The 72,089-nt window shown below is 50.0% G+C and overlaps 1 long non-coding RNA gene across 1 annotated transcript; it reads left to right on the forward strand.

The window, feature by feature from the left end:
- Window positions 1-35,349: 35,349 nt before the first annotated feature.
- LOC141165252 (uncharacterized) lies at window positions 35,350-48,054 on the forward strand. The gene is made up of 3 exons (XR_012251115.1): window positions 35,350-35,419; window positions 47,197-47,352; window positions 47,451-48,054. It is a non-coding gene; the product is annotated as an uncharacterized lncRNA (long non-coding RNA).
- The last annotated feature ends 24,035 nt before the right edge of the window (window positions 48,055-72,089 follow it).

Genomic DNA, 72,089 nt, shown 5'->3' on the forward strand with positions numbered 1-72,089 from the left:
TCACCGGCTAAAATGCGATGTGCCTACCCGGTGGAATTCAACTCTGCACATGTTGCAGCGACTGTGGCAGCACCGACAAGCCCTGGTGCAATACGTTCTGACGTATAGCCTGGGCCAACGAGATTCAGAGGTGGGGCAAATCACGCTGGAGGAGTGGTCTCAGATCAGGGACCTATGCACCCTTCTGCACAGTTTTGAAATGGCGACGAAGATGTTTAGTGCTGACGATGCCATTATCAGCATGACTATTCCGGTGATTTACATGCTGGAACACATGTTAAACAGAATTCGGAGTCAGGTGGTGGCACAAGAGGAGGTGGAGGAAGTAGAGGAGGAGGAGTTGTATGCGGAAGGGCTAACATCTGCAAGGTCCAGACGGTCGGCAGCACCAAGGCGGCAGGCATGTGAGGGTGGGGGAGATGGTTTTACCAGGGCGCATGGTAGCAGCCAAACTAGTGAGGAAGGTGCAGGAGCCCAGGAAGAAGTGGAGGACGAACTGATGGAAGACTCATCAGATGAGGGAGACCTTGATCACATTTCTGTTGTGCGAGGTTGGGGGGAGAGGACAGAGGAAGGAAGCATGATTGTTACCTCGCCACCAACACAACAGGGACTTGGTGCTCCTGGATGCGCAACACACATGAGTGCCTTCTTGCTGCACTACCTGCAACATGACCCTCGAATTGTGAGAATTAGAAATAATCCTGACTACTGGGTTGCCACACTGTTAGATCCCCGGTACAAAAGTAAATTTGCAGAAATTATTCCTGCCATAGAAAGGGATGCACGCATGCAGGAGTATCAGCAGAGACTGTTGCAGAATCTTACATGTGCTTTTCCACAAAATACCAGTGGTGCACGTAGTGAATCTCACAGTTCCAACTTGCCAACCGTGGGACCGTCAAGTGTTCAGCACTCAAACCGTAACAGAACCACAGTATCTGCTGGTAACATCAATTTTGCGGAATCATTTCACCACTTTTTTAGCCCATCCTTTGCAAGGCCACAGGAGACAAGAAGTCTGACACATAGTCAACGCCTAGAGACGATGGTACAGGAGTATCTCCAAGTAAACATTGAAGCCACGACTGTGTCACTGGACCCTTGCTCTTTTTGGGCTTCCAATCTGGATAAATGGCCGGAGCTAGCCACTTACGCCTTGGAGATCTTGTCATGCCCCGCAGCCAGCGTTCTGTCTGAACGTGTGTTCAGCGCTGCTGGTGGTGTGCTGACAGATAAGCGCATGCGGCTCTCCACTGATAATGTAGACAGACTCACGTTCATAAAGATGAACAAATCATGGATCCGAAACGACTTTTCTACCCCTGTGTCATCCTGGGGAGAGTAAAAGCTTGATGATTGGTTAAAATCACCCTAGCAACCGTTTTAAGCTTTCAAATTACTAATCATGTTTATCTGTATCTTGGCTGGAAAATAATTTGGGCTTTGTAGCAGTGTGCAGCACTGATTCTATTAGGCCATCTATAATAAGCTCCACCAGATTTAAAATTACTAATCATGTTTATCTGTATCTTGACTGGAAAATAATTTGGGCTTTGTAGCAGTGTGCAGCACTGATCCTATTAGGCCATCTATACTAAAGCTTCACCAGATTTAAAATTAATAATAATTTTTAGCTGCATCTAGCCCGGAAAATAATTTTGGGGCTCCGAGATGCGCAAGACACATAAGTGCCTTCTTGCTGCACTACCTGCAGCATGACCCTCATATTGTCAGAATTCGAAGTAATCATGACTACTGGGTTGCCACACTCTTAGATCCCCCAAACTTTTCGATCAACCTTTTCATTTTAATAAAGACCAAAAAAATGGTCATTTTTGAAATTATAAGCATTAGCAGGTTGTTAGAAACTGAAATCAAACAGTTTTCAACTCAAAACTTTATTCTAGGTGATGATACATTTTCACATAGGACCCCTTGTTCGAAAGGAGCTTCTGAACTCGCTCGTCCATTGAATTTGTCAGGTTTTGGATGGTTTCTGCTTCAATTGTTTTGCATGAGGACAGAATACCCTCCCAGAGCTGTTGCTTAGATGTGAACTGCCTCCCGCCATCATAGACACTCCTTTTAATGATGCTCCAAAGGTTCTGAATGGGGTACAGGTCAGGGGAGCATGGGGGCACACCATAAGTTTGTCCCCTTTTATGCCCATATCAGCCAGAGATGCAGATGTTTTATGTGCAGCATGAGATGGTGCATTATCATGCAGAAAAATGATCTTGCTGTGAAATACACGGTTCTTCTTCTTGAACCATGGCAGGAAGTGCTGTTTGAGAAAATCCACATACATTATGGAGTTCATCTTTAGCGCCTTCAGGGATCCTAAAGGGGCCGACAATCTCTCTCCCCATGATTCCAGCCCAAAACATTACTCCACCTCCTCCTTGTTGGCGCTGTAGCCGTGTTTGCGTGGGGTGTCCATCAACCAGCCATCCTCCACTCCATCCATCTGGACCATCGAGCGCTGCACGGCACTCATCCGTGAACAAAACAGTTTTGAAATCAGTCTTCATGTAATGTTTGGCCCACTGGAGCCGTTTCTGCTTGTGTGAAGTGGATAGAGGAGGTCGACAGGATGGCGTATGCACAGCTGCAAACCTCTGAAGGACCCTGCATCTTGTTGTTCGGGGGACGTTGGAGGCACAAGCAGCTTCAAAAACTTGTCTGCTGCTATGACAAGGCTTTTTTGCCGCTGCTCTTTCAACCTGACGTAATTGCCTGTAGGAAAGAGTCCTCAATTTGCCCTTATCAGCACGCACACGTGTGTACTGTGAATCAGCTACATACTTCTTGATTGCCAAGACACTTCATCCTGATCATCGCACAATGTTGATTGTAGTCATGCCTTGACTTAAACACTCCACAATTTGTTGCTTCTCAGCAGCCGACACATCCTTTTTCTTTCCCATTTTGGCAGAAAATGTAGGCTGCTTAATAATGTGAGACAACCTTCTTAAGTAGTCTTGCCTTTCATTGGACACACCTGCCAAACTAATTAGCACAGGTGTCTGCAATTGCTTACAGTGATATAAAGAGCCCCGACACACATCACCATCAATGAGTTTAACTGACAAACAAACAAATTCTTCCCTTATCACTCCTAAACACTTTTTGCATAATAATTTGGAACGCAGTGTACATGTGCTTTTCCACAAAAAAACAGTGGTTCACGTAGTGAATCTTACAGTTCTAACTTGCCAACCGTGGTCTGTATGGAGTTGTTCAATAAAGGGCCCAAAATTAAGATAACATAGATGGGAGAGGTCTCTATGAATAGGAATTCCTAAGTATTTGATACCCTGTGAGGGCCAGGCAAAGGGAAAGTTGGACTGGATGGAATCCTATATGGATTTGGGGAGGGAGACATCAAGGGCCTCAGACTTCGCTGCATTGATTTTAAAATTTGACCATGTAACAAAGTGATCTATTTCAGCCATAACAGCATGGATGGATATATGTGATTGAGTGATATATACTAGGACATCATCAGCAAATAGAGAGCACTTGTACTCGGTGCCTCCCACCTCAATCCACCTAATATTGGGGTTATGGCGAATTGATGAGAGCAGGTGCTCCGTCACTAGGATGTATAAGAGAGGGGACAGAGGACATCCCTGCCTTGTCCCATTGGTGATTGTGAAAGGTGATGAAAATGTTCTGATGCACCCCCTGGGCCTTGGGACACCCGGAGCCGGACCCTTTTTGGTGGATGCTGGTGGTTGTAGTCTTCGTGGCGGCGACCCGGTTCCGTGGCTCAGGGTGGTCAAACCAGTGGCGGAACTATTTATGTGGTTTTGATGTTTAAATGTCCGACTACGCCACCCGTGGATTGCGGTCAGAGTGAACCGCCGCTGCAGGGCAGACTGCTGAGGCTGGTGTTGTGGGTGCAGCAGAGCGTAGCATAACTCCCCACGGGAGGAGTATAGCCTCAGGGCAGTGTATGCGGAGGATGGGGGTGATGGTGCAGGGCAGCAGCAGTAACGACACGGAGTCAGTGATGCAGTCCAGGGCCTTTACTCACAGTTCTTATTATCCAGACCACGTCTGCAGGTAACGGCTGCCCACGTCGTACTGTGCTCACCAGGTGAGGGGCTCAGACAACTCCCAGATAACTTTGGAGCGCTTCACAGGACCCCCTTTGTGTGTCCTTTGTCTGGCCTTTCTTACCAACCCTTCTGTCCGGCTGCCTCGGGCCTCCTCTTGGTAAACTTGGCGCCAGTTTCCCTGACCCTATGTGGTGCCTTCCTAGCGGGTGTAGCGAGGGGCTGCGCCACATAAAATGTCACAGCCTCTGGTTTCTAGCTGAGGGTCGTTTCCTGCCTCCACTAGTTTCGGGGACCGGTCTCCCCCTTTGGCCTGACCCCTCCACGCAGGTGGATTCGGGCGTGCGGTGGCGACTCGCCCGTCCGCACCCCTGGGATCCCTTCATTCCTCGTTCCTGGAGCCTTCTCCGCTCCTCTTCCTTTCTTCTCCCTCTTCCAGGCCTGGGCCTCTGTTACTAGGCCCGCCTCCGGAGCAGAGCTCATGCAGAGCCCCTGCTCCCTGCCACTTCTGCTCAGACTTCTCTGCACTGAACTAAGATGGTGCCCACCTTTTATACTCCCTTCTCAATGCACCCAGGAACTGCTTCCTCCCTGCTCCTGCACTACAGGGTTCCCCTTCCTCAGTGTTCCCTCCCCCCACTCCAGCCAGGGACAGGGACTGTTGTGCCCATCTCAGAGGCATATTGGTCGCCCTGCCCCACGGCAATGTGGTGTAATGCATGCAGGTGTCGGGTCCTGATCCACACTCCATCCTTACCTGAGAGTGAGATATCACACCTCTGGGTGAGGTGCAATACCTCTGTAGCAACCGAGCCCTCAGGGTGCTACAGTTCCATTTATCTTCAGTCTAGGTGATGTATTGTGATACAGGGCCGTGATTTTGGCTATAAAAGGGTCCCCTAGACCCCTACCCCAAGCTTTTTAAGAGAATCATATATGGCGTGCCAGGAGACTCTATGGAATGCTTTCTCAGCATCCAACGAGAGTATCTAATTACAAATTTTTAACTGCATCTAGCCCAGGAAATACTTTGTGCCTAGTAGCAGTGTCTGCTAGTCAGCGGATTATCCCGGCTGTTAAGCAAGCTACACCACCTGTAGTTTAGACACTTAATTTTTTCAAAGGAAATGCTTCGGGACCATGGGATACTCAGTGAAGAGCATCAGGAGGCACCCCAAGGCATAGGGGCTGGGACTGGCAGTAGGATGCCTTGCGGTGGACAGCCGAGCTCGATCCTTATAAAAGCTTTTTAACTGCAGCAGCTTTAGTGGACGCTACTGGAGCTGGAATTACGCGGCTGCTGGCATGAGACTTGCCCTCCAATAGATCCTTGTAAATGGATTTAAAGTGTATTCATTCAAATTAGAGAGACAATTTAAATTAAAAAGCTTAGAGCTGCCTCCACCACAGGGGGGCTCGCTCGACCCACCAGCGGACAGGCACCAGTATTGGGAGAGGGTGGCTGGCCATCAGGGTTCACCGCGGCTCTGGCACAAACCCGGCGACACGGAGGTGGCACGGGCAGGAGCGGACTGGCCGTGTCGGCTTCTCACTTTTTGGATTTTAGAAGGGCATGACATGCCTATATCTGTGTCTCCCCCTCCTTTTACTCCTCCACCTCTTTTATTTTCGCATGACTATATGTACTTGTCACTTTTCCATGTGTTAGTTATGTCTTCTGAGCAGTTTGTCAGCTTTTGGACACCTTTGAAGGTGTTTTCTATGTGTTTCTATGTGTTTTTGTTTGCCTGCCATTGGTTTTAACGGTGTTCGACGAACAGTTCGACGAACAGTTCGGCGAACACACGGGTGTTCGACGAACCGAACCGAACTCGAACACTACGGGGGTGGCTCAACACTACTCTGAAGTCCCTTCTGGGCAACCTGGAGTTCCCGGACCTACTTGATGCCCTTCACGGCGACTAGGGTGAGGCTGTGGCAACTGCACCATGGAAGTGCAGAAGCCTCCGGTTTATCCAGCCGAGACCTGGAGTAACACGGCTGGTCCCGGGACCGGTTCCCTTCCTGCGGCCTGATCCCTCTGATTCTTGGCAGATTCGGGCGTACGGGTGACGTCCTGCACTCACCGTACCCCTTGGGATCCCTTCTGTTCCCGGAGCATTCCTCCCTTGCTCCCACTCCTCTCCTGGGCCTCTCTCACTAGGCCCTCAATGGAGCAGAGCTCCTGAAGAGACTCTGCTCCCCTCCTCTCCTTGCTACTCACTGGCTGAACTGCACTGCTCTAACTAAGATGGCTTCCTTTTTTATATCTATTCTCTAAGTGCTCCCCTGGTCTATGTCCTCCACCCACACCCACTACTGGTTCCCCCTCTCCTTGGTTCCTCCCACTCCAGGCAGGGACAGGGCAGCAGAAGAAGTGCATAATGCCCTTCCAGCCGGCATGGAGCAGTGTAGTGTTGAATGCAGGTGTTGGGGTCCCGGGCAGTAGTTCCTCCTTATCTGAGAGAAGGAGATGCCACAGTTCTGGGTGAGGTGCAGTACCTCTGTGGAAACTGAACCCTCAGGGGCGCCACAAAGTCATTGTCCAGATGACCAGATGTCACATCCAATATTTCAGCCCTCAGCGGGAAGATCATGTCCGGCAATGACTCCTCCACGGTTAGTACCACAGCCTCAGGCCTGACAGAGGCAGCGAGTATTGAGGCTGCAGTGTGCGTTTTCAAGGGCCCCCACTATATATGCTGTGTGTTGTCTCCCAGGTTCCAGAATGGTCGAGGATGATCATGTCCAAAGAGGGAATGTAAGAGTGATAGACTGTTCTGCTGCATTCCTACCCTTGAAGGCAATAATCACTTTATGTGTACAGTGCCATGCGGTTTTACGAGTAATGTGTTTCTCTTACAGTGGCATGTAAAAGTTTTGGCCCCTTGGTAAAAAATTACTGTTATTGTGAACAGTAAAGCAAGTTGAAGATGAAATGATCTCTATAAAAGGGCTAAAGTTAAAGATGACACATTTCCTTTGCATTTTAGGCAAAAAAATATCTTGTAATTTTTTACATTTTAAAAATTACACAAAGGAAAATGGGCTGATGCAAAAGTTTGGGCACCCTTGGAGATTTGTGTGCTCAGAAAACTTTGACCAAGGTTTCAGACCTTACTTAGCCTGTTAGAGTGCGTGCACATGGTCAGTAAACACTGCGGATTGGACGCAGCACACTTGCGCTGCATTCAATCTGCAGCGGCCAGATGTTACAGCATAGTGGATGGGATTTATACAAATCCCATGTCCAATATGCTTCTCCGTGCTCCTGCAGCTCACCCGGTGAGACGGTCATGCAGTGTGTCTTCACAGACCGCAGCATGTCAATTTCTCTGGCGGATACCCTAGTCTCCGCAAGAGAAATTATATCACTGTAATGTATAGGATGTGGTGAATCCGCATGGTTCATTGAACACATGCGGATTCACTTGCGTGCAGCGCTTTGGACGCAGCATAAAGCATGCTGCGTGCAAAGCGCAGCCAACACCGACCATCTGCACATGCCCTAAAGGTTATGGCTTGTTCACTATCATTAGGAAAGGCCAGGTGATACAAATTTCCCAACTTCATAAAAACCCAGCCTCCTCTAACCTTGTGCCAAAAAACAGCAGCCATGGGTTCTTCTAAGCAGCTGCCTAGCACTCTGAAAATGAAAATGGTGGAGGCCCACAAAGCAAGAGTAGGCTATAAGAAAATAGAAAAGCGTTTTCAAGTTGCAACCTGTGACGGATCAACCCCGTACTCCAAGATTTTGTCACATGGGGGTTGTCGTAGCGCCTATGCAGCTAATGGGACATAATGTTATAAAGTGGGGTGAATATTGTGGATCACATATTGTTGGACATTTTGTGATGTGACCGAAGCACTCCTGGCCCCCACCTTCCTGTGCTCACTTAGCAGTGGCAAACAGACAATGTGCTGATTAATGGGTTGTTGCATAACTGCTGTCTGGGAGCCTACTGTGGGTATTATCTGGTGAGAACAATGGGTGTTAAAAATAGCCTGTGTGATTCTCTATAAAACCTGCTTGTGAGAATAAAAGTTAAGTTCATCTTGGAGACACTGTGCAATAGTCATATTTTATATATCCCAGTGTAAGAAAAGCCTTTCCATGTCAGGGGCCTACAGAAGAAGATTGGACATCTGCGGATGGGGTAACTAGCTACCGTCACACTGGTGGCAGCGGTGGGATGCGGTCCATCTTCTTCTGGAACCAAGGACTGAATGGAAGACATCTACCAGAAGCTAAAGAGGAATACATTGAAGGACCTTGTGGAAGCTCGAGGGTTAACCGCCAGCAACAAAACAATATCGGATTTGATAGCAGCCATTATGGAGCTCGACAACGCAACAACCTCCAGTGGGAACGTGGAAGAGACTGAATTCCAGAGGGAGGTAAAGAGCAGACTGGCACTTTATGCTCCCAACCCGGCAGTACAGATCATAGATAAGGTGATGGCTGATGTGCATACTGATCTGGATAAAAAGATGGAGATGGAGAGGGCAGAGCGGATGGAGCTAGCCAGGATGGAGATGGCAGAGCGGACCAAGATAGAGCTAGCCAAGATGGAGATGGCGGAGTGGAGAGAGGAGATACAGCGAGCAGGGGGAGCCCTGGCTTCCTCCCCGGTACCAGCAGGGGTAAGCCACAAAAAGATCCAATACAATGCCTTCTGACAGTTGGGGGAGGCAGAGGAAGACATTGATGGCTTTCTGCAGGACTTTGAGCGGCAGTGTACCCTTCATAAAGTGGAGCCGGAGGATTGGGTCCAGATTCAGGCCAGCAAGCTGACAGGCCGGGCAGCGGATGCCTATCGCACTGTATCGGATAAGGACTGTATGGACTATAAGCGAGTCAAAGAAGTGATCTTGGCCCGGTATGCACTAACACCAGAGGCATACCGTCAAAAGTTCCGCAAAACCACAAAAAGGGAAACGGATACCCACGCTGAATGGGCCTGTAAACTATGGCGGTCACTGCTACAGTGGATACAAGGTAGCAAAGCAGACACGAAGGAGGATGTCCTACAGCTCATCGCGTTAGAACGATTCTTTACTGGGTTAACTCCCGAGACGCAAGAATGGCTTCGGGACCGACGACTCTTGAGGAGGCCGCACGGCTGACCGATGAACATTATGATGCCAGGAGGGCCCAATTGTCAGGGTCCAAAACTGTCTCAAGGGGCCCTCCCATGGGTCTGGAGGCCCCTAAACCACAGAAGCTTGGCGGGGGACCCACCAATACCCCGGCCTACCAGAGTCCTCCTGGGGTGCGATGCCACACCTGCCATCAGCTGGGTCACCTGCAGAGACACTGTCCCAACCGGACCCAGCGCACCCAGTGGCCAAAACCGGAAACGGCTACCTTCAACCGGGCCGCTGTACACTGCTACCAAGGCGAAGCAGACCCGGCATCGGTGGCTATGGCTAATTATGGGATGGAAGAGATAGAGGGAGTGCTGCATTAAGTGGACCCTGTGCAGGCAGTCCAGGCGGATAATCGACAACAACATCGACAGTCGGTGTGGATTAATGGGAAACGGCTTCAGGGATTAAGAGATTCCGGAGCTACTCTGACCCTTGTGAAGTCGCATCTCGTCCAAGACCAAAAGACGGGTCGGACAGTGGCGGTCCGTGTAGCAGGGGGAGCCATACATCGACTGCCCACGGCCAAGATTCACCTGAACTGGGGGGTCAGAGATGGCCTTTTCGAGGTCGGCATGATGAAGGATTTGCCTGCAGACGTCCTGCTGGGAAATTACTTGGGGCCCATGTTGTCTTCCTTCTCGGTCGCCCCCCTGGCTGAGACATATCCTGTGACTACCCGGAGACAAGCTCGAGCTGCGGAGGCGGAATCACACTCGGAGGAGGCCCCGGTAAGACACTACAGCCCTTCGTGTATTCCCATAGCCAGACACATTTCATGTGACACCCCAGCAGAATTTAGAAGGGAGGTACTAGAGGATCCCTCATTGCAGGGGTATCACGGGAAGGCACAAGAGGGGAGAGGGGTACTGGAAGGTGAACAGTTTATATGGCATCAGGGACTCCTCTACAGGGTTACAGAGCAAACTCACTCAGGGACGAGCCCCACTGTAAAACGACAGCTGGTAGTTCCCAAAAAGTATAGGCAGGAGTTGCTGCGAATCTCTCATGACATACCCTTGGCGGGGCACCTCAGAGTCAGCCGCACCAGGCATCGTCTGACACAAAACTTCTTTTGGCCAGGGGTATCCCATGATGTTCGTCTGTACTGCCAGACCTGTGACAGTTGCCAGCGCATTGGCAAGAGGGGAGATCGCTGCAAGGCCAAATTACACCCCCTTCCCATTGTGGAGGAGCCATTTAGCCGAGTAGCGGTCGATCTGATAGGGCCGTTAGCCAAACCCAGTCCGTCAGGGAAAAGGTATATATTGACAATGATAGATTACGCCACGCGGTATCCAGAGGTGGTTGCCTTACCTAACATACTGGCAGAGACGGTGGCGGCTGCCCTGCTCCAGGTTTTCTCACGGGTTGGATATCCCCGGGAGATTATCTCGGATCAGGGCACCCAATTTACGGCAGAGGTGACCAGCCAACTGTGGAGACTGTGTGGTGTAAAGGCCATTAGAAACGCCCCATACCACCCGCAAACCAACGGGTTGTGTGAGCACTTTAACGGAACGTTAAAACAACTCATTGGGACGTTCACCCGGACCTACAGGGACTGGGAGAAATTCTTGCCGCACCTTCTGTTCGCCTATCGGGAGGTGCCCCAAGAATCTACGGGGTTCTCCCCATTTGAACTATTATATGGGAGGCGGGTGAGGGGGCCCCTAGACTTAGTGCGAGAGCTCTGGGAGGGGGAGGAAACCATAGCAGGAACCCCTATCGTGCCCTTTGTGCTGGAACTCCGGGACCGCCTTCAGGAGTTGACTCAGGCTGTGTGTGGCGCCCAGCTAAGCTTGGCACCACAGATCCGAGAGGGGTGCATTAAAGGATTTCTCCACAAGAGGCCCCCACAGCATTCACACACGTCGACCTTCCTCCTCAGACCACCAGAGGGAGCCCGTTAGGGATATAAATAGGGAAGGTGGAGCTAGTTAGTCAGTTCCTCTGAAGAGTTCCTGCAGTAGAGAAGCCTAAGAGAGGTCAGTCTGCAGTGGAGCTCAGTCTAGTTTAGAGAACTCAGCTAAGAGTTCAGCAGTGGAGCACGAGGCTCCTGCTAGCTAGATTCAGGGAGCTCAGTTAGAGCTTATGGTGTGCCAACGCCATAAGAGCGGCAGAAGAGGCAGCCAGCTAACTGCCAGTGTGTATAGCCTAGTGAGGGCCCCGAGTAGGCCGAAGGCAAGTGGAGAGTGAGTAACAAAGGGGGCAGAGGAGCTTAACCAGCTCACCCCGAAGAATTTACCGGACACCAGGTCCGAGCTTACAGGGATCTCTATGACCCAGTAAGGCATAACCGGAATCCCTGGAAAACTATAGGTCCCAGGATCACCAAAGCGCTGATACGTACCAGAGCCAGGAGACGCATAGGCCCCGCAAGCTGGGAGCGTGTATTCCAAGAGAAGGCCATACCACAGGGTTAGCAGGTGCAGGACAGAGACAAAGTTAGGCCTAGCTCCAGGCAGGTCAGAAACTTACTACGCAAAGGCAAGAAACATGAGGCCCTATACCCGCTCCCTGGGGAGAATCCTGAAATGCACCCTTCACCCTACAGTGCTCCGGGATGTGCCTGAATTTCCATCAGTAAAAGGTACTAAAGAGAACTGTGTGTTTTCCTGTCTTTCCGTAGGCCCGGCTGGGCCTCCCTGTCCTGCATCCCCCCTTCATACGCTGCCCTGAGGCCAAGCTCCACCTGTGGGGAGCTATACCACCAAGCTGCCTTATCACCGGCCTCAGCGGGCTGCCGCAGCGATGGTGATTCTCACCAGATACCACAGGTGGCGTTATGAACTTTCAAATAATAATCAACCCTTTTCAGTAAAAGAGTGACCCCAGGGTACGGGCCCGGGAGCCGACCACCGCGGCATCCCCGAAAAACTAACAACAAGGCCCGGGCACCGAGTCATCCCCATCCCCTGGGCTAGTCATCTCTCTTGGCGTCATGAACAGGATCCCGTGCCTGCTGCAACGAAGGAGTGTTATGCCAGTTGCCACCGGGTACTGTGCGCCTTTAATCAAAAACTGTGTATTTTAACTGTGGCAAAGATTACAGCCATTGTTGGGCCACCGAGCGAGAAGAAGGGCGTAACCACGGGAAACTGAGGGGCATACCTGCAAAAGCGCGCGAAGCCCCGGACACGCCCCACGCCTCGACGTCAAACTAGGAAGCGCCAGGTCCTGGAAGGAGCGCCGACGAGCGCTCTGACGTAGGACGCACGCGACGCAAGGTCCTGAAGAAGACCGTCTCCTGCGGAGCTGCGGCCTACCAGAAGAAAAGAAACAAAGGTGGGCCACGGTTCGCTAGGGGGGTGCCAGAATGTCCAAGGAACAGCAAAACGCCGGAGAACCGGTTGATGGCCCTGATGTACAACCCGCGCCCGACGCTGACCAGGCCGGAGCAGCAGCTCCACCAACAGCGCCTGTAACCCCTGTCGTACCCATGGCCCTACTGTACATCCCTGGAGCGAAGTGGCTCCCCCAGTACAGCGGCAAACCAGATACCCTGTCTGGATTCAAACGGAAAATATGCGGTATCCTGGACATGTACTCTATGACAGGCAAACAGAGAGCAGCTGTTGTATTAGGACAATTGACTGGTGCTGCGGAGCGGGAAGTAGAAACCTGGTCGGCCGCAGACCAGGAGTCAGTGTCCGCAATCTTTAAAAAGTTACAGACTGTCTTTGAGGATCATACTGAGATGGACCTCCGGATGAGGTTCTACAACTGCTCTCAGCAACCGGAGGACAGTGTTCGGGACTATGCCTGGCGTCTACAAGGGGCCCTGTGAGCTCTGAAACAGGTTAGTCCAACCAGGATCGACAATGAAAACAAAATGCTGAAGGAACAGTTTGTCCGGGGACTGAGGTCTCCAGAGGAGAGCAGGACTGTGCGTTGGTGGTCCCTGGATCATCCAGATGCCACCTTTGAAAACCTTAAAGACATGGCTATAAAAGGACTGCAGCCCCTGGAAACAAATGTCATCCAATGTTACCAGGGTGGGGTTACCCCAGTGCCTGCAACACCCACCTTTTCCCCGGTGGCTGCTGAAGCCAAAGTTCCAGCAACGTCCCCTAGTGAGCAGGACAGCCTGCACTCTGAGGTGCGTCAGTTGAGCAAAACACTGACCACTGTGCTGAGTGCCCTGCAGCTGCGGACGGAGCCCGAGGAAGAGGGAAGGATCCTGCTAGCCGATAGCCCTGAGGATGTCCCCTGGATGGAGAAGGAGGACAATACCACCCCCTGGGAGGATCAGCGATCAACGCCGTCCACCGAGGGACCCCGTCTGCCACTGTAAAGGGGGGGCAGGGTGGCAGTCGGTGGCAAGTGGCATGTCAGTTTCAGTGATTAAACCTTCACCCTGGCCCGCTACAGAAAAAGGGGACTCGGAGCATCCCTGGGTGTGTGTGTGTTGTGGTGTCTCCACGGAGGATACCTCCATACTCACTTCCGTCTCGCCGTCCCAGATGTTGAGCCTTTTAGCCTTCAGAAGGAGAAAACCAGACCAGCTTAAAAACTTCTTTACTTGCAGCTACAGTCACATACAAGGAGTAACAAGTAATACAGTCTCTTTGTGATCTCTTCACATACAGCGACACTTTACCAGTGATGAAAGACACAGACACCGATTTGGATATGAAGATTAACGCCGAATGCACCAGCTCTCTGGGTAACTCCATTCTCTGTCCCACTGCCTGACCTGCTTGGATTCACCTCCCTGATGAGGCTGTCCTGTCCTGGCATGTAAGGTGAAGCTCCCACATTGACCTCTCCATGTACATCTGTTCTTGTTGTCCCCGCTGTTTTAGACTGTTCGGATTCACCTTCCAGATAATGTTGTCCAAAAAACTCCCAGACTGTGACACACATACACGCCCTTCTCTTGTACTTTCTCCTGTGTCCTCCTGACAAGTCTTCTCTAGTCACTGTCCCTCACTCAACTCACTCAACTAGAACTCTGCAAATCAGGAAGTGTCTCAGTTCTTCACTGAACCTGCTCCTCCCACACTGAAGCTGCTCACAAGACTATTAACTGTGCCTACATCTGTACTCTCATACCTAACCTCTAGCTGTCTCTTAACACAGATCTTAGGCACTAATCTCTACGTGTGACACAAACACATTATGCATTTAGCAGAAAACATATTAAAGCAGTACTTTAACCGTGTAACTTTAGTGTTTATGAGATTCTATGCAGAAGGTATAGTTCTATTTAACACACAATTTATAACCATTTTTCCTGCTTAAGGAGGGAACCTGCGACCACATCGGTCACCCCCTTACACCACCGCTGCCACAAGTCCGGCCACATCGTCCAGAGCTGTCCTTTAAACGAGAAAACCCTGGGGCCAAGGGCTAACACCCAGGAGTAGAGTCCCCAGGCCCATCAGACTGGTACAACAGGTTCGTCGGAGGAAGACCTTTCCTGTCCATTGTGCTGGCCGGCATCCCGACGCACGCTCTGCTGGACGCAGGATCTCAGGTAACCATCATGCCTGATGTCCTCTACAGGAGGTTCTGGTCCATGGACGATCTAAGCCCGCCAGCTCCAAATCTTTCCGCTTATGCCTCAAACGGACTCCCCCTTAACCTAATAGGGGTTAAGAATGTGACAGTGAAGGTGGGGAGAGTGGAGCTGAAGGACCAGGGACTAATTGTAGTTGAGACTAATCCTGATGATACAAATTTGTATATGGTACTTGGCACTTACATTGTTGGTAACGGTTTGGGAGAAGTTGTGTTCTTGCTCCAACAGATAGCTGACACTGCCAGACCAGGGCAGAGAAGGGCGCTGCAGAGGGAGATCCGAGTCCTGATGTACCAGCAGCAAGTAAAGTTAACAGGTGGTGAAATCGGTAATGTGCGGGTAACCGACCCCATACCCATTGTAATGCCCCCAATGAGTGAAATGCTTATCTGGTGTAGAGCAGCAATAGGTCTTAGATGACAGAGCTACCAGGCGGTAGTAGAGCCCCTTAGCTCGGAGCACAGACCTACACTCTTAACCTCCAGAGGGGTGGTGGATGTACGCAATGGGAGGGTGCCTGTCCGTCTTCTGAACTATGGGGACGATGAGGTGAGATTACCACGTTATGCCACTGTTGCCAAGTTACATGCTGTAAATAACAACTCCATTCACACGGCGGAGTCCTTAGCCTCACCAGACGAAGTGGAGGATAATGACCCTGCAACCCAGGTGGAGGATTGGTGTCAACAGCTCCATGTTGGGACAGACACCACTCCTGCCCATCAGAAACAGGGTGTACACCGGGTGGTTCAGTAATATGCGCAGGTGTTCAGTAAGCACCCACTTGACTTTGGGAGGATTAAGGGGTTTCAACACCATATCCCCACAGGTGACCATCCACCCATCAAAGAGCATTACAGGCCTATACCACCAGCACACTACCAAAAAGCCAAGGAGATGTTGCACGACATGAAGAAGGCAGGGGTAGTAAGGGATAGTTGTAGTCCCTGGGCAACCCCCTTAGTTTTAGTCAGGAAGAAGGACGGGAGCATGAGAATGTGTGTGGCTTACAGACAAGTGAATCGCATTACACATAAAGATGAATACCCCTTACCACACATAGAAGAGTCCCTGGCAGCCTTAAAGTCTGCAAATTACATTTCCACCCTTGACCTCACTAGTGGGTACTGGCAAGTTGCTGTGGCTGAGGAGGATCGGGAGAAGACGGCCTTCACCACCCCGATGGGACTCTGCGAGTTCAACAGTATGCCGTTTGGACTCCGCAATGCCCCCGGAACGTTCAAGAGATTGATGGAGTGCTGCCTGGGACAACGCAACTTCGAGACTGTGTTACTTTACCTGGATGATGTGATAGTGTACTCCAAGACGTACGAGAACCACTTGAAGCACCTGGCGGAGGTATTCGAGTCACTGTCGCAGTACGGGATGAAGCTGAAGCCCTCAAAGTGACACCTGCTCAAGAGAAAGGTACAGTACCTGGGGCATATTGTCAGTCCGGAAGGGGTAGCACCAGATCCGGAGAAGATACCTGCCATCCAGAAGTGGCCGGAGCCGAAGAACCTCAAGGAGGTGCGTCAGTTCCTGGGACTAGTAGGATATTACCGGAGGTTTGTAAAAGACTATACTAAGAAAACAGCCCCTCTGCAAGACCTCCTGGTAGGACAGTCCCCCAAAGGCAGAAATCCCCCGTTCCACTGGGGTAAGGAGCAAGCCGAGTCATTTCAGGAGATGAAGGAGATCCTGACAGGCGATGAGATCCTAGCCTACCCTGACTACAGCCAACCGTTCCTGCTGTATACTGATGCCAGCAACGAAGGGCTGGGCGCTGTCCTAAGTCAGAAGCAAGTTCACTGCCTACACCGACAACAACCCCTTGACTCATCTTGAAACAGCCAAGTTAGGAGCCCTGGAGCAGCGATGGATGGCTCGGCTGTCAAATTATCAATTCACAGTTAAATACCGGGCGGGCCGCAAAAACACCAACGTCGATGCCCTGTCCAGGATGCCTCACCAGTCAGACACAGAAGAAGAAGAGGATGACCTGGAGGAGATTGAGCTACCTGCCTTTCACTGGAATGGGATGATCCACGAGCAACGAGCCTCCAAGGGGCAGCGTGGGAAGACGTTAAACCCTCTGCCTCACCACAGCTGGATGGAGACCCAGGACAATGACCCGGTTGTCAGCCGTATCAAGGAACTGATAACCCAGGAAGGTTCCTCCCTGGAGAAGGAAGCGTCTCTCCAAGCAAAGCAGCTGTGGAATGAAAGAAGCCGGCTGTTTATCTACCGTGAGAAGCTGTGTCGGAGGTACGTCAATCCAAAAACCCATGAAATGCTATGGCAGATAGTGGTCCCGAAGACAGACATCCAAATGGTGTTGGAGGCCTACCACTTTGGCTGGAAAAAGCTAGAGACCCCGCTGAAGTGTCGATTCTACTGGGTAGGAATGCGCAGCTCCATCGAGCGGTGGTGCCGAGACTGTGGACCCTGTAGCCTCAGAAGAAAGGACTACAGCAGCCAGAAGGCACCCCTGCAACCCATCAAGACGACTCGACCTCTGGAGATCGTGGCCCTGGACCTTGTCAAGTTGTCACCCAGCAGGTCAGGGTACTCTTACGCACTGACCATGGTGGATCACTACTCTAGGTTCCTGGTGGTCGCCCCCGTCAAAGACCTGACGGCAGAGACAGCAGCAAAAACGTTCCAGGCGTGTTTCTGCAGACCCCATGGGTACCCTGAGCAGGTTCTGACGGACCAAGGCCTGGCCTTTGAGGCTGAGTTGTTCAAAGAGTTCTGCCAATTGTATGGGTGTAAGAAGATAAGAACTACACCGTACCACCCCCAAACTAATGGTCTCTGTGAGAAGATGAACAACATCATCATCAACCTGCTGAAGACCATACCGCTTGAGGAGAGAAACCAGTGGCCAGACCTACTACCTGACCTAGTAGATCTGTACAGTCACATACCAGTAAGTTCCACCAACTGCACTCCGGCATATCTCATGCGGGCAAGACCAGGAAAGCTGCCCTTGGACCTGGAGCTTGGTGTTGTCGAACCTGAAGCAGATGTGACCACTGAGGACTGGGACATGACTAGACAGGAGGAGCAGTACAGAAGAGTGCAGGCCTGTGTCGCGGACAGTCTCACTCGGGTGAGAGACAAGCAGGAGGCTCAATACAACAGAGGTACCCCAGCAGAACCCTTCACACCTGGTGAAGTAGTACTAAAAAGGAAAAGAAGAAATCACAAACTTGATGACCAGTGGGAGAGAGAACCTTACACTGTGTTAAACTCCAGGTTTAATAATAGGAAGACCTGCTTAATTAGTAGAGACGGATGAAGAACGTCTGCAACGGTATCCAGGGACCACCTAAAGTTGTGTCCAAACCTGCTAAAGCCTCAAGAAGAAGTGCCTCTCACCGTACCGGAGGAGCCTAAAGAAGCAGTACTCCATACTGATTTCCCGGCAGATTGGCCCCAATTAGGAGGAGCAGTAATCATCCCTATAACCACCTTCTACCCACAGCAAGAAGAACCTGAAAGTGCTGCAGAAGAGCCAGCTCAAGAAGAGTCCCCGGATGAAGGATCGCCGGTAGGAGGAGAGCAAGAGGGCCCAGCCAATGGTATACTTGCCAGTCCTGTAGAGAGGTCAATGCAGCCTTGTAGCCCCTCCACACCTAGTACTGACACATTGGGAGGTAGAGCACCTACTAGTGCATTCCAGTACCACGCAGGTCCACGCGTAGTACTAAAGGTCAACCCCCTGTCAGGTATAGTCAGTAAAATAGTTAAACTACTGATACTGTAGATAGTTGCCCCTGGGGTATTAAATAGAATTGTATTAAATAGTAATGTATTGTATTATATTGAGTACTTTCTTATATGTATGTCTTTATTAATTTGTGCTTTGCCTTGCAAATGGACACTTAGCCTAATTACTTCCTTTGTTATTCATATAAAGAACTCTGTGGCTGAGGACTATGTGCAGCCCAAAAACTTTACTTTGCACATAATTGCACTCCCTGGAGTGCCCCTTTAGGTGACCTCAGAAGGAAAACCTGTCTGGAGTGGCTCTACCGGAGGTCCAACTCAGGATCTCCATGCCCTGCAGCCACCCCAGGGCCTACGTTGAGGGTTTGGGACAGGTCCCTCAAGTTACCAAGTAGTCTACCCTGTGAAATGGACATCCAGCCTGTGAACCTCACCGCAAGAGACTTGAATTCTGGGGTTACTTACTAACTTGTATATATCCGGTTATGTTAATTTGCAACGTTCAAATCAAAGTACCTCCCAAAAAGGGAAGAATGTTATTGTTAATGTTATTATTGTTGTTTCAAAATGTACTTCAGCCCGGGAGTGCGGAGCTTTGATAGGGGGGAATGTGGCGCCCAGCTAAGCTTGGCACCACAGATCCGAGAGGGGTGCATTAAGGGATTTCTCCACAAGAGGCACCCACAGCATTCACACACCTCCACCTTCCACCTCAGACCACCAGAGGGAGCCCATTAGGGATATAAATAGGGAAGGTGGAGGTAGTTAGTCAGTTCCTCTGAAGAGTTCCTGCAGTAGAGAAGCCTAAGAGAGGTCAGTCTGCAGTGGAGCTCAGTCTAGTTTAGAGAACTCAGCTAATAGTTCAGCAGTGGAGCATGAGGCTCCTGCTAGCTAGATTCAGGGAGCTCAGTTAGAGCTTATGGTGTGCCGACGCCATAAGATCGGCAGAAGAGGCAGCCAGCTAACTGCCAGTGTATATAGCCTAGTGAGGGCCCCGAGTAGGCCGAAGGCAAGTGGAGAGTGAGTAACATAGGGGGCAGAGGAGCTTAACCAGCTCACCTCGAAACATTTACCGAACACCAGGTTCGAGCTTACAGGGATCTCTATGACCCAGTAAGGCATAACCGGAATCCCTGGAGAACTATAGGTCCCAGGATCACCAAAGCGCTGATACGTACCAGAGCAAGGAGAAGCATAGGCCCCGCAAGCTGGGAGCGTGTACTCCAAGAGAAGGCTCTACCACAAGGTCAGCCGGTGCAGGACAGAGACAAAGTTAGGCCTAGCTCCAGGCAGGTCAGAAACTTACTACGCAAAGGCAAGAAACAGAAGGCCCTATACCCGCTCCCTGGGGAGAATCCTGAAATGCACCCTTCACCCTACAGTGCTCCGGGATGTGCCTGAATTTCCATCAGTAAAAGGTACTGAAGAGAACAGTGTGTTTGCCTGTCTTTCTGTAGGCCCGGCTGGGCCTCCCTGTCCTGCATCCCCCCTTCATACGCTGCCCTGAGGCCAAGCTCCACCTGTGAGGAGCTATACCACCAAGCTGCCTTATCACCGGCCTCAGCGGGCTTCCGCAGCGCTGGTGATTCTCACCAGATACCCCCCTTCCGCGTCCCGGAGTCTGTACGAGAAGGGATTCGACAAGAGATACAGGAGATGTTGCGTTTAGGGGTCATTGAGGAGTCAGATAGTCCCTGGGTGTCCCCTGTAGTGTTAGTGCCTTAGAAAGATGGGACTACCCGGTTTTGTGTAGACTATCGCAAGCTAAATGAGAAAACTGTGCCGCGTGTGGACGAGTTGTTAGACCAGTATTTGACCACCATCGATCTATGCAAAGGCTATTGGCAGATCCCCCTAAGTCCTGATGATATTCCCAAGTCTGCATTTGTCACCCCGTTTGGCTTATTCCAGTTTCGGGTTATGCCATTTGGGATGAAGAATGCCCCCGCGACCTTCCAGAGGCTGGCTGACCAGCTTCTGGATGGTCTCCAGGACTATGCTTGTGCCTACCTGGATGACATCGCCGTCTACAGCGCGACATGGGATGAGCATCTAAATCACCTAGAGACAGTATTGGATAGGATCCACAAGGCCGGAATCACCCTGAACCCCAACAAGTGTCACGTAGGCAAAACAGAGGGTCAGTATTTAGGACATTGGGTGGGGGGTGGAAAACAACGACCGGAACCCGCCAAGATTGAGGCCGTAGCCAAGTGGCCCACCCCACGTACTAAAACCCAAGTCATGGCCTTTTTAGGGACAGCGGGGTATTATAGGAAATTTGTCCCTAATTACAGCAGCATTGCCAAGCCCCTCACTGATCTGACATGTAAGAACCTCCCCCGCCAGTTCACCTGGACCCCCGAGTGTGAGGAAGCCTTCCGCCAGCTAAAGGACGCTCTCGCAAATACCCTGATATTGGCCACACCCGATCCAACTAAACGTTTCCTTGTTCACACAGACGCATCTATGTTTGGGTTGGGGGCAGTACTGAGCCAAGTCGGGCCGGACGGCCAAGAACACCCAATAGCTTATCTGAGTTGGAAATTACTGCCTCGAGAAGTCAGCTATGCGGCCGTCGAAAAGGAATGCCTGGCAGTAGTATGGGCTGCCAAGAAGCTATAACCGTATTTGTATGGAAGACAGTTTTCCCTCGTAACGGACCATAACCCCCTGGTATGGCTTAATCGGGTCTCAGGGGACAATGCCAGACTACTACGGTGGAGTTTGGCGCTACAACCGTTAGACTTCACCATCCACTATAGACCTGACAAGCAAAATGGTAAAGCCGATGGACTAAGCCGACAAACTGACCTGCTACCAACCTCATAAATCGTGGACCTCCTCCAGCTGATCCGTCGGGGAGCAGACTGGGTAGGCCGATCCTGTCCGGGAAGGGGGAGCATTGTGACGGATCAACCCCGTACTCCAAGATTTTGCCACAAGGGGGTTGTCGTAGCGCCTATGCAGCTAATGGGACATAATGTTATAAAGCGGGGTGAATATTGTGGATCACATATTGTTGGACATTTTGTGATGTGACCGAAGCACTCCTGGCCCCCACCTTCCTGTGCTCACTTAGCAGTGGCAAATAGACAATGTGCTGATTAATGGGTTGTTGCATAACTGCTGTCTGGGAGCCTACTGTGGGTATTATTGTGGGTGCTAAAAATAGCCTGTGTGATTCTCTATAAAACCTGCTTGTGAGAATAAAAGTTAAGTTCATCTTGGAGACACTGTGTGATAGTCATATTTTATATATCAAGTGTAAGAAAAGCTTTTCCATGTCAGGGGCCTACAGAAGAAGATTGGACATCTGCGGATGGGGTAACTAGCTCCCGTCACACAACCTTATTGACGGCATCGCTCGTCACTACAGGAACGTCCGCAGGCTTCTGTCAGTGAGTTCCAGCTGGCGTGCTGAGCAGTTGCATACTCATGCAACCGCTCAACACACCAATCGGATGTAGCAGATCTGGGGATCATTGTTCGACATCATCAGTATGGATTATCTGCGGATAGGTGAGGATTACTTTGTTTTTTTATTTTTATGTGGATCTTAAGAAATGTGTAAAAGAGGGTCATTGAGTGTTTTGTTCAAACAAAGGTCTTTGCTCTGTTTGAGTTTTTTTACTTGAACTAATGGCGTTAGTAATGGGGATGTCTTACTCACGCCTTTCCATTACTAACCCCAGGCCTTGATGTCAGCAAACATCAAACACCTGACATCAACCCCAAAACCATTACCCCACTTGCCAATGCACCAGGGCAAGTGGGAAGAGCCGAGAATAAGCACCAGAATTTCTGGGACGGCTGAGGGCTCATGTTATTAGTCAGGGAGGAGGCCAATATCCATGGTCCCTTCCCAGCCTATTAATATCAGCCTGCAGGTGTCTGTTTTGCCTTTGCTGGTTATTAAAACTAGGTGGGACACCACATAATTTTTTGGGGGATACCCCCTTTTTAATACCATTAAAGGCTAAGCATGTGAGCTGTTATTAATAAGCTGGGGAGATCCATGAATAGCGGCCCCTTCCCAGAATAATAACACCAGCCCACTGCTTTCCCTCAGCTGTTAAGAAAATTAAATGGACCAAATCCCATTTTTTCAAAAATAAATACCTAAATTTGTAAGGATGTAAAACAATGCCAAAACGTAGACTAAACTATATATGAATAGACAATATAAGGTCCTAAGTTCCTGGGCTAAGTAATTACTGCTATAGCCCTACTTATGTATTTGAAGTCCCCCTTTCTCAAAATCTTTCTAATAAATTTAATTTCCCCAAGATTATTGTGAAAATCATATACAGTGGGTAAGGAAAGTATTCCGACCCCTTTAAATTTTTCACTCTTTGTTTCAGTGCAGCCATTTGGTAAATTCTAAAAAGTTCATTTTTTTCTCATTAAAGTACACTCTGCACCCCATCTTGACTGAAAAAAAAAACAGAAATGTAGAAATTTTTGCAAATTTATTAATAAAGAAAAACTGAAATATCACATAGTCATAAGTATTCAGACCCTTTGCTCAGTACTGAGTAAAAGCACCCTTTTGAGCTAGTACAGCCATGAGTCTTCTTGGGAATGATGCAACAAGTTTTTCACACCTGGATTTGGGGATCCTCTGCCATTCTTCCTTGCTGATCCTCTTCAGTTCCATCAGGTTGGATGCTGAACGTTGGTGGACAGTCATTTGCAGTTCTCTCCAGAGATGCTCAATTGGGTTTTGGTCAGGGCTCTGGCTGGGCCAGTCAAGAATGGTCACAGAGTTGTTCTGAAGCCACTCCTTTGTTATTTTAGCTTAGTGCTTAGGGTCATTGTCTTTTTGGAAGGTGAACATTCAGCCAAGTCTGAGGTCCAGAGCACTCTGGAAGAGATTTTCATCCAGGATATCTCTGTACTTGGCCGCATTCATGTTTCCTTCAATTACAACCATCGTCCTTTCCCTGCAGCTGAAAAACACCCCCATAGCATGATGCTGCCACAACCATGTTTCACTGTTGGCATTGTATTGGGCAGGTGATGATCAGTGCCTGGTTTTCTCCACACATACCGCTTAGAATTATCACCAAAAAGTTCTATCTTTGTCTCATTAGACCAGAGAATCTTATTTTTCTCATAGTCTGGGAGTCCTTCATGAGCAAACTCTATGCGGGCCTTTATATGTCTTGCACTGAGGAAAGGCTTCCGTAGGTCCACTCTGCCATAAAGGCCCGATTGGTGGAGGGCTGCAGTGATAGTTGACTTTGTGGAACTTTCTCCCATCTCCCTGCTGCATCTCTGGAGCTCAGCCACAGTGATCTTGGGGTTCTTCTTTACCTCTCTCACCAAGGCTTTTCTCCCACGATTGCTCAGTTTGGCCGGACGGCCAGATCTAGGAAGACTTCTGGTGGTCCCAAACTTCTTCCATTTAAGGATTATGGAGCCCACTGTGCTCTTAGGAACCTTGAGTAATGCAGAACTTCTTTTGTAACCTTGGCCAGAACTGTGCCTTGCCACAATTCTGTCTCTGAGCTCCTTGGGCAGTTCCTTTGAGCTTATGATTCTCATTTGGTCTGACATGCACTGTGAGCTGTGAGTTCTTATATAGACAGGTGTGTGCCTTTCCAAATCAAGTCCTACCAGTTTAATTAAACACAGCTGGACTCCAATGAAAGAGTAGAACCATCTCAAGGAGGATCACAAGGAAATGGACAGCATGTGACTTAAATATGAGTGTCTGAGCAAAGGGTCTGAATACTTATGACCATGTGATATTTCAGTTTTTCTTTTTTAATAAATTTGCAAAAATGTCTACATTTCTGTTTATTTCAGTCAAGATGGGGTGCAGAGTGCACTTTAGTGAGAAAAAGAAAATGAACTTTTTAGAATTTACCAAATGACTGCAATGAAACAAAGAGTGACAAATTTAAAGGGGTCTGAATACTTTCAGTACCCACTGTATCCTTGAACATTACATTTAACTACCTTTTTGTTTAAGGTGGCAAAGAATAAAACAAGCAGATAGGAAAAAACAAACTTAATTTATTAAAAAAATAATCAAAAAGAAATATTTCTGTCATGCGCCAAAACATGCAAAATAAAACAAATAAACATTATAAATTATAATAAGGTGCAGAACTGTAATCATGGCCAGGACTGGGTGTTGAAAAATGTGGGGGATGAGCAACATGAGTAAGTGAGGGAAGTGGAATAAAGGGTAGAAATACACCATGGTCCGGAGGGTTTGGTAGGTATGGCTGGTCCGTGGAACTATATTTGCTGCCAACTATATCCTAAATTGGAAGGCAGCTCACAGCAGGTTCAAGATGATATAAGTATGGCAAATACAAATGGTATATTAGGATTGTCTGAATATGTGTTAGTTTGTAGGTGAGGTTTAACACAAATACAGTGCATTGTGAAAGTATTTGGCCCCCTTGAACTTTTCTACCTTTTGCCACATTTCTGGCTTCAAACATAAAGATATAAAATTCTAATTTTTTTGGGAAGAATCAACAACAAGTGGGACACAATCGTGAAGTGGAACGAAATTTATTAGATATTTTAAACTTTTTTAACAAATTAAAAACAGAAAAGTGGGGCGTGCAATATTATTCGGCCCCTTGAGTTAATACTTTGTAGCGCCACCTTTTGCAGCGATTACAGCTGCAAGTCGCTTGGGGTATGTCTCTATCAGTTTTTCACATCGAGAGGCTAAAATTCTTGCCCATTCTTCCTTGCAAAACAGCTCGAGCTCATTGAGGTTGAATGGAGGGCGTTTGTGAACATAAGTTTTCAGCTCTTTCCACAGATTCTCGATTACATTCAGGTCTGGACTTTGACTTGGCCATTCTAACACCTGAATACATTTATTTTTGAGCCATTCCATTGTAGATTTTGCTTTATGTTTGGGATCATTGTCTTGTTGGAAGATAAATCTTTGTCCCAGCCTCAGGTCTTTTGCAGACTCCAACAGGTTTTCTTCCAGAATGGTCCTGCATTTGGCTCTGTCCATCTTCCCATCAATTTTAACCATCTTCCCTGTCCCTGCTGAAGAAAAGCAGGCCCAAACCATGATGCTGCCACCACTATGTTTGACAGTGGGGATGGTGTTTTGAGGGTGATGAGCTGTGTTGCTTTTACACCAAACATATCATTTTGCATTGTGGCCAAAAAGTTTGATTTTGGTTTCATCTGACCAGAGCACCTTATTCCACATGTTTGGTGTGTCTCCCAGGTGGTTGTGGCAAATTTCAAACGAGACTTTTTATGGATATCTTTGAGAAATGACTTTCTTCTTGTCACTCTTCCCTAAAGGCCAGATTTGTGCAGCGTATGACTGGTGGTTGTCCTATGGATAGACTCTCCTGCCTCAGCTGTAGATCTCTGCAGTTCATCCAGAGTGATCATGGGCCTTTTGGCTGCATCTCTGATCAGTCTTCTCCTTGTTCGAGATGAAAGTTTAGAGGGACGGCCGGGTCTTGGTAGATTTGCAGTGGTCTGATACTCCTTCCATTTCAATATGATCGCTTGCACAGTGCCCCTTGAGATGTTTAAAACGTGGGAAATCTTTTTGTATCTAAATCCAGCTTTAAACTTCGCTACAACAGTATCTCGGACCTGCCTGGTGTGTTCCTTGGTCTTCATGATGCTCTCTGCACTTGAAACAGAACCCTGAGACTATCACAGAGCAGGTGCATTTATACGGAGACTTGATTACACACAGGTGGATTCTATTTATCATTACCAGTCATTTAGGACAACATTGGATCATTCAGAGATCCTCACTGAACTTCTGGAGTGAGTTTGCTGCACTGAAAGTAAAGGGGCCGAATAATATTGCACGCCCCACTTTTCAGTTTTTAATTTGTTAAAAAAGTTTAAAATATCCAATAAATTTAGTTTCACTTCACGATTGTGTCCCACTTGTTGTTGATTTCTTCCCAAAAAAATTAGAATTTTATATCTTTATGTTTGAAGCCAGAAATGTGGCAAAAGGTAGAAAAGTTCAAGGGGGCCAAATACTTTCACAATGCACTGTAACTATAAAAGCCAGAACATTATGTGTCTAATTTTTCTCAAAAACATATCGCCACCAAAAGCTAACATTTGGAAAGCCAGAATAAACACAAAAAAAAAAAAGACAAAGAAAAGTCACCATTATACTAGCAGTCAAGGGCGGGCTGGGCTGGGCTGGGCTGGGGTGCAGAGGGGCAAATGCCCCCCCCCCAGACCAGTTCCCAAGCAGCTGCTCAGGGCTGCCAGGGGACTGCACTGTACCTTTAAATATGTTCAGCTGCTGGCCCAGCCACATCGCAGAGCTGCAGATATGCCCCCTGCACGCTGTGTGTCTGAGTCTGCTGAAGTGACGTCACACAGCGCACCTTGAACTGATTCAGTCAGCCGGACAGGAGCCTGTGGATCGGAGACCTCAGTGGTCTCAGTCAGTATGAGGTCAGGAGGTCTGCAGTGAGGAGGCCGCAGGACTCTGCTCACCTTCTCATAAATTCACCCAGGATTCTATATTGTCCGATCGGGAGCCTGCTGCTGCGGCTCTGTGTGAGTCAGGCCAGTTCCCAAGCAGCTGCTCAGGGCTGCCAGGGAACAGCAATGTACCTTTAAATATGTTCAGCTGCTGGCCCAGCCACATCACAGAGATGCAGATACACCCCCTGCACGCTGTGTCGCTCACTCCGCTGAAGTGACGTTGACGCGCCCCCTGGGACATATTCCTTTTAGAGGGGAATACCCGGCACCGGATCAGATGGGGGGTTGTAGTCTCCGAGCGGCTGTGACCCGGTCCCGTGCCCAGGGCGTCAAGCTCAGTGTGATGTGGCAGTTCTACAGATGTTACTAAAGTTCTTTTGTGTCGACTACGCCACCCGTTGTGATGCGGTCACTGTGGCCGCCGCTGCAGCAGGGTCCGCTGAGGCTGATGGTGGGTGCGCAGCTTGGTGAGATAACCCCCAACGGGAGGGGTATAGCCTCAGCGGGGACAGGCGCAGAGGATGGGGGTTGTGGTGGTGTAGTGCAGACGGCAGTGAAGACAGAGTCGGGTTGTGCAGTTAAGGGTGTTTACTTACTGCAGATGTTGTACCGGTCACTCCAGCTGCTAGTGACCACCCGAGCCGTGCTGCGTCCACCAGGTCCTGGATCCAGCCAACCCCCAAACAAGTCCGGAGCGTGGCCCTGAGCTCTCCCTCTGTCCTTTCTTCAGCCGTCTCCACCAGTGATCCACCTAGGTCCAGCTCCCTCGGGCCTTCTGTTGGGACACCCTTGGCCCTGGGTTCCCTGACCCTTCATGTGGTGTGCCTTCGGGGTGAATGTGGTGGGTGGCCGTGGCAGATGCTGCCCACGGCCTCCGGTCTCTGGCTGGGGATTGTTTTTACCCCCACCAGTTTGGGTTCCGGTACCCTTTTGCTGACTCCTCACCTGGTGCTCTGATTTGGGTTCTTGGGTCCCTTCTCTTCTGTGCTCTGGGTCTTTCTCTTTTCTCCTCTCTCACTCTGGGTCTTGGTCTTTCTTCTCTCCTCTCCTAACTTGTTCTCTGCAGCTGATCCTCTCTGCATCTGACTCTCTGCGTCTGACCCTGATTCTAGTTGGTGCCCACCTTATATATCCCTCTATGTGTGAGCTCAGGTGACCAGCACCCAATGAGCTCCTAACTTTACCCAGGCTGCTCCCCCTATCTGCCCCTACACTACATGGGATGTACCACCCCCCTCCCACTCCAGCCAGGAACAGACTCTGTCGTACCTGCACATTTCTAAGTGGGAGTACCGTCGGCCTGTTCCTCGGAAATGGGATGTATGTAGTGCATGCAGCCTACCGAGCTCAGTCCCACACTCCATCCTTACCCGGGAGTGGAATATCACACCTCTGGGTTGAGGTGCAATACTCCTGTAGCAGCCGAATCCTCAGGGTGCTACATTCCCCCCTGGTAAATCACAGCACGTCCTCGGGCTGTAAGACATAAATAACACCAAAAACATACAAAATTTTCATATAAACATAATAAACATATAAAACACTATATAAATAACATATCTTAGCAGATAAAACTTTCTCGTCGTCTCTTGTTTCTGGTTCCTCCTCCGGACACTGTGCAACGTGTGTCCGGGAAAAGTGCGACAGTCTCTTTGAAAAGCTGGTTTTCTATAAAACCGGTAGGGGGCGCTTTAGGACGCGCAACTATATACAGGGGGAGTTGGCCGCTCTCAGTCCTCGGCCAGGTAGAGGGAAGGGAATGGCTGCTCACAGTCCTCAGCCTGTAGGATGAAGGGGTTAACGGGTAAACAGTTCACTGGTCCCAACGGGGACTATTTTAGCAGCAACGGTTCACTGTGCCCCGACGGGCAACTATATACAGTCTCTATTCCCGTCCTCAACGACGGCTCCCTCCTGCTTTTTCTTGATATGGTGTTGCTTCAGACCCGTCCGGGTCCTCTGGCTCCTCCTCCCCGTACCGCAACTCCTCCTCCGTCAAGCGGTGTACGTGGAGGGCGTAAGGTCCTTTGGCACACTTGTGCCGGGTGAAAGTGACCTCGTCTCCGACGTAGAGGTCACGGCCTTTGTGACCTTCCGGCAGGTGGGACTCGACGTCTCTGCGGGTCACAAAAACGTCACCGCGGTTGTTACGGTCCCGAATAAAGCCCCACCCATGCTGCGGGTTGAACTTTATCACCGTCCCGATGGTGCGGGGACAGTGCGCTGCACGGGGGTTCCTCCTAGTCCGGCTCTTCTGCTCCGCGCTCCGGATTTGGGCCTGTTGTTCTCTGACCCGCCTCTCCTCCCGTTCTCTTGCAAACTCTGCTAGCTGCTGACGACAACACTCAGTACGCTCAGCGGCGACTGCCCGAGTTTCCTGAGTGAACCCCATTAGATCTTCTCCGGTGGGGTCCCACTCAAACTGCGCTTCCGCTAGCGGGGGCGAGATCCGGGCCACAGGCTTCGGAGCCGGAATCAGGGGTTCATCCAGGGGTCTTAGTCTCTGCTGCCGTTCCAGCTCATGGTATCCTTCGGGTCAGATGAAGGGCCGCCCGTCCGGCCATGTGAGCTGGCTGAACAGGTCCTTCCCCAGGTGTGGCACCCTTGGTTTTACGGGCGCGGGCGCGGTGGTGGTGGCGCCCGGGTTGCCCAGGCCTTGCGGCCAGGCCTGGGGCACCTGGAAGGTGAAGGGCACCGTTAGGACGGCGGCGCCCTGGGCTACCTGGCCTTGCGGCCAGGCCGGAGGTTCCGCGGAGGTAGGGGGCGCTGTTGGTGATGCGGCGCCCGGGGGTACTAGGCCTTGCGACCAGGCTGGTGGTATTTCCTGCTTTGTCACGCTCCGAGTCGAGGCGCGTGACGTCACAGGGGTCGCTGCGGCGGCTTCCGGTCGGGGCCTAGTCCATAGCGGTGACATGGCGGCTACGGGCACAGCAGGGGGACTTTCGGGCTCTGCGACGGGGAGCTGGGGCAGGTAAGCGGTGTCACGGCTTGGGGTATAGGCGTCCCCTTTACCTGCCTCCATGCGTTCGGCTCCCTTCTCGGCGCCGTCTCCGGCCTTTGGTCCTCCCGCGCCATCCTCAGAGGCGGTCTGCTTCCTCTTCCAGGGTAGCGTGCTCCGTTGACTGGTCTCTGCTTGCTGGGTCATCTCCCGGCTCCACTCCGCCAGTATCTCACGCTGTACCCGGGCCATCCTCCGTGCGAGGCCCTCCAGGGCAGTCTGTGCACACTCCCGGTCTCGGGGGAGCTGCGCTAAGATCTCCGCTAGACCTAGCGAGGTTGTGGACTCTAGCAGGCTCCTGACCATCGGGTCGGTGCTGCTCTGCTCTTCTTCCGGCAGGCTCCTGGCCAGCGGGCCGGTGCTGCTCTGCCTTCCTTCCTCGGTCTCTAGCAGACTCCTGGCCAGCGGGCCGGTGCTGTTCTGCTTTCTCTCCATCTCTGGGTGAGCTCCTCCGCTACTCCTCGTTAGACCTCTTGCCTCCGGGTGCGCTCGCTCTAGACTGCTCCAGGCGACACCCATCTTCGCTCTCTTCTTTCGTCTCCTCCCACTTAGAGGGCGGTCCCGGGGCAACTCGGTGACTGTCAGCTCCAGGGGCTGTTCTTTCACGCTGACAGACACCTCCAGCATCACAGTCTCTGTTGGTGGGGGCGGTTTCCACTTTTGGCGCCATTTTCTGTCCCGGCCCACGATGGGAGGTGGCCTCTTGCCCTCCTTTGGCACGCCCATAATGGCGTCCGCTGCTCTTCCAAGGCGGGAAATCTGCGGTTTTGGCGGGAAGCGTCGCCCAGTGGCGGGAAACTCTGCAGATGGCGGGAACAAGTTGGAAATGGCGGACAATCGGCGGGAAACGACTGGTGATGGAGTCCGATGGCGTGGACCCTCCGGAACCGGCGGGAGACTTCTTTTTGAGGTAAACTCGTTCTTTTCTTCAGGCACGCAGTACCCGGGTGTTGTGGGCACGTAATCCTGCCGACTACGCCAAAGTTGACGCGCCCCCTGGGACATATTCCTTTTAGAGGGGAATACCCGGCACCGGATCAGATGGGGGGTTGTAGTCTCCGAGCGGCTGTGACCCGGTCCCGTGCCCAGGGCGTCAAGCTCAGTGTGATGTGGCAGTTCTACAGATGTTACTAAAGTTCTTTTGTGTCGACTACGCCACCCGTTGTGATGCGGTCACTGTGGCCGCCGCTGCAGCAGGGTCCGCTGAGGCTGATGGTGGGTGCGCAGCTTGGTGAGATAACCCCCAACGGGAGGGGTATAGCCTCAGCGGGGACAGGCGCAGAGGATGGGGGTTGTGGTGGTGTAGTGCAGACGGCAGTGAAGACAGAGTCGGGTTGTGCAGTTAAGGGTGTTTACTTACTGCAGATGTTGTACCGGTCACTCCAGCTGCTAGTGACCACCCGAGCCGTGCTGCGTCCACCAGGTCCTGGATCCAGCCAACCCCCTAACAAGTCCGGAGCGTGGCCCTGAGCTCTCCCTCTGTCCTTTCTTCAGCCGTCCCCACCAGTGATCCACCTAGGTCCAGCTCCCTCGGGCCTTCTGTTGGGACACCCTTGGCCCTGGGTTCCCTGACCCTTCATGTGGTGTGCCTTCGGGGTGAATGTGGTGGGTGCCCGTGGCAGATGCTGCCCACGGCCTCCGGTCTCTGGCTGGGGATTGTTTTTACCCCCACCAGTTTGGGTTCCGGTACCCTTTTGCTGACTCCTCACCCGGTGCTCTGATTTGGGTTCTTGGGTCCCTTCTCTTCTGTGCTCTGGGTCTTTCTCTTTTCTCCTCTCTCACTCTGGGTCTTGGTCTTTCTTCTCTCCTCTCCTAACTTGTTCTCTGCAGCTGATCCTCTCTGCATCTGACTCTCTGCGTCTGACCCTGATTCTAGTTGGTGCCCACCTTATATATCCCTCTATGTGTGAGCTCAGGTGACCAGCACCCAATGAGCTCCTAACTTTACCCAGGCTGCTCCCCCTATCTGCCCCTACACTACATGGGATGTACCACCCCCCTCCCACTCCAGCCAGGAACAGACTCGGTCGTACCTGCACATTTCTAAGTGGGAGTACCGTCGGCCTGTTCCTCGGAAATGGGATGTATGTAGTGCATGCAGCCTACCGAGCTCAGTCCCACACTCCATCCTTACCCGGGAGTGGAATATCACACCTCTGGGTTGAGGTGCAATACTCCTGTAGCAGCCGAATCCTCAGGGTGCTACAACGTCACACAGCGCACCTGGAACTGATTCAGTTTGCCGCAGAGGAGCCTGTGGATCGCAGACCTCAGTGGTCTCAGTCAGTATGAGGTCAGGAGGTCTGCAGTGAGGGGGAAGCAGGACTGTGCTCACCTTCTCATAAATTCACCCAGGATTCTATATTATCCAATCAGAGGGCCAGCTGCTGGGGCTCCGTGTGAGTTATTGCAGGAGTCTGAACTTTCATGCAGATTAGGGTCCTCCTGACTGCAGAAAGTTCAGTCTGGTGCAATAAATCACACTTAGTCCCAGCAGATACCACAGACATCACAATACAAGACCCTGCACCGACTGATTACAGCTGAACCTACAGCACATCATATTCTACTATATGGCCCCATATATGATATGTGAGGTCCTGTAGGCAGGTCCAGGTGTGTTCAGTACAGTGTATATCCCTGTACATAATATACCACATCTAGTATACAGATTAGCCTATCATCTACTGTGATGCACACATCAGATGTTTTAAAAAATACACATTACTATACAACATCAGATGTCTATAGTCACAGTATATTATATACTAGTCATGTATTCTAATATTTATTGTATACATGTGGTATACCGTGTGAACAGATGTTATGTACAGGTAATGTGTGTATAGTATATCTGAACTCTACCCATGTCTGGTATATATAATACTGTAACTACAAAGTTCATCCCGCGGACTGAGACAGCCGAAGGGCTGAAAACTGTGGTGAACGGGCCACACCATACTCTCCCCTATCCCAATATCACTGCTATCTGCAGTGTGGTAAATACATTGGTGGAAGACGGAGCCACTGGCTCCTACTTCCACAGATCAACTTTTGCGACTGACACAGCAAACATGATGACATCACGACATCACATCTGCTGTGTGGAGAGTCAGTGCACCGGAGAAAAGAACAGACCGCGGGGGAACGAGAGCGAGGTGAGTATGTCTTCTTTTTTTTTTTCGGAAGTGCATGGAATGTGTGCCTGCATATAGGGGGCTAAGTGAGGACTCATACTGTATATAGGAGGCTATGTGAGGGCTCATATAGTATATAGGAGGCTATGTGGGGGCTCATATAGTATATAGGAGGCTATGTGAGGGCTCACATTGTATATTGGAGGCTATGTGGGGCCTCACACTGTACATAAGAGGTTATGTGGGGCCTTACACTGTATATAGAAGGCTATGAGGGAATCATACTGTATATAGGAGGCTAATTGAGGGCTCATATTGTATATAGAGAGACTATGTGGGGGCTCACACTATATATAGGATGCTATGCGGATCTCATAATGTATATAAGAGGCCACGTGGGGTCTGACAATATATAGAGAGGCTATGTGGGGACTCACATTGTATAAAGGAGGCTATGTGGGACTCATACTGTACATAGGAGGCTATGTGGCGGCTAATAATATGTATACAGTAGAAGGCTATGTGGGGGCTCATACTGTATAAAGGAGGCTATGTGAGGACTCATACTGTACATAGGGGGCTCATACTATATATAGGAGACTATATGCGGGCTCATACTGTACAAAGGAGGCTATGTGGTGGCTCATAATATGTATAGGAGGCTATGTGGGGGCTCATACGGTATATAGGGGGCTATGTGGTGGCTAATACTGTATATAGGATGGAATATGAGGGCTCACACTGTATATAAGGGCTATGTGGTGGTTTACACTATATCTAGGGGCTATGTGGGGTGCATACTGTATGTAGAAATAATGTCTGTAATCTGCTGTGGAATTAATAGCACTATATACTGTACTTTTCAGATTTTTTGGGGAAAATAGGGGGTACGTCTTATAATCTGAATGTAGCTTACTGGGGGATTTGGGAGCGGCATTTTAGGGTCGCTGCTGCAGGAAGCTGGTGACGTCAGGAGTGAGGCGATGCTGCGGGCCCCGGGCTGGGAAGGTTGGTGTCTAGCTGTGCGACGGGCTCTGTGCTTTCACAAAATGTCGGAGGAGCCCCCGCACTTTCCATGGTTTTCAATGCCGTGAACTTGGGGAAAAAAGGCCGCCAGAGGCGGCGCATGTGCGGATTGAGATCGTGACACCGAGATCTTGTCTCCCGAGGTCTCAACCTAAGCATGTGCCGCCTGCGGTGACCATTTTCCCTAAGTCTACAGCATTGAAAACCACGGGAAGTACAGGGGATCCGCCGGCATTTTGTGAAAGCACGGAGCCCGTCTCATCATCGTACATCCCCCTCCCAGCCTGGGGTCCACAGCATCACCCCACTCCTGCTGCTGCCAGCTTCCTGTAGCAGCGACCCTGCTCCACCACAGCAGCCCCCTTCCCTGGGTAATCTACCGTAAAAGCGGACTATAAGAAGCACCACCATTTTATTAAAAAAAATTTTTTCCTATTTTTCTCACCAAAATTTGGGGTGGGTCTTATGATACGGTGCATTTTATAATCTGCAAAATATGGTAAGTTAGTAAAATAAATAGGGAGCTGTGTGGGGGCTCATACTGTATACAGGGGGCTATGTGTGTGCTCATATGGTATATAGGGGGGCTGTGTGTGGGCTCATACGGTATATAGGGGGATGTTGGCATACTTAATTCTGCTCAATATTAAATGATATAAATATTATTTTATATTAATTGTAGTTAATATTAATATTGAGCAGAACTAATTTCAGCCTTTCAGCCTATTGGTTCAGGCCCCCACAACAGTTACGTTCTCTCATGTGGTCCCTCTGGAAAATTAATTGCCCACCCCTGATATATACCATCATTTATTATCCAGTATATACCATCTGATGTCTGTATAACAGTATGTCATACATACCATCACATATTATCCTGTATACTGGGTGTAATATACTGTGCACAGACATCAGATGGTGTATAGAGGATAATACGTGACTGGTGTAATATCTAATGTCTGTACTCATGGTGTAATGTGCACTAGTTACATATTAGCCGGTATGTGGTATAATATATATACTATAGGCACAAACATCCCATATTATATACAGGATAATAGGAGGCTGGTATAATATCCATAGCTAACAACCCTCCCCTATTCCCTGGGCCTGTCCCGATTTGAGGGCTCAGTCCCGTCCCGGCTCAGCTGTTCTCCCGGCAGGGGCGTTGCTAGGCGCTGGGCTTTTTTTCCCAGACATGCAGGCTTTCCATGCTGTGTGTGACCCCTTGTAGCTCCGCCTCCCGCTCCCTGCTCCTCCCCGGCATCAGTGCAGAGGAATTCTACTGTGCAGAGAGACCGCACAGCATGAGGAGGTGAGGGGACAGGGGGCGGGGCCAAGTCTGCGGAGGACATGACAACAAGGCGCGGTCCTGAGGTGAAGGGAGAGACCCGCAGCCTCTCCCATCTGTGGCTGCTGTTATTACAGGATGGGAGGGGGCTCATGCAATGTCACCAGCAGCTCTGCAGTCGGGACTAGGGGAGATGGGAAGGGGATTTAGGGACACTGCAGGGCTGACAGCTCTCCTGCCTACAGCCCATCCTCTGCTGCTGATTGCAAACACCAGGCCCCACCACTGCCACTGGAGACATGATGGAGAAGAAGTGAATATATACGTGTCATGTTGTGCCCGCTGTGTGTGTGATGTCCATGTGATGATTGTGCCTGTTGTGTGTATGATGTCCGTGTGATGGTTGTGCCCTCTGTGTGTATGATGTGTGTGTGTGATGGTTGTGCCCACTGTGTGTGTGATGTGTGTGTGTGATGGTTGTGCCCACTGTGTGTGTGATGTGTGTGTGTGATGGTTGTGCCCACTGTGTGTATGATGTGTGTGATGGTTGTGACCGCTGTGTGTATGATGTCCGTGTGATGATTGTGCCCGTTGTGTGTATGATGTCTGTGTGATGATTGTGCCCGTTGTATGTATGATGTCTGTGTGATGATTGTGCCCGTTGTGTGTATGATGTCTGTGTGATGGTTGTGCCCTTTGTGTGTATGATGTCCGTGTGATGGTTGTGCCCGTTGTGTGTATGATGTCCGTGCGATGGTTGTGCCCGTTGTGTGTATGATGTCCGTGTGATGGTTGTGCCCGCTGTGTGTATGATGTGTGTGTGTGATGGTTGTGACGCGCCCCCAGAGCCGTGGGGTACTCGGCAGCCGGGCCTATGGATGCTGGTGGGGGATATCACGTTGGCTAACCCGGTCCGTGGCCTAGGGTGGTCACCAAAAAGGGGGGTAATATTTATAGGGGATTTGTGAAGTGTTCGTGACGCCACCTGTGGAATGCGGCTAAAGGGAGCCGCCGCTGCGGAGCAGTCCTCTGGAGCTGGTGTTACGGCAGCAGGGATGGTGTGGCTCTCCACAGGTAGCGCTAGCTCCAGGGCAGTGTAGGTAGTGTAATTTGCGCTGGGCGTTGTAGTGCCCGGGAGGCAAGAGGGCGCAGATGAAAGAATGTACGTTGCAGTCATCCGAGTTTTTACTCACAGTTCTTATGACAGTTCCACTGGTGCACTGTACGGGTGCCAGCCTCCCACGTCGCGCTGCATTCACCAGGCAGGGGTTCAGCTCTTCCTCAGGCAGATTAGAAGCACCTGACAGAACCCCACTTTCTTGTGTTCCTAGCTAGACCGTCTTCACGCTGGGTCTTTCTCCCTCCTGCCCTGCGCTTCCCCACTCTCAATCCCGCTCGGGTGCTCTGAAGTCCTTCCTGTCTTCTTGCAGTTCCTGGACCTGCTTGACCCTCACGGGGATTAGAATGAGGCTTTGGCAACTGACTATATAAGCCAGAAGCCTCCGGTTTTCCCAGCCGAGACTTAGAGTAACACGGCTGGACCAGGGGCCGGTTCCCTTCTTGCGGCCTACGATCCCTCTGTCTTCTGACAGATTCGGGGCGTACGGGAGCCTACTCCTCTGCTCCCCTCCTGGGCCTCTAGGACTAGGCCCTACTTGTGGAGCAGAGCTCCTAAAGAGCCTCTGCTCCCAGACTGACTTCCCTCACTCACTGAGCTCTACTGCACTGCCACCCTAAGATGGCTTCCCTTTTTATATACCTCCTGTAATGGTTCTCCTCTAAACTACTTCCTCCACCCACACCCACTACTGTTCCCCCTACCTCTGGGTTCCCCCCCACTCCAGCCAGGGACAGGGCTCAGCTCTGCGCACGCATGTTGCCCCTCCAGCCGGCCTGGAGCAGTGTAGTGTTGAATGTGGGTGTTGGGGTTCCGGGCAGCACTCACTCCTTACCTGAGAGAAGGAGATACCACACCTCTGGTTGAGGTGCAGTACCTCTGTGGTGACTGAACCCTCAGGGGCGCCACAGTTGTGCCTGATGTGTGTGTGTGATGGTTGTGCCTGTTGTGTGTATGATGTCCATGTGATGGTTGTGCCCGCTGTGTGTATGATGTCCGTGTGATGGTTGTGCCCGTTGTGTGTGTGATGTCTGTGTGATGATTGAGCCCGTTGTGTTTATGATGTCCGTGTGATGGTTGTGCCCGCTGTGTGTATGATGTGTGTGTGTGATGGTTGTGCTCGTTGTGTGTATGATGTCGGTGTGATAGTTGTGCTCGCTCTGTGTATGATGTCCGTGTGATGGTTGTGCCTGTTGTCTGTATGATGTCCATGTGATGGTTGTGACCGCTGTGTGTATGATGTCCATGTGCTGGTTGTGATCGCTGTGTGTATGATGTCTTTGTGATGGTTGTGCCCACTGTGTGTATGATGTCCGTGTGATGGTTGTGCCCGCTGTGTGTATGATGTCCGTGTGATGGTTGTGCCCGTTGTGTGTATGATGTCCGTGTGATGGTTGTACACGCTGTGTGTATGATATGTATGTGTGTGTAATGGTTGTGCCCGTTGTGTGTATGATGTCCATGTGATGTTTGTGCACGCTGTGTGTATGATGTGTGTGTGATGGTTGTGTCCGCTGTGTGTATGATGTCCATGTGATGGTTGTGCATGCTGTGTGTATGATGGTTGTGCCCGCTGTGTGTATGATGTCTGTGTGATGGTTGTGTTCGCTGTGTGTATGATGTTTGTGTGATGGTTGTGCCCACTGTGAGTATGATGTCTGTATGATGTGTGTGTGATGGTTGTGCACACTGTGTGTATGATGTCCGTGTGATGGTTGTACCCGCTGTGTGTATGATGTGTGTGTAATGGTTGTGCCCGTTGTGTGTATGATGTCCATGTGATGGTTGTGCACGCTGTGTGTTTGATGTGTGTGTGATCGTTGTGTCCGCTGTGTGTATGATGTCTGTGTGATGGTTGTGTCCGCTGTGTGTATGATGTTTGTGCCCGGTGTGTGTATGATGTCCGTGTGATGGTTGTGCCCGTTGTGTGTATGATGTCCGTGTGATGGTTGTACCCGCTGTGTGTATGATGTCCATGTGATGGTTGTGCACGCTGTGTGTATGATGTGTGTATGATGGTTGTGCCCGCTGTGTGTATGATGTCTGTGTGATGGTTGTGTTCGCTGTGTGTATGATGTTTGTGTGATGGTTGTGCCCACTGTGAGTATGATGTCTGTGTGATGGTTGTGTCCGCTGTGTGTATGATGTGTGTGTGATGGTTGTGCACACTGTGTGTATGATGTCCATGTGATGGTTGTACCCGCTGTGTGTATGATGTGTGTGTAATGGTTGTGCCCGTTGTGTGTATGATGTCCATGTGATGGTTGTGCACGCTGTGTGTATGATGTGTGTGTGATGGTTGTGCCCGCTGTGTGTATGATGTCTGTGTGATGGTTGTGTCCGCTGTGTGTATGATGTTTGTGTGATGGTTGTGCCCGCTGTGTGTATGATGTCTGTGTGATGGTTGTGCCCGCTGTGTGTATTATGTCTGTGTGATGGTTGTGCACACTGTGTGTATGATGTGTGTGTGATGGTTGTGCGCTCTGAGTGTATGATGTCTGTGTGATTTTTGTGCCCGCTGTGTGTATGATGTCCGTGTGATGGTTGTGCCCTCTGTGTGTATGATGTCAGTGTGATGCTTGTGCATGCTGCTGTGTATGATGTCTGTGTGATGGTTGTGCTCGTTGTGTGTATGATGTCTGTATGATGGCGTGCCCGCTCTGTGTATGATGTCTGTGTGATGGTTGTGCCCGTTGTGTGTATGTTGTCCGTGTGATGGTTGAGCCCTCTGTGTGTATGATGTCTGTGTGTTGGTTGTGCCTGCTGTGTGTATGATGTCCATGTGATGGTTATGCCCTCTGTGTGTATGATGTCTGTTTGTTGGTTGTGCCCGCTGTGTGTATGATGTCCATCTGATTGTTGTGCCCTCTGTGTGCATGATGTCTGTGTGATGGTTGTGCCCGCTGTGTGTATGATGTCCATGTGATGGTTGTGCCCTCTGTGTGTATGATGTCTGTGTGATGGTTGTGCATGCTGTGTGTATGATGTCCATGTGATGGTTGTACCCTCTATGTGTATGATGTCTGTGTGATGGTTGTGCACTCTGTGTGTATGATGTCCATGTGATGGTCGTGCCCTCTGTGTGTATGATGTCTGTGTGATGGTTGTGCCCGCTGTGAGTATGATGTCCATGTGATGGTTGTGCCCTGTGTGTGTATCATGTCTTTGTGATGCTTGTGCATGCTGTGTTTATGATGTCTGTGTGATGGTTGTGCCCGCTATGTGTATGATGTCTGTGTGATGGTTGTGCCCGCTGTGTGTATGATGTCTGTGTGATGGTTGTGCCCTATGTTTGTATGATCTCTGTGTGATGGTTGTGCATGCTGTGTGTATGATGTCCATGTGATGTTTGTGCCCGCTGTGTGTGTATGATGTGTGTGTGTGTGATGGTTGTGACACGCCCCCAGAGCCATGGGGTACTCGGCAGCCGGGCCTATGGATGCTGGTGGGGGATATCACGTTGGCTAACCCGGTCCGTGGCCTTGGGTGGTCACCAAAAAGGGGGGTAATATTTATAGGGGATTTGTGAAGTGTTCGTGACGCCACCTGTGGAATGCGGCTAAAGGGAGCCGCCGCTGCAGAGCAGTCCTCTGGAGCTAGTGTTACGGCAGCAGGGATGGTGTGGCTCTCCACAGGTAGCGCTAGCTCCAGGGCAGTGTAGGTAGTGTAAGTTGCGCTGGGCGTTGTAGTGCCCGGGAGGCAAGAGGGCGCAGATGAAAGAATGTACGGTGCAGTCATCCGAGTTTTTACTCACAGTTCTTATGACAGTTCCACTGGTGCACTGTACGGGTGCCAGCCTCCCACGTCGCGCTGCGCTCACCAGGCAGGGGTTCAGCTCTTCCTCAGGCAGATTAGAAGCACCTGACAGAACCCCACTTTCTTGTGTTCCTAGCTAGACCGTCTTCACGCTGGGTCTTTCTCCCTCCTGCCCTGCGCTTCCCCACTCTCAATCCCGCTCGGGTGCTCTGAAGTCCTTCCTGTCTTGTTGCTGTTCCTGGACCTGCTTGACCCTCACGGGGATTAGAATGGGGCTTTGGCAACTGACTATATAAGCCAGAAGCCTCCGGCTTTCCCAGCCGAGACTTAGAGTAACACGGCTGGACCAGGGGCCGGTCCCCTTCTTGCGGCCTACGATCCCTCTGTCTTCTGACAGATTCGGGGCGTACAGGAGCCTACTCCTCTGCTCCCCTCCTGGGCCTCTAGGACTAGGCCCTACTTGTGGAGCAGAGCTCCTAAAGAGCCTCTGCTCCCAGACTGACTTCCCTCACTCACTGAGCTCTACTGCACTGCCACCCTAAGATGGCTTCCCTTTTTATATACCTCCTGTAATGGTTCTCCTCTAAACTACTTCCTCCACCCACACCCACTACTGGTTCCCCCTACCTCTGGGTTCCCCCCCACTCCAGCCAGGGACAGGGCTCAGCTCTGTTCACGCATGTTGCCCCTCCAGCCGGCCTGGAGCAGTGTAGTGTTGAATGTGGGTGTCGGGGTTCCGGGCAGCACTCACTCCTTACCTGAGAGAAGGAGATACCACACCTCTGGTTGAGGTGCAGTACTTCTGTGGTGACTGAACCCTCAGGGGCGCCACAGTTGTGCCTGATGTGTGTGTGTTATGGTTGTGCCTGTTGTGTGTATGATGTCCATGTGATGGTTGTGCCCGCTGTGTGTATGATGTCCGTGTGATGGTTGTGCCCGTTGTGTGTATGATGTCTGTGTGATGATTGAGCCCGTTGTGTTTATGATGTCCGTGTGATGGTTGTGCCCGCTGTGTGTATGATGTGTGTGTGTGATGGTTGTGCTCGTTGTGTGTATGATGTCTGTGTGATGGTTGTGCACGCTGTGTGTATGATGTCGGTGTGATAGTTGTGCTCGCTGTGTGTATGATGTCTGTGTGATGGTTGTGCCCGTTGTGTGTATGATGTCCATGTGATGGTTGTGCCCGCTGTGTGTATGATATGTGTGTGTGTGTGTGATGGTTGTGCCCGTTGTTTGCATGATGTCCATGTGATGGTTGTGACCGCTGTGTGTATGATGTCCGTGTGATTGTTGTGCCCGCTGTGTGTATGATGTGTGTGTGTGATGGTTGTGCTCGTTGTGTGTATGATGTCTGTGTGATGGTTGTGCATGTTGTGTGTATGATGTCCATGTGATGGTTGTGCCCGCTGTGTGTATGATGTGTGTGTGTGATAGTTGTGCTCGCTCTGTGTATGATGTCCGTGTGATGGTTGTGCCTGTTGTCTGTATGATGTCCATGTGATGGTTGCGCCCGGTGTGTGTATGATGTCTGTGTGATAGTTGTGCCCATTGTGTGTATGATGTCTGCGTGATGGTTGTGCCCACTGTGTGTATGATGTCCATGTGATGGTTGTGATCGCTGTGTGTATGATGTCTTTGTGATGGTTGTGCCCGCTGTGTGTATGATGTCCGTGTGATGGTTGTGCCCGCTGTGTGTATGATGTCCGTGTGATGGTTGTGCCCGTTGTGCGTATGATGTCTGTGTGATGGTTGTGCCCGCTGTGTGTATGATGTCCGTGTGATGATTGTGCCCGTTGTGTGTATGATGTCCGTGTGATGGTTGTACACGCTGTGTGTATGATGTGTGTGTGTGTGTGTAATGGTTGTGCCCGTTGTGTGTATGATGTCCTTGTGATGTTTGTGCACGCTGTGTGTATGATGTGTGTGTGATGGTTGTGTCCGCTGTGTGTATGATGTCCCTGTGATGATTGTGCCCGCTGTGTGTATGATGTCTGTGTGATGGTTGTACCCATTGTGCGTATGATGTCTGTGTGATGGTTGTGCCCGCTGTGTGTATGATGTCCGTGTGATGGTTGTGCCCGCTGTGTGTATGATGTCTGTGTGATGGTTGTGCCCTCTGTGTGTATGATGTCTGTGTGATGGTTGTGCATGCTGTGTGTATGATGTCCATGTGATGGTTGTGCCTGCTGTGTGTATGATGTCTGTGTGATGGTTGTGCCCTCTGTGTGTATGATGTCTGTGTGATGGTTGTGCCCGCTGTGTGTATGATGTCTGTGTGATGGTTGTGCACTCTGTGTGTATGATGTCTGTGTGATGGTTGTGCATGCGGTGTGTATGATGTCTGTGTGATGGTTATGCCCGTTGTGTTTATGATGTCTGTGTGATGGTTGTGCCTGTTGTGTGTATGATGTCTGTGTGATGGTTGTGCCCGCTATGTGTATGATGTCTGTGTGATGCTTGTGCCTGCTGTGTGTATGATGTCTGTGTGATGGTTGTGCCCGCTATGTGTATGATGTCTGTGTGATGGTTGTGCCCATTGTGTGTATGATGTCTGTGTGATGGTTGTGCCCGCTATGTGTATGATGTCTGTGTGATGGTTGTGCATGCTGTGTGTATGATGTCTGTGTGATGGTTGTGCCCGCTATGTGTATGATGTCTGTGTGATGGTTGTGCCCACTGTGTGTATGATGTCTGTGTGATGGTTGTGCCCGCTGTGTGCATGATGTCTGTGTGATGGTTGTACCCTCTGTGTGTATGATGTCTGTGTGATGGTTGGGCCCTCTGTGTGTATGATGTCTGTGTGATGGTTGTGCCCATTGTGTGTATGATGTCTGTGTGATGGTTGTGCCCATTGTGTGTATGATGTCTGTGTGATGGTTGTGCCCGCTGTGTGTATGATGTCTGTGTGATGGTTGTACCCTCTGTGTGTATGATGTCTGTGTGATGGTTGAGCCCGCTGTGTGTATGATGTCTGTGTGATGGTTGGGCCCGCTGTGTGTATGATGTCTGTGTGATGGTTGTGCCCGCTGTGTGTATGATGTCCGTGTGATGGTTGTGCCCGCTGTGTGTATGATGTCCGTGTGATGGTTGTGCCCTTTGCGCGTATGATGTCTGTGTGATGGTTGTGTCCGCTGTGTGTATGATGTCTGTGTGATGGTTGTGCCCGCTGTGTGTATGATGTCTGTGTGATGGTTTTGCCCGCTGTGTGTATGATGTCTGTGTGATGGTTGTGCACGCTGAGTGTATGATGTCCGTGTGATTTTTAACATAGCGCTTTTAAATAGAGCAGGGGTGGGAGATTAATTTTCCCAAGGGGCCACATGAGAGACCGTGACTGTTGTGGAGCCCGAACCAATAGGTTCAAATTAATTCAGATCAGTATTAATATTAACATATTAATTATATTTTTTGTGTATATTTATATTATCACTTAATATTGAGCAAATTTAAGTATGCTGACATCCCCCTATATACAGTATGAGCCCCCACACAACCCCGTACATACAGTATGAGCCCTCGCATAGCCCCCAATATACAGTAAGAGCCACCACAAGAAAGCCAGATGTCGTATAATGAATCTACATAAAGATGAGAAAGTTCTGGCGGCTCCGACTGTGAATGAGGGAACAAAAACTAATCCTCAGGTCCCAACAAGAGATGAGCAGGACTCACAGATGACGCCGCACTGCCCCGGAAGATAAGAGATTCATGGCCTCCAGTCCAGCCGCCAGGTAGCACTGACCTGGACGTCCGACTGGAGTCCCCGGAATCCATCCGCTCATCTCTAGTCCCAACTGCCCTGGATACAGTGGACAGTACTGGATTTGGGTCTGCGCCTTGCAGTCTCGGCCGTCTGCTGAATTTCCCTCACTACCAGCGCCCCTCTGACAACTCCTCCTACCGGGCGAGAAAGATAATGGTAAATGGGCGTGGATTGGGGTGTAACCAGGGGTGTGGCCAAAATTTGCCGCGCATAGCCTCTTTCTGTCCCCCTTTCTGTTCTTCAAAAGTTGAGAGGTATGAATATCTGATGTCTGTATCACAGTATATCGCATACCATCACATATTATGCTGTATACTGGATGTGATGGACTTTGATACAGGCATCCAATGTTATACAGAGGATAATATGTCACTGATGTAATATCTGATGTCTGTGCTCATAGTGTGGTACATAACTGTCACATGCTATTCTGTATGTAATATCAGATGTATGTAGTCATAATATATCTTATTCCAGTACAGATGAGCGAATTGATTCGCAGGACACTGGTCAAACAGTCCCGTCAGTAGTCTGTGGCCACCAGACCAGAGCCCCGCGAGCCTCCTCCTTCCTGCCGGCATCTCTGACTCCTCTTTTGATTATAGTCTTTGCATGATGTCATCTTTTTGGCGTGACACATACATGACATTGTGCCTGGCTACAAATCAAAGGAAGAGAAAGAGAATGGTGTCAGGTAGGAGGCTGTCAGGGCTCGTATCCAGCAGCCACTGAATATTCATCTGACCATTGGATCAGGGTCCTGCAAATTCAGTTGCTCATCTCTATATATCAGTCATATATTCTCCTATGTATATTGTATTGTATGTGGTATAATATGTTCACTGTGTGCACAGACATCAGATGGGACACACATGATAATTAGTGACTCGAACATCATATACTATAATGTGGAGTTGACTTTTACATTGATGACTTGCTCGATCAAGTATGTAGGAAATAATACTCAAAATAATAATTCATAGGTATCTATGTGGCAGACCTGTGCGTATGTGTGGCCACCTTTAGGCTGTGTGCCCACTATGCGTTTTTTAAGCGTTCCCGCAGCGGCAATTCTGCTGCAGAAACGCTTAAAAAATGCTTGGTAGAAGGTCTGCCATGTTCCTCAATGATAATCCGCATGTGCTGTGCACATGCTGCGGAAATTTCCGCTGCGGATTATCATTGCGGAAAAATCCGCAGCACTACCAATTATTTTGTGTAATCGCAGCGTTTTCGCCGCCATTGATTTGCATTGAATCGCATAATATCCGCATGACTACATGTGCACGTGTGGATATTTAGCGATTCAATGTGCGGATGGTACCCGGGTTTGGAGAAGAAGAGACTCTCCTCCAGACCCGGGTACCATAGTACCTGTAAAAAAAAAAGAATTAAAATAAAAATTATATATTATACTTACCTTCTGATGGCCCCCGGTCTCCATAGTGATGTGTCCTGGCTTCCTGGCAGCTTGTGATGGTCTAAAAGGACCTGCCATGACGTAATTTAGTCATGTGACAGGTCACGCGACCGCCGACCTCGGCGGTCGCGTGACCTGTCACATGACTAAATGACGTCATGGCAGGTCCTTTTACACAACCGCGAGACACCGGGAAGACCGGACGCATCGGATAAGGAGACCAGGGGCCGTCAGAAGGTAAGTATAATATTTATTTTTTATTTTTTACCATTCTTTTACGGTCACACTATATAAATCCATACCGGTTGCATGGATTTATATAGTGTGACCAAGTTGTCAAGCACTTTCCAAGTGATGCTAAAATCCCTTGGAAAGAGCTTGACAACCTGCATGCGGAAATGCATGTGAAGAACGCTTCACTTATGCTTGTCCCTGGCAGGAAAAACGCATGTAGAATCCACTTCGTTTTTTCTGCCAGGGAGATGCAGAAACGCTAAGGAAAAATTTGCAGCATTTCTGCATTGTGGGCACTTAGCCTTACTCTGTATAGAAGTGTAGAAAAGCACAGCGTACCTTGGATTACACCTCTAACAACCTAAATCCGTTTTGTAGTGGTCAGACATTGTACATATTATGCTTATGTATTACCATTTTTAAATGCTCACCTGAACTGGACCAAGTGCTGTCATTTTTTTCCACGGGCAGCACTTAGACTATACGTTTGTGTGAATATAGCCTATGAAGCAGCTGGTAATAAACATGTTGAAGGGGTTTTCTGTGAACAAAAGTATATTTTAATCAATAGATCTTGGAATAATAACTTCCACAATTGGATGTGTTTAAATAAAATGTCCCTGTACTGAGATAATGTTATAAATGTGCCCCTGCTCTGTACTGTGTAATGGCTGTGTCTGACTGTGCAGGAACATGGTCTGATCATACCACAGCTACTGGGCAGGAGAGGAAGCAAAAGAGGATATAGCATAGATTAAATCACTGCACACTCTAGTTTCAAGATGCAATCGATGGGTCAAAACGTTCATTTACTGTTGCCTTATTCCCTGCACCTTAAATGTGTCTTATTGCATGTCTTCAAATAGACTTTAGTTTGCATCTTGAAACTAGAATGTGCGGTGATTTAATCTACGCCGATTCTGGGGATTCCACATCCCGTGTACCTGCACCTTGACCTACAGACTGTGTGCACGCTAATCTTCTATATATAAAGAGAGCATATATACATTACAGCAGGGGATCACAGCTGAGTCTTTCTTTGAGCTAAAATATTGTTTAAAAACAGGCAGTGAAATGTTTTACTCACAAAAAGAATCCTCTGTGATCCCATGCTGTAATGTCTGTATACTCTTTTGCTTCCGCCCCTGCCCAGGAGATGTGGTATGATCAGAACATGTTCCTGCACGGTCAGACACAGCCATTACACAGCACACAGCAGGGGCACATTTATAAGATTATCTCAGCACAGGAACATTATTATAGCACATCCAATTGTGGAAATTATTATTACTCCAAGATCTATTGATTAAAATATACTATTGTTTGTGGGAAAACGACCTTTAAGGATGGGCCGCTACTCATGGACCACTGCTGTGTGCTTGCCCCCAGGCTAAAATTTGCCAGCCAGCCCCTGCTAGCAGTGATATTAGAATACGCACTATACATGTTATTACATACAGCATCCTTTACCTATAAAAATTGTATATAATCTCTTCCACTTTTCTTTCCAGTGGGTGTAGTGACAAGCTTATGGAGCAGTTGCCGGGACCAGTGCCGCCGCGAGCGACAACAGGGTAGGAAGAGTGGTGATGTGGCTCTTAAAAAGAAAGGCCATACCTATATTATGACCGGCTCCTGTTTTTGACCCTAGTCCTAGATTTTCACCCGTAAGTGGCTATCTTTTTCAGTTTTATTTGTTGTAATGGTTTGATTATTACTTTGCATATTAAAAATGCTTTTTTCTCTGTCATCCCTGACCTTACAGATCTGACTGGACCAAAAAGGTAAATACCTGTAGCTCGGAGGTGCTGGAGGCCAGAGAGGAATCTGAAGTGGAGGCCGGAGCTGGGGGCCAGAAAGAAGAAGAGCCTGCGGAGAGCACCAGTACACCACAGCCCCTCGACACCTCCCCTCATGCACCAATAAGCCAGCATCGCTACTGCCCCACCATTACTGGCGTACGTGACATGGGAATACCTGTGAGTGATGATGATGATGATGAGAGTTTTTGTCTAAGCCTGGCCCGTTATTTCAGCCACGTTCCCTTTTTATTGACTCTGCAAACCAGGGCTGCCCTCCAAATTGTTTTGTCTGCCGCTGCGCCACCGAATTCACCGATGGCCGTCTTTTAATTCCTTGAAAGGTGGCAACTTTCTGAGGACAACAAAACCCGGTCATTAGACCCCCCAAGAAGGGCACTCAGCAGACCCACAATCACGGCAGCCACCACCTCCAGTGCCAGCATCACGGCAGTCACCACCACCACCACCACCTCCAGTACCAGCATCACAGCAGCCATCACCACCACCTCCAGCCACAGCATCACAGCTGCCACCACCAACTACAGTGGCACCATCACGGCAGCCACCTCCAGTGCCAGTATCTTGGCAGCCACATCCATTACCAGCATCACGGCAGCCAACAACCCCCTCACCAGCATGTCTCTTGCCCCAATCACCCTTGTCTTGTTGGCATGATGGCCAAAACACAGAAGACAAGGCCAGACAAAGATCTGAGATACAGGATTTGTGTGCTGAGATGCCGCCACAGTCACTGAAAGGTGTTACATAGATGCGTATTATATGGACGCTATATGGATGGCATAAGCATGGTCCTTTTGCTGTGAGGTTTTTTTCTCGCACACATTGACTTGCATTGGCGAGTCTCTTCTGATATATGCAGCCACTTGCAGCATGCTGTGATATTTTTTTCTCAGTTCGATCCGAGCTGGGGAAAAAAAAATCACAGATGAACACATGATCATTCAATAACAAGAGTCAGAGTGCAATCCAATTTTTTTTTATCACATTGCACTCGTGTGATTTAAACGCAGATGAGTATGAGCCCTTAGACTCAGCCAAAAGATTGTAGACATAGAGTATATCTTATTGCTCTAATAGGCATCTAGTCATTCAACAGAGGCCATTAACTATATATTCTACATGCAGGGCTTGTGAATTGTCCATTATTAAAATAAACAGTATATAAAAAGCTGTGCAGGAGACGGCAGTGAAGGACATGACAAATATTAATAACAATATGTAAAATAATCACAGGCTGCAATTACCCTCCATGTTTTTTCTTAAACAATGAAATCAACTTTTTCTTGCGGTTGTAAATTTGAAATGACAGTGATAGCTATGATGACATCACAAGGCACATGACATCATAGACATCACAATTGGAATAGAATGTATAATGTTCTACACTGCTGCCATCTTGTGTCACTATAACCTGACAGCTGGAAGAGGACGAGTCCAGGTAAGTAGCTCTTTACTTTTAAGCTTTGGTATACTTATAGTGTATCCACCGAATTTATCATGGATTGCCGGGAACACTCTGTAATAAGACATTTTCAGGACAACCTCTTGTCTAAATGAGAAATTGCTGACGATCAGTTGATATTAGGTGGGTGGCGGAAGTCAAGTTGGGACATCTTTATGGGGCTCCATTTTTGGGTAGTTTTGCCATTTATGTGGACAAATTATTTTATTATCATTCTCTGTTCTCAGATCTTTGGTTCCTATTGAATTAGGGGCTGACATTGGAGTTGTAGTTTAACCCCTTTAAAGCTCAAGACGTACTAATACGTATGTGCGCCCTGGGACTTAAGAGCCTGATACGTATTATTACGTCTTTGCGATCGCGCCGGGTGTCAGCCGATTGTCGCAGCTGAGTCGATCGCAGCATTGCGGGGGCAAGGGGAGGTGATCGGGATACTCACCTCTCCTGCCGGCGTCCAGCGATGTCTGCCGCGGCTTCCCGGATGTTGCCATGACGACCCGATGTCGTCATGACAACATCTGGGTCACCAGACAGCAGGAAGATATTTTGGCAAGCGCAGTGCATGACCAAAGTATCTTCTGCATTTGCAGCGCTGACAGCCTGTATAGCACAGTGCTGGTGCTCCATCCCTATGCTATACAGGCGATCAGAATAAAAAAGTGAAAGTCCCATAGTGGGACAAAGAATAAAAGTAAAAAAAGTGTCAGAAAGTGAAGAAAATAAAAAAAAAATTAAAAAAATAATCCACCAAAAATAAAAATATAATGTACCCATCAATAAATATTATTATGAAAAAAAAAAACAAAAAAAAACAATAAAAGTACACATATTTGGTATCGCCGCGTCCAGAATGACCTGACCTATAAAACTGTCCCACTAGTTAGCCCCTTCAGTGAACATGATAAAAAAAAAAATGAAGCAAAAAACAATGCTTTATCACCATACTGCCTAACAAAAAATGGAATAACACGTGATCAAAAAGACGAATATAAATAATAATGATACCACTGAAAACGTCATCTTGTCACGCAAAAAAACAAGCCGGCATACAGCTCCATCAGCCAAAAAATAAAAAAGTTATAGCTCTCAGAATAAAGCGAAGCAAAAATTTTTTTTTTCTGTAAAATAGCTTTTATTGTGTAAAAGCGCCAAAACATAGAAAAACTATATAAATGTGGTACCACTGTAAACGTACTGACCCGAAGAATAAAGCTACCTTATCAATTTTACCACACACGTAACAGCATAAAAAAAAAATAAAAAATTCCTGAATTGTTGGTTTTTGTTTATTTTGCCTCCCACAAATCGAAATAGAAAGCGATCAAAAAATGTCACGTGCCTGAAAATGGCACCAATAAAAATGTCAACTCATCCCGCAAAAAACAAGACATCACATGACTCTGTCGGCCAAAATATGGAAAAATTATAGCTCTCAAAATATGCCGATGCAAAAACTAGATTTTACAAAAAAATGCGTCTTTTAGTGTGTGACAGCTGTCAATCATAAAAACCCGATATGATTCTGGTATCGCTGTAATCGCACTGACCCAAAGAATAAAGTCGTCTAAGCTCTTATACCGCACGAGGAACGGCGTAAAATATAAACTCTAGGGTTAGGGTTAGGGTTGTGGTAGGTTTAGGATTGGGGTTAGGGTTAGGGCTAGAGTTAGGGTTGGGCTAGGGTTAGGGTTGGGGTTAGGGTTAGGTTTAAGGTTGGGCTAGGGTTGGGGTTGGGGTTAGGGTTGGGCTAGGGTTAGGGTTGGGCTAGGGTTGGGGTTAGGGTTGGGCTAGGGTTAGGGTTGGGCTAGGGTTGGGGTTAGGGTTGGGCTAGGGTTAGGGTTGGAGTTAGGGTTGGGCTAGGGTAGGGTTAGGGTTGGGATTTTTTTCAAAAGTAAAAAAAAAAAAGATGACGATATGGCGACTAGTGTTGAGCGCAAGTGCTCGCTACTTGAGTTTGCATCGGGTAAGCACTGAGTATCGCGGGTGATCGAGTGACATGCTCGAGTCTCCGCCCCATATGCTTCGCGGCCAAAAAAAACTTGCGGGGATTTCCAGCCATGCATGAGCGATCCCCGCATGATTTTTTTTGGGTGTCTAATAGCCGTGAAACATGCGGGCGGGGACTCGAGCATGTCACTCGAGCACCCGCGATACATGCTGCATACCTGAGTACCCGATGCAAACTCAAGTAGCGAGCACTTGCGCTCAAGACTAATGACAACTTATTCAATATGATGACCTAATGTTATCAAATTCTGTGTCGTACCTCTGGGTTCAAAATGTTCACTATACCCCTTGATAAAATCCTTGAGGGGTGTAGTTTCCAAAGTGGGGTCACTTGTGGGGGGTTTCCACTATTTAGTCACATCAGGGGCTCTCCAAACGCGACATGGCGTCCGCTCTCGATTCCAGCCAGTTTTGCATTCAAAAAGTCACACTGTGCTCCTTCCCTTCTGAACTCTGCCGTGCGCCCAAACACTGTATTTTCCCCACATATGGGGTATTGGCGTACTCAGGAGAAATTGCACAAAAGTTTTTGGGATCCATTTTCTCCTCTTACCCTTGTGAAAATAAAACAATTGGGGCTAAAACATCATTCTTGTGGAAAAAGGTCCACTTTTGGGCCACCAAGATACATATATCCACCTATGCTTGGTACTAGGGAGTTCTTATGTGAGCTTCTACGATGCCGGACAGTACGAATAGGGGATTAAGGTTCGGTACCAGAGGTTATCTGGCGGTGATCCTTTGTATGTCTTGGGTAGTGTTGAGCCACCCCCGTAGTGTTCGAGTTCGGTTCGGTTCGTCGAACACCCGTGTGTTCGCCGAACTGTTCGTCGAACTGTTCGTCGAACACCTTCGAACACCGTTAAAACCAATGGCAGGCAAACAAAAACACATAGAAACACATAGAAAACACCTTCAAAGGTGTCCAAAAGCTGAAAACTGCTCAGAAGACATAACTAACACATGGAAAAGTGACAAGTACATATAGTCATGCGAAAATAAAAGAGGTGGAGGAGTAAAAGGAGGGGGAGACACAGATATAGGCATGTCATGCCCTTCTAAAATCCAAAAAGTGAGAAGCCGACACGGCCAGTCCGTTCCTGCCCGTGCCACCTCCGTGTCGCCGGGTTTGTGCCAGAGCCGCGGTGGACCCTGACGGCCAGCCCCCCTCTCCTAATACTGGTGCCTGTCCGCTGGTGGGTCGAGCCCCCCGCGGTGGGGGGGGGAGTAACATCTGCAGAAGAAAGACCATCTTCCAGCCAAACTAACATGTCGACTTCTTTTCGTGGACAATGTGATACGATCCCTTTGTTACGGACACGCCCATCGCTACAAATTCCAGATGAGGCACAAAAACAGCAGGTGCTTCAGCGGATATCAAGTGCTCCTTCAAGTGGGCTCTCCTCCACCTCAACTTCAACATCACAAATACTCCAGTCCTCAGAGGTGTCACCCCAATCGCACTTGCTTCCTCACAGCTCCCAAGTCTCCAGCTGCCCGTCTGAGTATGGGGTAACACAGATGGTTGAGTCTGCACAGCTGTTTACTCATACTATAGCCTGGGAAACGGAGGTCTGCTCCAGAGCTTCTGTTAATCCAGACGAGGAAATGATCTGCACTGATGCCCAGAATCTTTATAAGTCGGATCCAGGACCAGATGAAGAAGGTTCTGAGCATAATGTAGACCCTCGTTCCCAAACTGTAACTCCTGTTGGTGGAGACAATGATGAAGATGATGATGAGACTCAAATACCTGATTGGAGCGACAACTTGACTTTTCGGTCAGGGCAGGAAGAGGTTGGCTTTGAGGACGACGGGTGTGATAACACACAGGGTGATCATGACAAGGTTGGAGATCCCACTTACTGTCAACCCACAGTCAGCCAGTCGATGAGGTCACCCGGGCCTTTGCCTGGCCTTTGGGATGTCGCGGTGGTCGGCTCCCTGGCCCGTACCCTGGGGTCGCTCTTTAAAAGGGTGGATAATTGTTAATTTTATAAGAGTTTGTGACACCACCTGTGGTATCTGGTGAGAAGCACCAGCGCTGCAGCAGTCCACTGAGGCCCGTGATAAGGCAGCTCGATGGTATAGCTCCCCACAGGTGGAGCTAGGTCTCAGGGCAGCGTATGCAGGGGGAATGCAGGACAGGCGAGACCCAGCTGGGTCAGAGCAAGAATGGAAACGGACACGGTAGTCACTTCAGTACCTTTTACTGGAGGAAATTCAGGCACATCCTGGAACACTGTAGGGTGAAGGGTGCATATCAGGATCCTCCCCAATGAGCGGGTGTAGGGCCTCCTGTTTCTTGCCTCTGCGCAGTAAGTTTCTGACCTGCCTGGAGCTAGGCCTAACTTTGTCTCTGTCCTGCGCTGGCTGACCTTGTGGTAGGGCCTTCTCTTGAAGTTCACGCTCCCAGTATGCGGGGCCTAAGCGTCTCCTGGCTCTGTTACGTATCAGCACCTTAGCGATCCTGGGACTTGTAGTTCTCCAGGGATTCCGGTTATGCCTTACTGGGTCATAGAGATCCCGGTAAACTCGGATCCGGTGTCCGGTAAATGCTTCGGGGTGAGCTGGTTAAGCTCCTCTGCCCCTTATGTACTAACTCGCCACTCGCCTTCGGCCTACTCGGGCCCTCAATAGGCTATACACACTAACGGCAGCTTGCCGCGCTTCACCGATCTTATGACGCCGGCACACCTTAAGCTCTATCTGGGCTCCCTGAATCTAGCTAGCTGGAGCCTCGTGCTCCACTGCTGAACTATTAACTGAGTTCTCTAGACTAGACTGAGCTCCACTGCAGACTGACCTCTCTTAGGCTTCTCTACTGCAGGAACTCTTCAGAGGAACTGAACTGCCTAGCTCCACCTTCCCTATTTATATCCCTAACGGGCACTCTGCTGGTCTGAGGTGGAAGGTGGAGATGTGTGAATGTTTATGGGGGCCTCTTGTGGAGGATTCCATCAATACACTCTTCTAGGATCTGTGATACCAAGCGCAGCGGGGCGTCACAGATGCTATTGACGACGAGGTTAGGTTGCGCCTTCCTGGACAGAGACGGAGTACTGGAAGCACGTCAACAACTGCATCCTCAACCACAACTCCGCCTCTGACCACAAGTCGTAGTGGCTCTTCAGGTCGCATGGGCTCTAAGCCTTGCATAGCCTGGGCATTTATTCAGATCAATAAGGATGACCCAACTTGTGTTATCTGTAATATTTGTCACCAAAAGCTAAGTAGAGGCCAAAAAATCCATAGTTTGAGTACTTCATGCATGTACCGTCACATGGATATGAAGCATAAGTTGCAGTGGGAAGCTCACTGTGCTACAATGCGGCCTAGCAGGCTGGGCCAACCACCGTCTGCCCAATCTTGTGCATCCGCGGCCTCTTCATCCTCTGTGACTGGGGGGACAGCAGTCACACATGTTTTTGGACGCAGACCTGCCACCTCTTTACCTGCAACAGCCAGTGTGATTGGCAGGTCGTCAGTTCATTGGGAAGTGGAAACACCTGCTGGTGTTGAGAGCTCTCTGACATCGAGAGCACCACCTTTGGATCAAGGCAACCTAACATGTCCGCCTGCATCTTCCTCACAGACCGGCAGTTTGCCAGGGACACCCTACTCAACCCCATCAAAGCACAACAGCCAGCCCTTGGTCCCTCAGATGTGGACAAGTAAAAGACCATTTCCTCCTAGCCATGAGAAAGCTAAGAGGTTGAATTTCACCATCTGCAAGCTGTTGGCTACAGAAATTCTGCCTTTCCGCCTGGAGGACACAGTGGATTTTTGAGACCTTATGTCCGTCGCAGTGCCCCAGTACCAGATGCCCAGTCGGCACTACTTCTCAAAGAAAGGTGTGCCTGCGCTCCACCAGCATGTCGCACACAACATCACCGCTTCTTTGAGAAACTCTGTGTGTGACAGGGTGCATTTCACCACAGACACTTGGACGAGTAAGCATGGACAGGGGCGTTACATGTCGCTGACAGGGCACTGGGTAACTATGGTGACAGCAGGACAAGGGGCTGCTGTCCAAGTCTTGCCGTCCCCGCGAGTTGTACGTCAATCCTCTTTATCTAGAAGTTCCTCCACTGCTTCTGCCTCCTCAACCTCCTCTCGGTCCTCCACCTGCACCCAAAGCCTGTCTGGTAATGCCACCTGCTTTCTAACTGCGCACCTCCTTACTATGCTGGCAGCAGGGCTCAACGGCATCAGTGTTTACTTTGAAATGTCTGGGAAATGTGAGTCACACAGCTGAGGACTTGTGGTCAGCTCTGGAGACCCAGTTTCATGAATGGTTGTCTCCACTGGACCTGCAACCAGGGAAGGCCGTGTGCGACAATGCTGCAAACCTGGGTGTGGCCCTTCGCCGGGGCAATGTTACACACGTGCCTTGTATGGCTCACGTGTTGAACCTGGTTGTCCATAAATTTTTAGCCCACTATCCCGGACTAGATGGCCTTCTGCAGAGGGCACGGTCACTGTGTGCTCACTTACGCCGTTCGCATCCCGCAGCTCAACGACTTACATCTCTACAGAAGTCGTTGGGCCTGCCAGTTCACCGGCTGAAATGCGATGTGCCGACACGGTGGAATTCAACTCTGCACATGTTGCAGCGACTGTGGCAGCACCGACAAGCCCTGGTGCAATAGTTTCTGACGTATAGCCTGGGCCAACGAGATCCAGAGGTGGGGCAAATCACACAGCAGGAGTGGTCTCAGATCAGGGACCTATGAAGTTGACGCGCCCCCTGGGCCGTGGGGTACCCGGAGCCGGGCCGTTAGCCAAAGGGGCCGCCGCTGCGGAACAGTCCTCTGAAGCTGGTGGTTTTGCTGCAATGATATTATTACTCACCACAGGAAGAGTGTAGCTTCAGGGCAGTGTGGGTGGATGATGGTGGTTGTAGTGCAGGGAGTCAGTAATGAACACAGAGTCCGTGTGATGCAGTCCCAAGATCTTTACTCACAGTTGTTGCAGTCCAGATTACAGGTACCAGAGCTATCTCACCCGTCGTGCTGTGCGTACTCAGTGAGGGGCTCAGTCCACCCCCAGATAGCTCCGGAGTACTTAGCAGGACCCCCTTCTGTGTGTCCTTTCTCTGGCCTTCTCCCTGCACCTCACACCCAGTGACACTTCTATCCGGTATCCTCGGGCCTTGGCGGGCGACTTGTGTTCCGTCCCCTGGGTCCTATGTGGCTACCTTCTTAGTGAGACTGGTGTGGACTTTTGCCTGCAGTACATGAAATGCTGCAGCCTTCGGTTTCTAGTTGAGCCTTGCTGTTTCTCCTCTAGTTGAGGGACCGGTTCCCCTTATCTGGCCTGACCCCTCTACCTCCTGGTAGCAGCGGGAGTACAGGTGGCCTTCTGCACGGCCCGTAGCCCTAGGGTCCCTTCGGTTCCTGGAGCCTTCCTGCTCCCACTCCTCTCTTCTCTCCTTCAGTCCTGGGCCTCCCAGGCTAGGCCCGCCTCCGGAGCAGAGCTCATGCCGAGCCTCTGCTCCTGTCACTTTTCCTCCTCTGACTGGCTTGCTCTTTCTAAGATGGCTTCCTATTTATACTCTCCCTGTCATGTGCTCCCCTAAGCTGCTCCCCTAAGCACCCACTACATAGGATCCTCCCACCAGCTAGGGACCTGGGACTGTGCTCTCCCTTAGGAGCAATCTCGCCCTAACCCCACTGCGGGTATGTGTTGGATGCAGGTGTTAGGGTCCCGAGTCATACGCCTTCCTTACCTGAGGGTGAGATACCACACCTCTGGGTGAGATGCAGTAACTCTGTGGTGACTGCACCCTCAGGGGCGCCACACACCTTTCTGCACAGTTTTGAAATGGCGACGAAGATGTTTAGTGCTGACGACGATGCCATTATCAGCATAACTATTCCGGTGATTTACATGCTGGAGCACACATTAAACAGAATTCAGAGTCAGGTGGTCGGACAAGAGGAGGTGGAGGAAGTAGAGGAGGAGTCGTATGCGGAAGGGATAACATCTCCAAGGTCCAGACGGTTGGCAGCACCAAGGAGGCAGGCATGGGAGGGTGGGGGAGAGGGATTAAACAGGGCGCATGGTAGCAGCCAAACTGTTGAGGAAGGTGCAGGAGCCGAGGAAGAAGTGGAGGATGAACTGGCGATGGGCATGGAAGACTCATCAGATGAGGGAGACCTTGATCACATTTCTGTTGTGCGAGGTTGGGGGGAGAGGGCAGAGGAAAGAAGCATGATTCTTACCTCGCTACCAACACAACAAGGACTTGGTCCTCCTGGATGCGCAAGACACATGAGTGCCTTCTTGCTGCACTACCTGCAACATGACCCTCAGATTGCAGAATTCGAAGTAATCTCGACTACTGGGTTGCCACACTCTTAGATCCCCGGTACAAAAGTAAATTTGCCGAAATAATTCCTGCCATAAAAAGGGATTGACGCATGCAGGAGTATCTGCAGACGCTGTTGCAGAATCTTACATGTGCTTTTCCACAAAACACCAGTGGTGCACGAAGTGAATCTCACAGTTCTAACTTGCCAACCGCGGGACTGTCGAGTCTTCATCACTCAAACCGTAACAGTAACACAGTATCTGCTGGTAACAGCAATTTTGTGAAATCGTTTCACCACTTTTTTAGACCATCCTTTGCAAGGCCACAGGAGACAAGAAGTCTGACACATAGTCAATGCCTAGAGAGGATGGTGCAGAAGTATCTCCAAGTGAACATCGAAGCCATGACTGTGTCACTGGACCCTTGCTCATTTTGGTATTCCAATCTGGAAAAATGGCCGGAGCTCGCCACTCACGCCTTGGAGATCTTGTCATGCCTTGCAGCCAGTGTTCTCTCTGAACGTGTGTTCAGCGCTGCTGATGGTGTGCTGACAGATAAGCGCACGCGGCTGTCCACTGAGAATGTAGACAGACTCACGTTCATAAAGATGAACAAATCATGGATTCGCAAGGACTTTTCTAATCCTGTGTTATCCTTGGGAGGCTAAAAGCTTGAGGATTTGGTAATATCACCTCACCAACCGTTTTAAGCAACTGTGGGGCAATTGATGCCACTTAACCCTAGAACGCATGACCATAAAAATCTACACTTTCATATACCTGGGGCCTTTTAAGCCCGTGTGCAAATAACATTGAATAACTCAAACTCAAATGACAAACAACTATATACATGAAGAATACCTAGAGTTTCAAAATTCTAACTAAAGTAATCTTGCAGAAAATAGAAAACAATTAACAGGGCGGGACTGCGAGGCCCCAGGTATGCGTTCTAGGGTTAAGCGGTGTCTGTGCCACAATTTTGGGAAAAAATGGAAACTCTTTTTTTGGAGTCCCCTTGCTGTGTCTTACGTGACGTTGGCATCGTCAATTCCAGGTGGGTTGGGTCGCCCCCCCCCCCCTTTTAACTGTAAGAAACTACATACACTATGGCTTGGGGTAACACAGATGATTGAGTCTGAAGAGCTGTTTACTCAGAGGTCTGCTCCAAATCTTCAGTGTCTGCTAGTCAGCGTAGAATTTTTAACTGCATCTAGCCTAGGCAATACTTTGGGCGTAGTAGCCCAGCTGCGAAGCAAGCTGCACCGCCTGTGTATCTAATAAGAATTTTTAAATGCATCTAGCCTAGGCAGACTGTGGGGACCCCCAACCAAACCCAGACGCTCAGCCCCCCTTTCCTTGACAATACAATAATGTAACTCTTACAACTGGATGGGTGAGGATCGGTCACAGCTTTATTAACTCTTTATACTCATTCCATTAGAAAGACATTTTATTTCTAAAATAATTCAGCTTGTTGCAGCATGCCCTGGGTCTCCACTCCGGCAACTTGGCCAACAAGTGTAACTCTCCAACATGTCCTTTCTATTTCCAGGCCACGGAGGATCCTGCGTACTCGTATGCAGGACTCTGACCCCCACCCATCACTCTTAACGCTTGTTCCACTCCGTCCTGGAGTCCTGACAGGAATATGTCCAGTCCAATATCCATTAAGTGAACACCGTCGGGCCGTATGAGGCCTGCTTTATCTCCTTCCAGTTGTCGGTGTCGTACCACTACACCGCCTCTGTCTCTTCTAAATTTTGCCATCCGAATATTTATTACCCGCCTTGTCCGTTCGATGGCCGTGATGTCTCGCGCACCTTGCCATACCGCTATCGGCACAATCTCTGACCATACTATAGCTAGTTTTGTGAAAAATTCTCTGAAGCGCTCAGTGTCTAGTTTCATTATTGCCATTAGTTATGCGCTCTTGTGATGACCTAGGTTGTTTCCCCCGGCCTGTATAACTAAGATGACCAGACATCTTGCCTCTCTCCCTACCTTGATTACCTCCATTAGTACCTGTGGCCATAGCAGGCCTCTAATACCTCTCCAGTTGAAATATGTGTTATGAAACTCTAATTTCCTCCCGCCTGGGCGGACTTTCGCCCTTTAATCTGCCCAATATATATACGAGTGGCCTATCACCCACACTGTTGGCTTAGCGTCACCTGTAAAAGAAACAAACCACGTTAGGATAACAAGTCCGGTCTTATGTATCTTGCCAAACACGTGGATCACCATCTCTCTATCCTCTGAACTTCCGTTTCTGACAGTCCTGCTCTTGCTGCTTCTGTGGCCGCGCCTATGCGGAATGAGTGTGTCCCGTAATCTTTGGGGTGGTTCCCTGCCGATGTTATGCATTTATTAAATATAGCTTGGAACTGGTATCTTGATAATGGCGTCCCATCAATGTGTGATAGGAACAAATTACTTTGTGATCTGATGGTTAGATATGGTTTTACTATTGTTACCCGACTCAGTGTACCGTTTGTGGGTTGTAGAAGTACCCAAGTGCCCCTGCCCGCTGGAACCATTTTCGATTTGTGTATGCGTAGACGTATTGCATTATTGCCTATGACTACGTCCTGGTGTAATAAGCCTCCACTGGTGCTAATTTTGGATTGAGGGACTAATTCGCTTATGCATAGCGCCCCGAAGAAGGCGATCACAAATGCAGTAGACAGTAGTGTTGCTTCAAATTGTGAGTGTCATGTTAATGGTGTTAGGGATATGATGTGAGAAATCAGTTTTAGTGACACGGGACGGGACGTCTACACTCCTGACTTGGCTGACCCCTTTTCCACCCTTTTATGGATTGTCTGATGATGAATCTTTGTCACATCTCCCCAATTCAGTAGTTGGAAGTGAAATGCTACTCCGGTCAGACACCGCTGCGCTGACGCCCCTGATATGCCCCTCATCATTAGCTGGTGGAGAAATTCTATGGTGACTTGTGATCTGGCTTGTTCACATTGGTCAACCCGTCTGCCTCCTACTAGTCGTGTCCACTCTTCCCATGCCTTACCGTATGCTTGCCACGTCGACAGGGCAACTGACGCTCTGATTAATGGCATCAACTATTCGCCACTAGATCCCATAGGGAAGGTGGGCAACTGTTGTTCCGATGGGTGGGCATTGTGGAAGAGCTCTGTGAAAATCTGCCAATTGAATTGTTATAAAGCGTTAGCAGCAGCTTTAGACCCCTCAGCATAGTGGCTAGCGCGGACCCATACATTGTGTTTTAGGCACAGGAATGCTAGCCTGGGTAGTAGGCCTAGCACTGGGAGAGACGATGATGCCATCTTATTAATGCAGTGCGCTAAGCTGGTGTTTTTTGTTATGAAGCGTATATTTTTGTAAGCCAGGAGCGCGCCCCATATTTCTATTGCTACCACTATTGGGAAGAAAAATTATTTTCAGGGCTAGATGCAGCGAAAAATTATTATTAATTGAAAAGCTGGTGGAGCTTGGTATAGATGGCCTAATACAATGAGACCCACACACTGCTAGAAGGCCAAATATTTTTTCAGAGTTAGATGCAGAAAAAAATTATATTCAGTTTGCAACCTGATGGAGGTCAGTATAGATGGACTAATAGAACAAGTCCCACACACTGCTAGAAGGCCAAATATTTTTTCAGAGGTAGATGCAGACAAAAAATTATTTTGAATTTGCAACCTGATGGAGGTCAGTATAGATGGACTAATAGAGAAAGTCCCACACACAGTTAGAAGGCCAAATATTTTTTCAGAGGTAGATGCAGACAAAAAATTATTTTGAATTTGCAACCTGATGGAGGTCTGTATAGATGGATTAATAGAACAAGTCCCACACACAGCTAGAAGCCCAATATTTTTTCAGAGGTAGATGCAGAAAAAAATATATTCAGTTTGCACCCTGATGGAGGTCTGTATAGATGGATTAATAGAACAAGTCCCACACACAGCTAGAAGCCCAATATTTTTTCAGAGGTAGATGCAGAAAAAAATATATTCAGTTTGCAACCTGATGGAGGTCAGTATAGATCAGGGGTCTCAAACACGCGGCCCGCGGGCCGCATGCGGCCCCTGAGGCTGCTTTATGCGGCCCGCAGGCACAGACCCCTTGACGATCCCGACCTGGTCCAGGAGGAGCCGCCGACAGCAGCGCTGAATTGCCACACAGAGACTGTTTCCCAGCACTGCATTTCCAATGCCAGCCGCTGGCCAATCAGAGGCCAGCAGCTGATATCTGCGTGTCGGCGCAGCGAGTATGACGTCATTGCCATATGCAGATGTCAGCTGCTGGCCTCTGATTGGCCGGCGGCTGACATTGAAAATGCTGTGCTGGGAGACAGTCTCTGTGCGGCAATGCAGCGCTGCTGTCGGCGGCTCCTCCTGGACCAGGTCGGGATTGTCAAGGGGTCGGACTCTGTGGTGCCTGCGGGCCACATCTGCAGGAAGGCCGCCGAGGGAACGGAGGACAGGTGAGAATCATCTTTTTTTTTTTCTATTTTATGTGTGTGAAGAATAGCACAGGGGGCACATAGCCACAAGAGGGGACCTGGATGGGGCACATAGCCACAAGAGGGGACCTGGATGGGGCACATAGCCTCAAGATGGGGACCTGGATGGGGCACATAGCCACAAGATGGGGACCTGGATGGGGAACATTGCCACAGGATGGGGACCTGGATGGGGCACATAGCCACAAGAGGGGACCTGGATGGGGCACATAGCCACAGGATGGGGACCTGGATGGGGCACATAGCCACAAGATGGGGACCTGGATGGGGCACATAGCCACAAGATGGGGACCTGGATGGGGCACAGAGCCACAAGATGGGGACCAGAGCCACAAGATGGGGACCTGGATGGGGCACATAGCCACAAGATGGGGACCTGGATGGGGCACATAGCCACAAGATGGGGACCTGGATGGGGCACATAGCCACAAGATGGGGACCTGGATGGGGAACATTGCCACAGGATGGGGACCTGGATGGGGCACATAGCCCCAAGATGGGGACCTGGATGAGGCACATTAGTACAAGATGGGCGCCAGGATGGGGAACGTTGCCACAGGATGGGGACCTGGATGGGGCACATAGCCACAAGATGGGGACCTGGATTGGGCACAGAGCCACAAGATGGGGACCAGAGCCACAAGATGGGGACCTGGATGGGGAACATTGCCACAGGATGGGGACCTGGATGGGGCACATAGCCCCAAGATGGGGACCTGAATGAGGCATATTAGTACAAGATGGGCGCCAGGATGGGGAACGTTGCCACAGGATGGGGACCTGGATGGGGCACATAGCCACAAGATGGGGACCTGGATGGGGCACAGAGCCACAAGATGGGGACCTGGATGGGGCACAGAGCCACAAGATGGGGACCAGAGCCATAAGATGGGGACCTGGATGGGGAACATTGCCACAGGATGGGGACCTGGATGGGGCACATAGCCCCAAGATGGGGACCTGGATGAGGCACATTAGTACAAGATGGGCGCCAGGATGGGGAACGTTGCCACAGGATGGGGACCTGAATGGGGCACATTAGTACAAGATGGGGACTTGGATGGGGAACATTACTACAAGATGTTTTCCATTATTACTATATGATGCTAATTGTAAGACAATATTACTGTATGTGGCCAATTGGGGGAAATAAAATTGTAAAAAAAATAAAAAATAAAATAAAGCATGAAAAAATATTGGGCACTAAAAATGCTGTTTTATATGTAAACTAAAGTAAACACAAAAAAGTGCACGTTTATTATCGCCACATCCATAACGACCCAAGCCATAAAAAAATAAACACGGCAAAAATGTTCAAAAGGTGTATACAAAAAAAATGGTATCACTAAAAATGTCACATTGAACAAAGAATGCGGCTCCCCAAATTCAAATTTTTTCCATGTGCGGCCCATATACCCAGCCGAGTTTGAGACCCCTGGTATAGATGGACTAATAGAACAAGTCCCACACACTGCTAGAAGGCCAAACATTTTTTCAGAGCTAGATGCAGAAAAATATTATATTCAATTTGCAACCTGATGGAGGTCAGTATAGATGGACTAATAGAACAAGTCCCACACACAGCTAGAAGGCCAAATATTTTTTCAGAGGTAGATGCAGAAAAAAATTATATTCAGTTTGCAACCTTATGGAGGTCAGTATAGATGTATTAATAGAACAAGTCCCACACACAGCTAGAAGCCCAATATTTTTTCAGAGGTAGATGCAGAAAAAAATATATTCAGTTTGCAACCTGATGGAGGTCAGTATAGATGGACTAATACAACAAGTCCCACACACAGCTAGAAGCCCAATATTTTTTCAGAGGTAGATGCAGAAAAAAATTATATTCAGTTTGCAACCTGATGGAGGTCTGTATAGATGGATTAATAGAACAAGTCCCACACACAGCTAGAAGCCCAATATTTTTTCAGAGGTAGATGCAGAAAAAAATATATTCAGTTTGCAACCTGATGGAGGTCTGTATAGATGGATTAATAGAACAAGTCCCACACACAGCTAGAAGCCCAATATTTTTTCAGAGGTAGATGCAGAAAAAAATATATTCAGTTTGCAACCTGATGGAGGTCTGTATAGATGGATTAATAGAACAAGTCCCACACACAGCTAGAAGCCCAATATTTTTTCAGAGGTAGATGCAGAAAAAAATATATTCAGTTTGCAACCTGATGGAGGTCAGTATAGATGGACTAATACAACAAGTCCCACACACAGCTAGAAGGCCAAATATTTTTTCAGAGGTAGATGCAGAAAAAAATTATATTCAGTTTGCAACCTGATGGAGGTCTGTATAGATGGATTAATAGAACAAGTCCCACACACAGCTAGAAGCCCAATATTTTTTCAGAGGTAGATGCAGAAAAAAATATATTCAGTTTGCAACCTGATGGAGGTCTGTATAGATGTATTAATAGAACAAGTCCCACACACAGCTAGAAGCCCAATATTTTTTCAGAGGTAGATGCAGAAAAAAATATATTCAGTTTGCAACCTGATGGAGGTCAGTATAGATGGACTAATACAACAAGTCCCACACACAGCTAGAAGGCCAAATATTTTTTCAGAGGTAGATGCAGAAAAAAATTATATTCAGTTTGCAACCTGATGGAGGTCTGTATAGATGGATTAATAGAACAAGTCCCACACACAGCTAGAAGCCCAATATTTTTTCAGAGGTAGATGCAGAAAAAAATATATTCAGTTTGCAACCTGATGGAGGTCTGTATAGATGGATTAATAGAACAAGTCCCACACACAGCTAGAAGCCCAATATTTTTTCAGAGGTAGATGCAGAAAAAAATATATTCAGTTTGCAACCTGATGGAGGTCTGTATAGATGGATTAATAGAACAAGTCCCACACACAGCTAGAAGCCCAATATTTTTTCAGAGGTAGATGCAGAAAAAAATATATTCAGTTTGCAACCTGATGGAGGTCAGTATAGATGGACTAATACAACAAGTCCCACACACAGCTAGAAGCCCAATATTTTTTCAGAGGTAGATGCAGAAAAAAATATATTCAGTTTGCAACCTGATGGAGGTCTGTATAGATGGATTAATAGAACAAGTCCCACACACAGCTAGAAGTCCAATATTTTTTCAGAGGTAGATGCAGAAAAAAATATATTCAGTTTGCAACCTGATGGAGGTCTGTATAGATGGATTAATAGAACAAGTCCCACACACAGCTAGAAGCCCAATATTTTTTCAGAGGTAGATGCAGAAAAAAATATATTCAGTTTGCAACCTGACGGAGGTCTGTATAGATGGATTAATAGAACAAGTCCCACACACAGCTAGAAGCCCAATATTTTTTCAGAGCTAGATGCAGAAAAAAATTATATTCAATTTGCAACCTGATGGAGGTCAGTATAGATGGACTAATAGAATGATGCTATGCCCAAAAGATTTTACTTCACTAGGTGCAGTAAAAAAATTGGTATTCTATACACAGGTGGTATATCTTGCAACACAGATAGGCTACTCCACTGACTAACACACTCTGCAATAGGCCAAAAAGGATTAGCTTTGCTAGATTCAGCCAAATGCTGTGAAAAAAACTTGCACAGCACTGGCACAGACCTGCCTGGCAAAAACTGATAGGAACTGATGTAACCTAGTCCTGAAAAGGACTCCAATTACAATTAGTCTTTACTCCCACAATCTATCTATTTAAGAGCACAGACCTGCCTGATAAAAGTCGTAGGAAATGCTGTAACCTAGTCCTTAAAAGGACTGCAATCACAACTATTCCCTACTCCCAAGCTATCTGTAGATTTGTGCGAAAATTGGCTTGAAATTAACAAGGTATAGCGCACACAGCAACAGCGGTGCCGTCTAACACGCAGCTGCAGCAGTGAGAAAATTGTGGCGACGGGGAAAATGGCTTGGTCTTATAGGGCAAGGAAATGTGACATACACTGCCAATGACACATGCCCTTGCTTGTGTGAAAAAAAGCACTTCGCTCCGTGTGTGCGCTGCTGATAGGCTGACAGATTGCACCTCCCCACTGCAAATGCGGGAAAGAGAAAAAAAAATGGAGATCTTCATTGTTCCTGCAGAGATCCATCCCCTGCCCCTCCCCCCACCCCGCTGTACACTCAAACTGCGTATTAACATTAATTTTCATCATTACTGAGAAAAAATCCAGTTATGATTTTGGTGCACGAACAGTTATCGAACATAACCTCGAACAGCCGAATTTTTCTCAAATTGTTCGTGTTCGCCGAACGGCTCGAACACCGCCCAAAACAGCTCGAATTTGAGATTGGCGAACAGTTCGAGTAGAACAACGCTCATCTCTAGTCTTGGGATGTTTTTGTTTTTTTTCTGTTTATGACTGTATTCGGATGTATTGTCTTTGCCCTTTGATAAATAAAAAATTAAAAAAAAACAAAACATCGTATCTACCCTAAAATGGGATCAATAAAAACGTTAGCTTTGCGTGCAAAAAAATAAACTCTCCCCAAACACCAGACGCTACGAGTCTCGGAAAATTGAGCCATTTTTTCTTCACAAACTTTGGATTTTTTTCACCACTTAAATAAAAAATAACCTATCCATATTTGGTATCTAAGAACTCAGAATGACCTGGGAATCATAATGGCAGGTCAGTTTCAGCAATTAATGACTATGGTAAAAAAAACAATTATGGAATTGCACTTTTTTTTGCAATTTCACCGCATTTGAATTTTTTTCCCTGTTTTCCAGTACAAAATATGGTAAAAGCAATGGTGTAGTTCAAAAGTACAACTCATCACGCAAAAAACAAGGCCTCACATGGCCATATTGATGGAAAAATAAAAAAACTTTTGGCTCTGGGAAGAAGGGGATAAAAAACAAATGGAAAAATGGAAAAACCCCTAGTCCTTAAAAGGTTAATGCGGTCAGAATGGCAGTAAGGAGTCATGTGTTTTCTTTTATTACATAGAGCAGTAGGTAATATACATAAAATAAAAGGGCCTTTTTAAATGTGTATATTATAATTATAAAAGGAGGTAGGGTTTTTTGTCTTTTTATTAAATTAATTTCTTGTTGATCTTGAAATATGAATCCACAAAAAACAGTGACAGTAATGATGACATCTTAGGGCACGTGACATCATCGATGTGAAGAAACGGTACCAGGGGGCCCCCGCAGAATCCCGCTGACGCCGCTTCTTCCGGTGGATCCACACCCCGCCACCCGCCTGCACAAACATAGACTGCACATCACAGGGCGGGGGAAGGGCGCAATATTTAAATTAAGTAGCTAGGCAGGGATTTCTTGGCGTCCCCTGGACGCCAAGCATAGGAATTTTATAAAAAGATATTTCAAAGTAAGCAGACCTCTAATGTGGGCCATACAAGTATAGATTTACATTTCTATCACCTTTATGCCCATATTAGAGGTCTGATAAGTCCTAGGGGGTGACATTCCCTTTAAAGCTTGTGTCGTGGTTGGCCTCTAGCCCCGTGTCTCATGTGTTGGGTTTGCCCACTCCGGGTCCTCCTGAAGGAGGAAGTAGGATTTCTCTTTTTATTTAGTGCTTTTGGCTTCTTGCCCAGTGATAGGAGCGGATTTCATCCTCTCAGGTGTTTCCAAGGTTTCAGGAAAATCATATTATCAAGTTATTATTTTTTTTGCATAAAAGAAAAAAACATTTCCATGTTGATGGTAGAAATAGAGACATGGACCAGGCTGAAAATTGGTCTGTCCGATTTATTTCTTAGACGCAAAAAAGCAAACCTGGATGTCTGAATGAGGCCTAAGAGACATTTTCTTAGAAATGTATTTCTGTAAAGGGATCACGCTGCAAAGGCATGTGATGTAATGGAATGTCGATTGTGAAGAATATTCTAGAATAATCACATGTGCCCTGGTTGTCAGGTCTCCAGGCATAGTGTAATCTGACTCTCTTGAATTCCTTTGCAGCTAGCAAAGCGGGGTGAGAGATCCCCCTCCCCTGGCTGCTGTGAGCTGAGCTGATAGGCAGGCTCCCTGCCGAGATCCTCTGTTTGTTCTCAACATGTGCTATGTTGTGTAAGGTACTATACTTCGGTATCGAGCTGTGGAAGAGCTACATGTCCCAGCTTTTCACAAAATGGATTTTCTAGCTCAGGGGAAGATAGCGAACGCCAGACTGCATCCTAGCCCACTCTAGCGTGTAGGGACGAGGAGATACACGTCCCAGCCTTTTGGAAGCTTCTACAACTGCTGTGTTTGGTACCCACACGTAGCAGGGGCCTGGCTGTGTCGGTTAACACCAGAACCGGTTCCCTGGGACCATCCAGTAAGGAGGTATGGGTCGCGTTAGTTCTGGGAGTCTCTTAGCCAGGAAGAAATAGGGGATGGAGACTTGGGCGTAACAGGGGGCAGGTAGTGGGAGATCCCAGAGAGTTGTAAGGTCTGTGTAGCCTATTGTCTTTTCCCTGGGGAAGCTCGTGACATGAAGATGTGAGGGACAAGTCCAGCAACCAAGAAGGGAATTCTTCCCCATATGGTCTCCCAACCCCCGAGCCAGGCTAGGGAAGGCCAGAGCCACAGCGAGAGCAGGCCTTAGCCAGGACGAGGGCAGGCCGGAGCCAGGACGAGGGCAGGCCGGAGCCAGGACGAGGGCAGGGCGGAGCCTGGGCGAGAGCAGGCCGGAGCCAAGGCGAGGACAGGCCAGAGCCAGAGCGAGAGCAGGCCGGAGCCAGAGTAAGGGCAGGCCAGAGCGAGAGCAGGCCGGAGCCAAGGCGAGGGCAGGCCAGAGCGAGAGCAGGCCGGAGCCAAGGCGAGGGCAGGCCAGAGCGAGAGCAGGCCGGAGCCAAGGCGAGGGCAGGCCAGAGCGAGAGCAGGCCAGAGCCAGAGCAAGAGCAGGCCGGAGCCAGGGCAACGGCAGGCCAGAGCCAGAGCGAGAGTAGGCCAGAGCCAAGGCAAGGGCAGGCCAGAGCCAGAGTGAGAGCAGGCCGAAGCCAAGGCAAGGGCAGGCCGGAACCAGGGCGAGAGCAGGCCGGAGCCAGGGCAAGAGCAGGGCCGGAGCCAAGGTGACGGCAGGCCGGAGCCAGGGCAGGGGCAGGCCGGAGCCAGAGCGAGTGCAGGCCTGCGCCAGGGCAAGAGCAGGCCAGAGCCAAGGTGAGAGCAGGCCGGAGCCAGAGCGAGAGCAGGCCGGAGCCAGAGCGAGAGCAGGCCTGAGCCAGAGCGAGAGCAGGCCTGAGCGAGAGTCGGACGGAGCCTGTGCGAGGGCAGGCCAGAGCGAGAGCAGGCCGGAGCCAGGGCGAGGGCAGGCCGGAGCCAAGGCGAGGGCAGGCCAGAGCCAGACCTAGAACAGGCCAGAGCCAGACCTAGAGCAGGCCAGAGCCCGTGCGAGAGCAGGTGGAGCCCCTGCGAGGGCAGGCCGGAGCCATAGCGAGAGCAGGCCGGAGCCAGGGCGAGGGCAGGCCAGAGCGAGAGCAGTAAGGAGCCAAGGCAAGGGCAGGCCAGAGCGAGAGCAAATGGAGCCAAGGCGAGGGCAGGCCAGAGCCAGAGCGAGGGCAGGCCAGAGCCAGAGCGAGAGCAGGCCAGAGCCAGAACGAGAGCAGGCTGGAGCCAGGGCGAGGACAGGCCAGAGCGAGAGTAGGCCAGAGCCAAGGCGAGGGCAGGCCAGAGCCAGTGCGAGAGCAGGCCGAGGCCGGAGCCAAGGCGAGGGCAGGCCAGAGCGAGAGCAGGCCGGAGCTAAGGGTAGGGTAGGTCAGAGCGAGAGCAGGCCGGAGCCAAGGCTTGGGCAGGCCAGAGCCAGAGCGAGAGCAGGCCGGAGCCAAGGCAAGGGCAGGCCAGAGCCAGAGCGAGAGCAGGCCAGAGCCAGGGCGAGAGCAGGCCAGAGCGAGAGCAGGCAGGAGTCAGGGCGAGTGCAGGCCTGAGTGAGAGCACGCTGCAGCCAAGGCGAGAGCAGGCCAGAGCGAGGGCAGGCCGGAGCTAGGGCGATGGCAGGCCGGAGCCAGGGCAAGAGCATGCTGGAGCCAGGGAGAGGGCAGGCCGTAGCCCGAGTGAGGGCAGGCCGTAGCCAGTATGAGGGCAAGCCGTAGTGAGGGCAAGAGCAGGCCAGAGCCAAGGCGAAGGCAGGCCAGAGTCAGAGCGAGAGCAGGCCGGAGCTCTGACCTGCTCTCGCTCCGGCCTGCCCTCGCCCTGGCTCCGGCCTGCTCTCTCTCTGGCTCTGGGCTGCCCTCGCCTTGTCTCCGGCCTGCTCTCGCCCTGGCTCTGGCCTGCCCTCGTCCTTCCTCCGGCCTGCTCTCGCTCTGACCTGCCCTCGAGGGCCTTGGCTCCGGCCTGCTCTCGCCCTGGCTCCGGCCTGCTCTCGCCCTGGCTCCGGCCTGCTCTCGCCCTGGCTCCGGCCTGCTCTCGCCCTGTCTCCGACCTGCTCTCGCCCTGGCTCCAACCTTCTCTCTCTCTGGCTCTTGCCTGCCCATGCCTTGCCTCCGGCCTGCTCTCTCTCGCTCTGGCTCTGGCCTGCCCTAGCGTGGGTCCGGCCTGCTTTCTCTCTGGTTCTGGCCTTGGCTCCGGCCTGCTCTCGCTCTGGCTCTGGCCTGCTCTTGCTCTGGCCCCTCACCTTTGGCCTGCCCTCGCCCTGGCTCCGTCCTGCTCTCGCTCTGTCTCCGGCCTGCTCTCGCACTGACTCTGGCCTGCCCTCGCCTTGGCTCCGGCCTGCGCTCGCTCTTGCTCCTGCCTGCCCTCGCCCTGGCTCTGTCCTGCTCTCGCTCTGTCCGGCCTCCCCTCGCCTTGGCTGCTCTCGGTCTGGCTCAGGCCTGCCCTCGCCCTGGCTCCGGCCTGCTCTCTCTCTGGCTTTGTCCTGTTCTCGCCTTGGCTCCCACCTAATCTCGCTCTGGCCTGTCTTCCCTCGCTATGGCTTCGGCCTGCTCTCGCTCTGGCCTGCCCGACTCGCCAAGGCACCGGTCCGCTCTTGCTCTGGCTCCCTGGCTCCGGCCTGCTCTCGCTCTGGATCCAGCCTCCCCTCGCCTTGGCTCAGGCCTGCTCTCGCTCTGGCTCTCGCCTCCCCTCGCCCTGGCTCTGGCCTGCTCTCGCCCTTGCTCTGGCCTGCCCTCGCCCTGGCTCCTGACTGCTCTCGCCTTGGCTCTTGCCTACTCTCTCTCTGGCCTGCTCTCTCTCTGTCTCTGTCTTGCCTTGGCTCCAGCCTGCTTTAGCTCTGTTCTGGCCTGCCTTCACCTTGGCTCTGGCCTGCTCTCACCCTGGCTACAGCTTGCCCTTGCCCTGTCTCCGGCCTGCCTCGCTCTGGCTCCGGCCTGCCCTCGCCCTGGCTCCGGGCTGCTCTTGCTCTGGCCTGCCTTCGCCCTTGCTCCGGCCTGCTCTCGCTCTGGCTCCGGCCTGCCCTCGCCCTGGCACCGTCCTGCTCTCGCCCTGTCTCCAGCCTGCCTCGCCTTGGCTGTGGCCTGCCCTCGCCTTGGCTCCGGCCTGCCCTCACCCTGGCTCCGGCCTGCTCTGGCTCTGGCCTGCCCTTGCTCTGGCTTCGGCCTGCTCTCGCCCTGTCTCCGTCCTGCTCTCGCCCTGGCTCCGGACTGCTGTCGCTCTGGCCTGCCCTCGCCCTTGCTCCGACCTGCTCTCGCTCTGGCTCTTGCCTGCCCTTGCTCTGGCTTCGGCCTGCTCTCGCCCTGTCTCCGGCCTCCTCTCGCCCTGTCTCCGGCCTGCTCTCGCCCTGGCTCTTGCCTGCCCTCTCACTGGTTCCGGCCTGCTCTTGCCCTGGTTCCGGCCTGCCCTCGCCCTGTCTCCAGCCTGCTCTCGCTCTGCCTCTGGCCTTACCTTGCCTTGGCTCCGGCGTGCTCTCGCTCCGGCCTGCCCTCGCCTAGGCTCCGGCCTGCCGATGCCTTGGCTCCGGCCTGCTCTTGCTCTGGTTCTGGCCTGCTCTCACTCTAGCTCCGGCCTGCCCTCTCCCTGGCACCGTCCTGCCCTCGCCCTGGCTCTGGCCTGCTCTCGCCCTGGCTCTGGCCTGCTCTCGCCGTGGCTCTGGCCTGCTCTCTCCCTGGCTCTGGCCTGCCCTCGCCCTGGCTCCGGCCTGCCCTCGTCCTGGCTCTGGCCTGCTCTCGCCCTGGCTCTGGCCTGCTCTCGCCCTGGCTCTGGCCTGCTCTCTCCCTGGCTTTGGCCTGCCCTCGCCCTCGCTACATCTTACCCTCACCCTGGCTCCGGCCTACCCTCGCCCTGGCTCCGGCCTGCCCTCGCTCTGGCTCCGGCCTGCCCTCGCCCTGGCTCCGGCCTGCTCTCTCCCTGGCTCCGGCCTGCGCTCCGGCCTGCTCTCTCCCTGGCTCCGGCCTGCTCTCG

The sequence above is a fragment of the Phyllobates terribilis genome, unplaced genomic scaffold, assembly GCF_046119375.1.
Source record: "Phyllobates terribilis strain yellow unplaced genomic scaffold, ASM4611937v1 Scaffold_11__3_contigs__length_659146591, whole genome shotgun sequence".
Lineage (NCBI taxonomy): Eukaryota > Metazoa > Chordata > Amphibia > Anura > Dendrobatidae > Phyllobates > Phyllobates terribilis.